The sequence below is a fragment of the Trachypithecus francoisi genome, unplaced genomic scaffold (genome assembly GCF_009764315.1).
Source record: "Trachypithecus francoisi isolate TF-2019V2 unplaced genomic scaffold, Tfra_2.0 Contig01474, whole genome shotgun sequence".
Classification (NCBI taxonomy): domain Eukaryota; kingdom Metazoa; phylum Chordata; class Mammalia; order Primates; family Cercopithecidae; genus Trachypithecus; species Trachypithecus francoisi.
In genome coordinates this window covers 19,400,977-19,473,065 of record NW_022681435.1, presented here as the reverse complement: position 1 = coordinate 19,473,065, position 72,089 = coordinate 19,400,977, and the positions used below count along the sequence as shown (strand labels likewise).

At 35.1% G+C, this 72,089-nt stretch overlaps 1 long non-coding RNA gene across 1 annotated transcript; it reads left to right on the top strand.

Annotated features, from left to right (window-relative positions):
- Positions 1 to 15,665: 15,665 nt before the first annotated feature.
- On the top strand, positions 15,666 to 66,521 carry LOC117098941. The gene is made up of 3 exons (XR_004443655.1): positions 15,666 to 15,816; positions 57,344 to 57,412; positions 66,354 to 66,521. It is a non-coding gene; the product is annotated as an uncharacterized LOC117098941 (long non-coding RNA).
- The last annotated feature ends 5,568 nt before the right edge of the window (positions 66,522 to 72,089 follow it).

Here is a 72,089-nt window from a genome sequence, read left to right as displayed (position 1 = left end):
ATGGAAGCAGACAGACACATAAGGAAATATTCTGTAGCAACTCATAGTCTTCCCTGGATATTTTGAACTGGTAGAGGATACAGAATCAGATTTTTGCCAAATGTATTCAGTTATGTGAGGAATAGAGGGTTGATATCTGCATTATATAAACAATTTTCCCGTAACAGTCTCACTTGGGAATGGAGTATACCAATGATGTTATTGTAGACTTTGAAGTGTCAACAGATTAAATTGATCATTTTAAATAATTAATGTAATGTGAATACTACAAAACATACAGAAATTGGATTGTCAGTATGTGAATTAAAATGTTAACAGTGCATTTGTGTGGAAATCTTGTTCTTGAATAATCTGCAGATTTGAAAATCGAGAGGGTCATTCCACCAATTTTTTTGTTGCAAGGCTCATTGCTTCTTCTGAGTTTGGCTTTACTGATGACAATTTCTTTAATGTTGGATGTTAAGGTAAATAATTTTAATGTGTACATAATCAGTAGTACTATGAGACAGTTAATATATCTGCTATAAGTAAACCAATTCTTTTCTGATTTGTAATTTAAGAAGCAGGTTTAAATTGGCTTTCCAAAATGAGTCAAGAAAATAAACCTGAATCTCAAAGAAGTGAGTGCCCTGAGGAATAAACTTAATTGATGTGTTGAAATGTTCCTGAAAGTTTTTAGAGTAATAGAGGCTATTTTAGGGCCAAAACACCTATAAAGAGATCTTTAATATCCTAAGTTATTTTCATGAAAGAGTTGATGAATCTCCAAAACAGTAAACAGTTCACAACATTTTGGGGGATAGGTTTTATGCCTTTTAAGCATACTACAAATGGAAACTGTTGTTTATTTTCTATAGTCAAGCAAAGTATTACATGCCACTGCTAATGGGAAAGACTTACACACTTGCCTAAACAGCAATTCCATTATTTAGAAGCAATGATAAATGTTCTTTCTTTTGAATGAGAATAAGGAATTACTTGACTAAACCATTCAGTCTAGTATTATTAATTATGTAGAGAATTTCATGATTGAACGGAATTTAGATAGCCTTGCAGGAAGCATTGTGATTTAGTAATGTACTGACAATGAGCTAAGAAAGGTATCATGTATATTTGATCCCTATTTCTAGACATCAACCTCTGATACATTAGAAGCATGAAGAATAAAAACTACATTATTAGTCATTTTGGGGCACTAAAAATGTCTTCTTTAAAGAAGAGAAAACATTTTTTTGTCAAGAAAGGAATTTTATAATAAAATTGATTTTATAGCAAGACTGAAGTATCGAAAGGGCTTTGTGTGTGAGAAGTAAATTGAGCCACTTCAAATAAAAGATAGGAAATGGTAAGAGTTACTAGTCGTTCCTTAGAACCGGAGCTTGTTCACTTTAGGATTCCCACAGCACTTTGGGCTTTTCTTGTAGTACATATTAATTTATCTATTGCTTTACACTTATTGATTCTTGTCTTGCCACTTTAAAGAACATTTACATCTTTTATACGCGGTGGCATATAACATTGGCTTTAAAGAGGCCTAAGTTAAAATTCTTGGCTGATGTAATGAGAATCTTTGTCCTCAGTGTTCATGTTTAAAAATGTGGGAAAATATGGAAAAAATAAAATCTTGGAGAGGTTTTCTTGTCATGAAGTTAATTAAGGTAAGCACTGTAGGAAGAGTCCAATGACAAATGCAGGGTATCTTGGTCGTTCCTTATATAAATCTATTATCAATATGTCAAGCATGCCTCTTACATTGCATTAATCATTGCCCAGAGGATACGAGAAATAAATTCATGATAATATAATTTGAGAGTTAATGTATGTCATTAGGTTTAATGGATTAGAGCATCACTTAATGAAATGAACAGATATGGGATAGGCTTTATCTTTTTTTTTTTTTTTTTTTTTTTTTTTTTGAGACGGAGTCTGTCTCTATCGCCCAGGCTGGAGTGCAGTGGCCGGATCTCAGCTCACTGCAAGCTCCGCCTCCTGGGCTTACGCCATTCTCCTGCCTCAGCCTCCCAAGTAGCTGGGACTACAGGCGCCCGCCACCTCGCCCAGCTAGTTTTTTGTATTTTTTAGTAGAGACGGGGTTTCACCGTGTTAGCCAGGATGGTCTCGATCTCTTGACCTCGTGATCCGCCCGTCTCGGCCTCCCAAAGTGCTGGGATTACAGGCTTGAGCCACCGCGCCCGGCCTGGGATAGGCTTTATCTTTAAGAAATGATGATAAAATAATATATTAATACGTTTAGACTTAGCTTTAAATAATAGAAAACCAAACTAAAACAGAAGTGACTTAAACAAGTTAGAAGTTTATTATTATCTCCCAAAGAAATTCAGAATTAGGTGATTCAGGGCTGGCATGGTATTACACGATGTCAGAGACTCAGATTCTCAGTCTTGTTAACCTTCATTCAGGCCTCCATTACCCATGTCACCTCATGGACCACAATTGCTGCTCTAGATCCAGCCATTATATCTGCACTTTAACCAACAGAAAGTAAGAAAAGAAAAAGAAAAGCATGTGCCCTCAGTTATAGGGCAATACTCTTAGAAACCTATTGACCAGAATTTAGTTCCTTAACTAAAAGGAAAGCTGGTAAATATTGTCTTCCTTTTGGATACTATATGCAAAGATCAAAATCAGAGTTCTACTACCAAGCAGGCTGAAAAAATAAATATTGGAAGACTTTGGGCTGTCACTGTAATGTATATATTATTGTATCCATCATCTACATAAAAATATTTAAAAATAAATTTTATTGAGTATATTTGAGATTTACAACACAATGTAATTGAGAAATATAGATAGTAAAATAGTTACTATAGTGAAGCTGAGTAAGACGGCTATCATATCACAGTTGCTTTTTTTGTGACAAAAGCAGCTAAAATCTCTTTATTCAACAAAAATCCCTATTACAATAACATTTTATTAACTTTAGTCCTCATATTTTATATTAGACCTCCAAACTTGTTTATTCTATGTATCTGCTATTTTGCATCCTTTGACCCAAAGCTCCCCATTTCCCCTCTCATTCCTCTCACTATACACACACACACACACCACACACACACACATATATATATATATATATATATATAAGCTCAAATATATGTTATTCATGTAAGTGAGACCATGGAAGATGTTTCTTTCTTGTCTGGATTATTCACTTAACACCGTGTCCTCAGAGCCATCTCTGCTGTGGCAAATTTCAGGGACCTCTTGTTTTTTAAGACTGAATAATGCTTCATTGTGTATATATAAAAATTTTCTTTATTTGTTAGCTCATCGATGAAGATTTAGGGTGTTCCCATACCTTGGCTATTGTGGCTAACGCTGTAGTGAACATAGGTATGCCAACATCTTTATGCTGATTTTAATTCCTTTAGGTATATACCCAGAAGAGGAATTTCTGGGCCCTCTGGTAGTTCTATTTTTAATTTCTTTAGGAAGCTTCATACTGTTTTCCATAGTGGCTGTACCAATCTACATTCTTATCAGTGGTGTGCTAGGGTTTCCTTCTTGCCATACCCTCACCAACATTTGTTATATTCTATCTTTTTGATAATAGCCATTCTTACAGATGTGTGGTGATATCTCAGTTATTTTAATTAGCATTTCCTTGATGATTAGTGATGTTGAACATCTTTCATAAATCTGGTGGCCAATTTTATGTCTTTTTGGAGAAATATATCTTTGGGCTCTTTGCTCATATTTTAATGGGGTTGTTTGTTTTTCTCCTATTGAGTTGTAAGTAAGTGTTCTTTATAAGTGTTGGATACTATCCTCTTATCAGATATATGATTTGCAAATATTTTTCCTGGTTGTAGGTTGCCTTTTCATATTTTAAGTTGCTTCTTTTGCTATACAGAAGCTTTTAAATTTAAAGTAGTTCCATTTATTTATTTTTGCTTTTGTAGCCTGAGCTTTGGGTTTCACCTTAAATAGAATTATGATAAAGGCCAAAGTCAAGAATACTTTCCTTTATGTTCTCTTCTAGGTGTTTTATGATTTTGGGTCTTACGTTTAGGCCTTTTGTCTATTACAAGTTGATTTTTGTGTATAGTCTAAGCTAACAGTCCTCCCTCATTTCTTTGCATGTGTATAAATCCAGTTTGCCCAACACAATTTATAACTTCCATTAGGTTATTGTGATGTGCTTGTCAAAAATTGCTTAAACATATGTGTTTGAATTGCTTGTTGGGCTTTCTATTCTGTTCCATTACTCTATGTTTCTGTTTTTATGACAGTACCATAATGTTTTGATTACTGTAGCTTTGTAATATAAACTTAAATTAGGAATAAAGTGTTCAACTTTATTATTTTCTTTTCAGTATTACTTTGTATATTCAGAGTTTTTGTGGTTCTACACACATTTTAGGATTGTTTTCTTCTATTTCTATGAAAAATGCTATTGAAGTTTTGATACGGATAACCTTAAATATGTATATTGCTTTGAGTAGTATAAATATTTTAACATTACTATTTCTTCTCACCCATGGGTGAGAACATGGGGTATATTTTCATTTATTTGTGTCTTATTTAGTTGCTTTAATCAATGTTTTATAGTTTTTAATGTTCATATTTTTCACTTTTTTGAGTAAATTGATTTGTAGTCATTCTTCATGCTTTCATAAGTGGGATTTTTAAAAAAATTATTTTCAGCAAGATCATTATTTTGGTATAGAAATAGTACTGATTTTTGTATGTTAATTTTGTGTCCTGCAAGTTTATTGAATTAATTTGTTAGTTCTAGCAGTTCTGAGGTAATCATAGCATCTGCAAATAGAAATCATGTTACTTCTTCCTTTCTGATTTGGATGCCTTTTATTTATCTTGTCTATTGCTCTTGCTAGGACTTCTAATACATTGTGAACGAGAGTGATGAGCATGGACATCTCTACCTTGTACTGGATCATAGTGGAAAGTTTTCAGTTGTTCCCCATTGATTATGATGTTAGCTGTTTTCTGTGGTATGCGTGCGTGGTTTTTTGTTTGTTTGTTAGTTAATAAATGGCCTTTATAACATTGAGGAGCTTTTCTTTTATACCTAAACTGTTAACAGCTGCCATAATTCACATTGAACAGAATGCAGGAGCCTATGTTAAAACAAAACTGAGTTCGTGTCTCATTTACACCTTTCATTTGCTCTTTGAAATTGGAAACTTGCTTAAACTGTATTTCTGTTTCTTCAATTATAAAATAAGGTATTACCTACACCATAGCTTCTGAGTGAAGAGTAAATGATTTTATTGTTATAAACATGTTAACACAATGGATTACACATATTGCTCACTCCAAATGCTCGTTCTATTATCATCATTACCACATTTAAATACATTCCGACGTTTGTATCCTCTGCCTGTACACGTACACCACATACTTATTCTCACATAAAAAATTTCTAAAATTCTTCCATCTATTTATAAGAAGAACTATCAATATGTTCATCTTACAGAATGGTAGACTTTCTGAGAATAGAAAACAAACACACAAAAGCAAAACTAGAACCTGGGTTAAAGGAAAGCCTTGTGATTTAAAGGGTGTGAGACCTGGAGTCATCTGCTAAAGAATCAAATGTTTAACTTGAAGGAGAATGTGCAAGGGCATTTTTTTTTTTTTTGAGAAAATGCTTTTACATTACAGTGAGGAATAATATTCCCAGCCAAGGAGCCAGGGTTTATATCCCAAGGAAACTGTCAGTGATGACTAGGTCTCTCTCTCTGTCTTAGAAGGGGAGAGTTGGCAACTCTGTAAACTGTCCTATAGGGCCGTAGTCATAATTGTGACTGGCTTCCTTTCCCATTACTCTGTACATGTAGGGTGACATCTGGTTCTCATTACGTTGCCCCGGGGGACTGGGACGAGGGTGACTGATGCAACTATTACGGTGGGGCTCTTCAGACTACTTGGTGTCAGCTGTTTCACTGGAATTCGGGATCTGAAAAACAATGGATCAATTCTTAAACAAAAGCCTTATGATTCTCATGTCAGAGGCCCTATCCATGTAAACAATGGGAATGCAGATGGTCAGCATCCAGTGCTGTGTGACTTACGGTTACAAGAAAGTGAGTCAAAGTGCAGTCTAATCAATGCTTAATTATAATTATAGTTCTGTCCAGAATTCTTGTTAACCTTGTGAGGATGGATTCATTGCTTTGAATCATATTTTTATTTGAAATCTGCCTGCCACTGCAGTTTCTATTTAGAACACAAAGGCATCCCGGTTCCAACCATCCTCCTGGACCCCATATGGATGCACTCCATATTAGCTTTAGAGTAGGGAGATAAAACAGAGTTTTTAATGTGTTGACCCCAGACCCCAGGATACAACCAAGGAGAAGGGTCTTTCTAAGTAAGATCTGGGTTATAAATGGTTAGAGAGAGCTCTGTGGTTGATAACTCCAACAGAGGCACAGGGAATAGGAACAGGGCAATTTCTCAAAGGAAAGGGAGACAGGCTGGGACCAGCAGAGAGTGCAGAGACAGTGTAACGGATGGAAATAAAATTGTACGACTCCAGGTACCACATCCATCACACTGGCCAATGGACTTTAATATACTTTTTACAATGAAAAGGTGGTTGCTCTAGAGAATTACATCAGGCTATTATTAAATTAAATTTTAAACTCTGAACACATCTTCTCAAAATTATACGTCCACAGAAACTATCTTATAATTCTAATTTTACTACAGAATAAACTTTCCTAGAGAGCTAGAAAGTTTTAATCTTTTGAACATTTAGTTTTAAGCTGATAATAGTTATTTCTCATTATTATCAAACTAGCATTATAATTTCATTTATCAGTTGTGTAAGTTGGGTTAAAGTGACTCCACAGTTACTGTGATGCAATGTAGGCTATTTGACATAATCATTTTTTCTGAGCTACAGTTTGAGTTCCAAACACTTGGTGTTGATGAGTTTTGTTAAATTCACCTACATTTAAAAAAATTCTCTGATTCTATTTGGGGGAGAGCTCTCAGACCTTGTTTATATTTGATAGCATGTCATCTTTGCCATGTGCCTCAGAGAGTATATTTGCAATTGCTACAACAGACACTAACTCAACGATTATATAATAAACTGTGAGCTTTGAAATAGAAATCCTCTAGCTACAACAACACCTAGAACAATGTAGGCTGAAAAGTCGTCAAATGAATGCAACACGAATCCATGGAATAGCCTCTTGAATCCACATTTGCAAATGAAAGTATTTCTTTCTTTTCCTAGTGCATCTGGAAAACCATTTTTTTTCTCCAGAATTTGGGAATGTAATCCTACACTATATCTTGAAACTAACTTAATACCATGCACGTGACAAAGATTTAATGGGGTGTGTGTGTGTGTGTGTGTGTGTGTGCATATCTGACATCTCCACTGTATCTACACTTGTTTTACATCCAACTGTCAACTTGACACCTATACTTAAGATGATTGATGGGCACCTCACTAGTAACTTGGCCAACACAGAAGTTTCTAATTTCCCACATCACCAACTTAATCTTCACAGTGTTTCTAGGGATCAGTAAAGGAAACTTGCCTTCCTCCAAGTTGCTTAATAGTGAAAAAAAAATCTAGGAGAGAATTCTTCACCCGCAGCATGTTATCCTGGCTCTGTCTGCAACATGTATCTGAGATCTATTCACCATGCTCACCATTCTCCATTCTTTCTGAAAATTTCTAAGTCTAAACCACCATATTCTCATTAGACTCTCAAGAGTTTCCAGTGGTGTCTGCCTGTTTCCTCTTAGGTCTCCTTTAAAGCCATTATTTAACAGTAGATAATCTAAAAGTATAGATCATGTCATGATCTACTCCTGTTTAAAACTCTGTGGTGACTTCCCATTACTGTCAGAATAAGGTTCAGACTTCTTAAAATGGTCCACAAATGTCTCCCTGACCTGTCCTTTGCCTTGCTGCAGACAACTGTGGCCCCTTTCCCACCTCCTTCACCGCCCCACAGCTCTGCTGGCCTTCTTCTTTTCTATCCCGAACATGCCAAACTCGTTACCATCTATGTTTTTTTTCATATTCTGCAACATCTACCATCTTCACATTTGCCTTTATCTCTGTCTAGGATACCCCTTCTAGATGTTCATGGCTCACTCCCTGCCTTGTTGTCAGGTATTAGAGCTCTCTGTTTTCACTCATTGTAGATGAGCAGAAGAGGAAGTGAGGGCCTTCCCAGAACAACTCCCCCAGGTAACTATATGATTCTGCATTAATCTATTTGTAACACATATCACCTCCTGAAATGCTTTTATTTTTAATTTGTTTAGTCTTTTATTTCACAGTTCTTCCCTCTAAGATATAAAATTCATGAGGACAGATAAATTTGTCTCTCATGTTCATCCCTGTATGTTCCACAAGATAGTCTGAAACATAATGGCTCCTACATGTTTATTCAATGAGTTATGTTTCATTCTTTTAACATGGCTTTTTCCCCCAACCTATAAGTATTCTAATGGTATAAGCTCTGCTTACTCACCAGTTCTCCCACTTCATTGTTAAAAGAGGGCCAGGTACTCAGAAATGGGGGGAGAGGAGGGAGCAGGTAGACCTGCAGACCATTTGTGTAAGGAGGACTTACTAAAGAAGAGTTTATTTAGGAATGTGACAGTTAAATGTCTTTGGATCTCTTAAACAGAGTTCTCCAGAAGCCCCATGTGGCCAAACATTCAGGCTAAAATTGCTGTATAGAGGCTATATATTACATAAAAATATGTAAACACATAATATTCCCATATTTGGTAAATACAATACACGTTAGCTCTTAGTACTACTACTTGAAATGGTTGTCAATTTATTTCCCTGTTTTGATGTGAATGATTACATATTTTAATGCAACTATTTTACAGGATGTGTACATATATGAATCTATAGATAGAATTATGTAGTTTTGAGTACATAGCATACATTTTTATTTTTTTTTTTCCTGTGGTGGATTCTTGCTCTGACATCCAGACTGGAGTGCAGTGGTATGACCTTGGTTCACTGCAACCTCCACCTCCTGGATTCAAGTGATTCTCCTGTCTCAGCCTTCTTAGTAACTGGGATTACAGGTGGCCATCATCACGCCCTGCTAATTTTTTCTATTTTTAATGGAGACAGGCTTTTGCCATGTTGGCCAGGCTACTCTGAAACTCCTCACCTCAGTTGATCCACCCACCTCGGCCTCTCAAAGTGCTGGGATTATAGGCATGAGCCACCACACCTGACCCACATATTTTTTTTTCTACTCACATTTTTCTCTTTCATAAAGCATTTTGTAGTGCATAGATGTACAATGCTTCATTAAGTTCTGAGTAATTTAAAAAATTAATATCCTGCTATAAATTCTGTTTTTTCAGCTAAATATGCAACAAATTCTGTAACAAAATATGTGAACAAAATAATACTTAAAAATATGTATGGGCCAGGCACAGTGGCTCACACCTGAAATCCCAGCACTTTGGGAGGCCAAGGTGGGCAGATCATTTGAGGTCAGGAGTTTGAGACCCCTATGGCCAATGTGGTGAAACCCCATCTCTACCAAAAATACAAAAAGTATCTGGGCATGGTGGCAGGCACCTGTAATCCCAGCTACTCCAGAGGCTGAGGTAAGAAAATTGCTTGAACCTGGGACGTGGAGGTTGCAGTGAGCTGAGGTCGCACCACCGCACTCCAGCCTAGGCAACAGAGTGAGACTACATCTCAAAACATGTATCTATGCATTTAGCTTTGCGCTCATTGGTGCTTGGCAGAAAAAGCTGGATGCACCCATGCAGCTTGGCTTGGTTACCTTAGGGTCCTTGAGCCAAACCAACCTGGGACCTCCTAAAGTGGGTGCCTTAGCAGACCACCCTTGGATGACTTCCAGCTGGTTCCCTCTCACCAAAATATACGAAAATTGTGTATATTCCTTCCATGTGGCTGGCTATATCCCAAGAAAAGCATTTTAAATTATTTTATTATATTTTCCCTCCATTTAAAACTTATTTCAGTTTTCCCTCTATTGAAACTTATTTTCTGAAGTATTAGGGACACTCAGATTCATATCTAAAGGTTATGAAGCTACTTGTTGAAGATGTGAAAGCGAAGTCAAAATCAGAGACAATGAACTGTAAACACTATAATGGTAACCTATTGTTCAGGGATTTGTTCAACTAAGATGAGTGTTTTAGTATCATAACAATACACAATTTCTATTCCCTGAACAATATTGAGTTAAAACTGGATGACTTTTCATCTTCGCACTTTTAGTGCAAATAATCACAATTAATTTGTCATAAACTTATCAGGATATTTTATTTAATTCCCTTGTTTTTCATGATGCCAATGAACTACAGTGCAATACATTACAAAACAAAACAAAAATACCAAGATACTGTATTATAAATATCCCTTTAAGTATTAAATACTAGTAAAATCAACATTATCAGCTTTTGTACTTCTACTTTCTTCATCAGCTTTTTCTTCAATGTAATCATATCTGATCATCAGATCATATGAAAAGTTTAAAGTCATTATTTTATTCATATACTTCCAAATACTTAATTCCACTTAATAAAGACAATTATTAATGAACTATATTTTGGTACCGTTCTCTTTACCTTTGGTTTGCCTCTACTAAGATAATATTAGATCTTCAGAAAGTGTAACCCTGTAGTTCTAAACTGTCTAACATCTCTGGGTTTGTATTTTTCATCTATTCCCAGATGAAGAGAGCCAGGCTGCCTGGATTCAATGTTATCTTCATTTCTTAACTGTATCATCACGAGTAGTTTAATTCTTCAGCACTTAATTTTCTTGACTTGCAAAACTGTGGATCATAATAATCATTAACTAATAAGTTTGCCATGAGGATTAACTGTGTATGAAGGGCTGATAAAATTATGCGTTACAAAGTAAGTGCTCAATGAATATTACTCATAACATTATGTAATTACATTTTTCTGTTAACGTCAGGAGAAAATTGTTGGGAGAACATGAAAAAATGGATTTAAAAGTTAAGTCATTTAGGTTACAATATTGAAGTAATTGTGTGTATATAGCATATGCATTATGTAAGTAAGGGTTTTTTTTTTTGCATTGGTACATTTGTTTTAATAATCCAACAGTATTAATACAACACTGATTACCATTAAAATACAAATGTATATTTTGCTTTGGAAATAGAGCCAATGCAATTATTCCAATAATTTGCTTCAATTATTAGGCACTTAAAAGATAAAATATTAATGGTGAGGAGGGTAAAGCAAAATCAGTATAATAAAATTGATTCCCAGTAACAGATCCCTTCCTTTTCACTCTGTAACCAGCCCAGTCTCTCTGGCTCCATATTGTTCTGTTTTGTTTTGCTTTGTTTGTTCAGTGCTGTTTATACTTAGATTTTTCACAAAATAAATTCTATTTTTAAACAAACATGCAGTCCTATAATCCTTTTAGTTTTTAGTGTTTGTGCTTTGCTACTTTACTCACAACTAATTCTCTCTGAAGAAAAGCAAAAGAAAATCACAGCTTCATTTCCAAAGACATTTATATTTTTTTAATTTAAGCATCTAGAACCAACCATATTTTTAAACATGTCTGATACTGACACTAAAATAAGATATTCATTACAAATTTAAAGATATAGCCTGAATTATTCAGAAATAATTTGGAATTGCGAAGCAATGCGCTATGATATTCAAACAGCAATTCAACAATAACTACATTGCTTCTTAAAATTATAATTTAAATAACTATCATTCATTTTAATCAGTGATTTAGACATTATTTTAAAAATATGACAGTTTATCTGGAATATGATTTAGCTTAACTGCACAATATTCTAAAAACAATTATCTCAACAAATAATTTGAAAATAAGTTAAAGAGATCTTATATGACCTGAACCCCATTCCAGGAGATTTTCTTACAAAATACTTGGATCTTTCTGTCGCAGTACCCTATTATCTTACATTTCCAAGCACATTATTATTTATATGTATTTAAGTTTTAAAATCCATTTTGGGATCTAGGCTCATAAAAATGTAACAGTAGCTAAAATGATTGATTCTCATAAAATATCTTTATGCATACAGCGAGCACTCTGAGTGAGATTATCCAAATAAACAAGATAACAATATGTAATTTAAGATGTGAACATTTAAAGTCTGAGCCAAAACCATATGGTTTTAAATTTCCTTCCATGTACACCATTATACTTTGTGTTGTATTTTTCTGCAGGCCCTATAAATATACCACACCCCAAAGTACTTCCTTATATCTATGTCTTTATCTTTTTTTTTTTTTTTTTTGAGGCGGAGTCTCGCTCTGCCACCCATTCTGGAGTGCAGTGGCACGACCTCTGCTCACTGCAAACTCCGACTTCTGGCTTGAAGTGATCCTCCTGCCTCAGCCTCTTGAGTGGGATTACAGGTGCATGCCACCATGCCCACTAATTTTGTATTTTTAGTACTGCAAACTCCACCTCCCAGGTTTAAGTGATTCTACTACCTCAGCCTCTCTAGTAGTTGGGATTACGGGTGCAGGCCACCATTCCCGTATTGTTGTATTTTTAGAAGAGGTGGGATTTCACCATGTTAGCCAGTCTGGTCTGGAACTCCTGACCTCATGTTGACAAGGCTGGTCTTGGACTCCTGACCTCAAAGGAGCTGCCGGCCTCGGCCTCCCAAAGTGCTAGGATTACAGGCATAAGCCACCGTGCCTGGCCCTATGTCTTCATCTTAATAAAACCTTCATATCAGTATTTTTCTAATTTTCTTTAACTTTTCCTGATGTGTCCATATTTAAAGTATTTAGTGAAAGAAATATGACATATTAATGTGTCTATTTTAAAATTAGGCTTTGGTGGTAATCACAAATCAGCCATCCAGACCCTAAATTTTACCTAGGACTGAAGCTAGGTTGTCAAAAGAACACTGGGCAGCCTCCTGTCCTGGCTCTGGACTCTTGCTTTTGTTGACTGTGGGACTCTAAGCAAATTTCTCATGCTTTCTGGGCTCTAATATGTTAATTTGTAAGAGGTTTTGGATCACTTTCCCTTAACTTTTTATTCTTTCCATATAAAGGGGTAGCTCTTATTTTTATTTTTGTGAGATATTTATTTTTATATTTATTTTTCTTTATCTTATTTATTTTTGTGAGATAAACTTTGATCCTTTTGTTCTTATATTTAAAAAATTATCGCGCAGTGAAATTGACATTTTCTGATGTGCCACTCTATGAAATGAAACATGTATAGGTTAATATAACCATTACCAAACCAAACTCTGCCAACCACAGGTACATTCTCCACAATTATAGTTTTGTCCTTTGGAGACTGTCATACAAATGGAATTATGCAGTACACATTTGAAACTGACTTCTTTCATAGAGAATACCTTAGAGACTCATCCAAGTTCTGTGTACCAATTGGTCATTCTTTTTTATGCCTGATCCGTAGTCCACTGTTTGGCACAATATTTGTATCAATTCACCCATTGAAAGGCGTTCAAGTTGTTTCCCGTTTTGGCCAATTCACAGAGCTCTATAAAGATAAGTATTTATACAAATATAAGCATTTATTTATTAGGGTAAGTACACAGAAGTGGGCTTACTGGTTAATCCAGCAAGTATTTTTAACTTTGTGAGAGAATATCAAATTTTTTCCAAGTTATAAAAATTTGCATTCCCGTCAACAATGTATGAGAATTCTAGTTGTCTTATCACAAGCACTTGATATATATGTGTGTGTGTGTGTTTGTGTATTCATATGCATGTATATACAATACATATACATAAATGTATGTACACACATATGCATAGGTATGAATAATACATGTGCATATATGTATACACACACATATGTTATCCATTTTAATAGTGTAGTTTTATAATGTCATGGTTTCAATTTGCATAGCCATGCTGGCTAATGATATTGAACATGCTTTTAAATGTGCATTTGCCATTTGTATATCTTTGGCAAAGTATTTGAATTTGTTTTCAATTTTGAATTAGTCTGTTTTTCTGTTGGATATTGAAACTTTCATGATTTCCAATTTTTTTTTCTCAGTTTATAAGGATGCATTTTATTCTCTTAGCAGTTTTCTTTATACAGGAAAATAGTTTTAAAATTTTGATTAAGTCCAATGTATTACTTTCCTTTTATGAAGTGCACTTTTGGTGTCTGGCCTAAGTACACTTTCCTAAGCCCTAGTACATAAAAAACTTCACCTATACTTTTTTAAAAAAAAATTATAGTTTCACATTTTACATTCAGCTATTATGCATTTAGATTTAATTTTTGTACGATGATGTGAGGATTAGATCAAGCCCTCCCTCACTTTTTTGCATGTGGATGTTCAATTGTTTCAATACAGTCTGTGGATGGTCTCCTCTCCCTGTATGCTCACAGGATGGAAGGAGTGAAGGAAGTCTGTGGGACTTCTTTTATAAGGGTGCTAATCCCACTCATGAGAGCTCCACCATTATGATCTAATCACCTCAAAAGGCCCCACCTCCTAATACCATCAATTGATTATTAGGTTTCAACATATAAATTTGGGGGAACACAAAAATGCAAGCCGTAACAGCGATGTACTTTTGGAATGAGCATGGAAAAATTATTTAGCTATTTTAAACTTACTCTCATGTGAAATAGTTGGATAATGATAACATTCAAAATCTACCTTACGGAGTATTTTTAAGAATAAGTAGGTAATATTTACAGTATTTAGCCCAGAACCTTGCACATAATTTATGTTGAAAAGAAAACTTAGATATTATTATTTTTTAAAATAAAGTAGAATAAAATAGTCTTCTTTGTCTTTCTTTCTTTTCTTTTCTTTCTCTCTCTCTTTCCTTCTTTCTTTCTTCTTTGTTTTTTTTTGTTTGTTTTTTTTGTTTGTTTTTTTGTTTGTTTGTTTGCTTATTTGTTTGTTTTTACAAGATCTCATTCTACCACCCAGGCTGAAGTGCAGTAACACGATCTTGGCTCACTGCAGCCTCAACCTCTTGGGCTCAAGTGATCTTGCCACTTCAGCCTCCTGAGTAGCTGAGACCACAGACACATGCTGCCAGGCCCAGCTAATTTTTGTATTTTTTGTAGAGATGAGGTTTTGCCATGTTGCCCAGGCTGGTCTCAAACTACTGAGCTCAAGCTATTCACCCACCTCAGCCTCCCAAAATACTGGGATCACAGGCATGAGCCACTATGCCCAGCCATAAAGTACTTTCTTAAACATTCATGCAGTCACAGAAATGCAAAGTTCTACCATCTAAATAACTGGAAATACCTGCTGCATTAGTTCAGTCGATAATGCAGACACGTAGGCAGATTCTATATCCCTTTTGCCATAAAATGAGTTATTCAGATCTCCATGTAAGAAGCAAGAGTATTCAGTCTTTCTAAAAGAAGAGCAGGCCCTTAGACTGAGCCCACAGGAGTTTTAACTCTCAAACTAGTCTACAATTTGCCAAAATTACCATTTAAGTCATTTTACTTTTTTTTTTTTTTTTTTAAAGGAGACAGGTCATCGCTCTGTTGCCCAAGCTGGAGTGCAGTGGTGATCACAGCTCACTGCAGCCTCAAACTCCTAGGCTCAAGAGATCCTCCCATCTGCCTTGAGTACCTGGGACTACAGGTGAGCGTCACCATGCAGACTAATTTTTTTCATTTTTTGTAGAAATGGGATCTCACTACATTGCCCAGGCCAGTCTTGAACTCCAGGGGTCAAGCGATCTTCCCACCTCAACCTCCCAAAGTGCTTGGATTACAGGCCTGAGCCACCAGGCCAGCCCCATTGAAGTGTTCTAAGCAGTTACTGGCTTCAGCAGCTTCTCTTCCAGGTAAGCTGACCTGCATTTTCTGTTTCTTTCTGTTCATTTTCAGGATGATGGTTTGTCCTGTGACCTCAATTCTCTGAGGGATCTAAGAAAAGTCACTGGTTATCAGTTCAGTTTATTCAATTCCTTTTTTTTTTTTTTTTTTTTTTTTTTTGGTTTTAAGGGCAAGAATGACAACTTCCAAACTTCCAAGATCTTTACATATTACAGTGGAAGCCACTCAGTGTCTTAGAAATATGAGTTTTAAGTTTAAAAACACTGTATCATCTGCAAATAATATTCTTCAAAACTTATATTGATTAATTATATTCTCCTTTTTCATTCACTTAAGGCTCCAAAACCATTTCATAAAATAAACTAAAAGTAAAACCCTAAGTCCCCTAACTGACTTAACAGACTCCATTTTGGTCAAAGAGATGCCAGGGAAACCATAAAAGCTGAGTTCCTGGCCATGATGTGCCAGGAGGCCCGACCTGCCTCATTATACCCCCTCCCTTTTGTGGTTTAGACACAACAACTAACCAGCCTTAATGTTAAAATAAAGATTAATGTTAAAATAGAGATTGTAAGGCTCACAGAATGGATTCTTTATGGCAATAAGATAGCATAAATAAGCATAAATAAGATAGCAAATAATAAGCAAGAGCTAAGTCCATGCCAGGCAAGGGTTAAGTCACGCACCCGCCCCCCCTACACTTACGAATATGTTCCCACTGCCACAAGGTTTTTCTTCAGCACCTAAACAACCACTGGCCTCCAGATAAGCACGATTAAAACAATCATGGTTCATCCACTACCAGATGATGGCCCCCACCCCGGTTCCACAAGCCATAAATACAGCTTTGATTGAACTAAATAACTGATTTCAATAACTGTCTCCTGATAAGAAACGATCAGCCTGGCACTGGCGGGTTTACAGAGGTTGCACACTGAGTGACTTTGTGTCCCTGCTTCACCCTTTGATGTCCACGGCCTAATTGTAATGCATTTAAATGTTAACTCTCCACCCCAAAGTGAACATGAGACACATGTAACATGCATGTTCATTAAGTACACATGTGTTAGTACTCCCTCATACGTATTCATAAGATCCTTCTATAACCTGTTGAATATGTATATTTGGCCAACTTGTTCAGCATAAATTCCTGCTTTACCCTTCCTGCCTCCAAATGCCTGTTTCCAGCTTCTATGGATGTCTTTACTTCCCAGACTGTCAGAATGGCTGTCTTGCAGGCTATAACCCTAGATAAGAAATAAAGTCTCCTTTTCTAGCACAGTAGGGTGACTATAGTAAAAAATAATGTAATTTTACATTTTAAAAATGACTAAAAGAAAGCTGGGCACAGTGGCTCAGGCCTATAACCCCAGCACTTTGAAAAGTCAATGGAGGAGGATCACTTGAGGTCAGGAGTTCGAGACCAGCCTGGTCAACATGGTGAAACCCACTAAAAATACAAAACTACAGGTGTGGTAGCACACACCTGTAATCCCAGCTACTCAAGAGGTAGAGGCAGGAGAATGGCTTGATCCATGGAAGCAGAGGTTGCAGTGAGCTGAGAACGTTCCAGTGCACTCCAGCCTTGGCGACAGAGCAAGACTCCATCTCCAATTTAATAAATAAATAAATAAAATGGCTAAAAGGGGATAATTGAATTGTTTGTAAAACGAAGGATAATTGCTTGAGGTGACGGATACTCCGTTTTACCCTGATGTGATTATTAGGCATTGCATGCCTATATCAAAATATCTCATGTAACCCATAAATATATATACACCATGTATACACAAAAATTATAAATTAAAAATGTCTCCTTTCTAAATTTATAAAGTGTGTGATTTATAATAAATACTAATTTGTAATAATAAATTAATATTTTATTTTTACCTTATTTATAATAATAAATTACTATTTTATTGTTAATTTATTACGAATATAATATTACTTTTGGACAATTTGTTTTATTTTAAGCAACAGAAATACTCTGATTAAATGGAGGAGTGTTTAGAAGCTCACATAATAAGAATCAAGTTCAATAGCGAATATTCAGTAAAAACGTGCTTGTGGATACCAGACCTTCACAAAATCACACTATAGGAAGTGTGTCGTCAGGGCATTGTTGTTCATTACACTGTCACCATTGTCTCCATATAGCATGGTCAATCTTGGAGGATGCTATATCAACCATGAGACAATAGTTTCAGCAACAGGTTCTAAATGTTCCATTTTCTTTGAATCAGTGACTTGATATTTATAAATCTACATGGAGTTGTAAATCAGGAGTGCATTAGGTAAACAGCTGATTTTGGCTTGGAGTAAACTCTAGGTGAGAAATACAGTGCCATTGATGAGTCTGTAACTTTCTCTAATCAATAACAGCACAACGAGCTCTTGAAATCACTTCTTTCCTGAAAGGCTTTGCACAAAATTGATGAAGGGAGATATCTGCTGACTGACATGTTTACTCCTGGAGGTTAAGCTGAGGAAATACTTTTATAGGCAAGGAAGCTTTGATTTGCAACTTCGGGATGTCAGTATGAGAATGGTTAGTATGGAAATACCTGGATAGTGATAATGTGATCACTTTTAGGAGAATAAGCACATATAATATTAAAATGCAAATAGAGGAACAGGAGAGAAAGGTTGATAGTGGCAATTGTGATAACACATAATAAATGTTAGCAATTTGGTTCTCACATTATTTCTATAAAAGCATTGAGCCAGGTCCATGGTTAAGAGGCAAAGTACAATTACTGTCTAAAATGATAGTTATTTTCAGAAAAAAGAGAAATGATTTATCTCCTTTTGTATCAAAATTCTCACTTATGTTCAACCTCTTCACAAATTTAACATAGGTTAGTATCTTCCTTTCATGTTCTTTGTTTTTGCTTCGGTATATTTCATTTATACATTGTTGGCTGCCCAATATAGTTTTTTTTTCTATTAAGTCCACACAGATAAACATTCTCCTTTTCTGTTATAGTGTTTTCTAATTAGTCAACGAACAATTTAAAATGTTATAATGCAATAGAGAATCATGAAAAACAAAGAATTAATGCAGAACAATTAAACCAGTCAAACTTCCTGGAGTGTCAAAGAGTAGTATAAATATTCAATATAAATATTGTCTCAAGCTTTCTGTAGCACTTGCAGAAGAGTATGTTCTAATTAAAAGTCTCTTTAATAAGTTCAATTGACCAAGTAACAGCTTTTGATGATCATTATTTAAAATGGAAGAATAAATTACTGAAAATTACATTTATACTTCAAACATTTGTCATTCTGCTCATTCACTTACATTGTTTGAATGATTTGTTTTTCTTTTTTATTCAAAAATTCACAAAAAGAGAGGAAATACTGAGGAGAAAATGGCAGGTTGTGTTTGCTGACTTTGATTGACAAAGAAGGCACCAGTAAAATCACAGTGAACCATTTGGAAAGCAAATTGCCAGAAAATAATCGTTAGTCATGCTCTTAGTCTGGTAATTGAAATTTTTGTTCAAATTGTACTTAATATTCCATCATTGTTGAACCATACCACTGCTTATCTTGGGAATGTTGATACCATGGAGAAAATAGGGTAAGGTGGCTGCTGAAAAGTCAGATTTAGACCCGACTTTGATTACAATCATTTTTTTTTATATCCCATGAAGGTATTATATGTTAGTGGTTGTTCTCTGCTTACTATTTTAATATTTATACAGCAACAAAGAGTAAATAAACTGTCATTTATACAAGTTATGTTGTTGACCTATGCTAAAAGTTAGTTAACACAATGAAATGGTTTGGCTGTGTCCCCACCCAAATCTCCTCTTGAACTGTAATCCCATAGTCTCCATGTGTCCTGGTGGTGGACCCAGTGGGAGGAAATTGAATCATAGGGACAATGTCTCCCACACTGTTCTTACGATAGTGAGTTCTCATGAGATCTGATGGTTTCATAAGTGTTTGGCATTTCCCCTGCTTGTACACATTCTCTCGCCTGCCACCCTGTAAAAAGGTGCCTTCTGACATGATTGTAAGTTTCCTGAGACCTCCCCAACCATGTGAAACTGTGAAGTCAATTAAATCTCTTTTCTTTATAACTTACCCACTCTGAAGTATTTCTTCATAGTAGCGTGATAACTGAATAATACACATAACAATTACATGAACAAATTATAACAAGTTTGAGGTACATCAGTTTTAAATTAAGGAAAAATGTTTAAAGAATTTTCCTCCTTAATGTTTCTTAGGGTTGAAGAGGTGTTTATGTTTGTTTATGAATAGGTCCTATTTGCAAAAGACCCTCGAAGGTAAAACATAGACTTCAACATTCTAAGGCCAAGGATGGAGCTGCGTCTGATTCATAAAGTTTCAGACACAGTGGACCAACTGACATGAGAAACTAGTCTTCCTCTGAGGCGGGTGAGGCTGCAGATTAGCACACACTCAGACTTGGTACAGAGAAACAGACTGATGTAGAAAACGTTCTCCCATTAGCCTTTGATATCCTTCAATCAACTGGGGCGGAGTGATGTCTGTGATTTCTAAACCTTCTGTCCTACTCATCTCACAGGCCATGTCCATTCTCAGAACTCATGCTTTCCTTTGTTGTAACCTCTGTTCTACTACTTCTCGAAGACATTTTTATTAGGAGCTTCATTGAGATGTAATTTATATCCCATAACATTTACATTTCAAATGTAACATCCAGTGTTTTTTAATGTAGTCACAGACTTATGCAATTACCACATCTAATTTTAGAACATTTTCACCGCCCTCTGAAAAAACTAAATAACAATTAGCAGTCTCTCCCCATTTCTTTTCTCTGCCAAACCGCTAGCAACCATTAATTTGTTTTCCGTCTTTAGCCATTTGCCTTTCTGAACATTTCATACAAATATGATCATTTAATATATGGTCATTTGTTAGTTTGTTTCTTTTTAAAATATGGTCTTTTGACTGGCTGCTTTCACTTTGCATAATGTTTTCAGTGTTCATCCAGATTTTAGCAGGTACACATACTTCATTCCTTTTTTATGTCTGAATGGTATTTAGTGGTATTTTTTTGCTGTTATGAATAATTCACTGTTTGGCTGCCATAAATTTGCATGTGTAAGTCTTTTCTAGGAACATGTTTTTATTTTGGAGGATATACACATAGATGTTGAAATATTGGTTCATATAATAAATCTGTTTAAATATTTGAGGAACACTTCTTGATGGTATTGTTTGTGACACAAATCTATTATGCATAGATGTATGTATTTACATTGATTATGCTTTTGGTGTCGTATCTATCAAAGGTTATGAAGATTTACTGTTATATTTTCTTCTAAGAATTTACAATTTTACCTCTTACATTTGTCTCTGTGATCCATTTTTCAGTTAATTCTTGTGTATGGTGTGAGGTAGGAGGACAACTTTATTCTTTTCTGTGTGACAATTCAGTTTTCCAAGACTATTTATTGACAAGCCAATAAAGTGAATTGTAGCATAGAAAATATTACATTAATTATCTTGGCACCTGTATCAAAAGTCAGTTGATCAAAAATATAAGAATTATTTCTGGAATCTTACTTCTATTCCATTAGTTGATATATCTCTCTTTGTATGTCTTAATTGCTATAGCTTTGTATTAAGTTTTGAAACAGTGTAGTATACGTCCTTCACCTTTGTTCTTTCTTGCCAAGTTGTTTTGACTGTTGTGGGTTTCTTGCATTCCCAGATGATTGTAAAGAGCTGTTTCTCAATTTCTGCAACAAATGCCCGCTGAAATTTTGGTACCAGTTTCATTAAATATGTAGAACAATTTGGTAAGCATTGTCATCTTTACCCCATGAACACCATATTTTGTACTCTCTAATATCTCTTAAAACAAACAGCCCCCAGACCATGCACTCAAAATTGTCAAATACAGTCCAGCATCTTCATTTATACAAAAGAAAAGAAATCCTTTTGCATCATGCTAAGAACTGGACCCAGCTCTGAATCAAACTGTGATACGCAATATAGCTTGGAATAAAATACTCAGCTGCTTAGGTCAGACCATCCCCAATGAGGTCCGCAGTGACTTCACAGTTTTCCTGATTTCACAAGCAAAGTGGTTGTGTATGTGATTTCCATTAATTTAGTTCAAGAGTGCATTCAACTCGTTTTCCCGGGAAAAAAATAAAACATTTTTTTCGCCAAAATAATATAGAATCATCTACTTCTAATAAGACACCATGCGTGGTAATTTTTCCAATTTCTACACTTTCAAGATTCAATATTTTGGTTTAATTTTAACATATGTAAAAGTCATAAATGTTCTTAAAATACAGAAAATGTTTTTGCTATGTAAGGACCAAGACTTGCTACATGCCAATATAGTACCACAACCATTCAATATATATGAGAAAATTCATGATATAATCATTTCACACTCCTTTCTTCTATGTACCACCTTAGGTACTACCATAGGTAGAAGTATATTTCTTTCAACTAGCTTGATAGTTTTATCTAAAGTAAACCATAAAGGAAATTGAAACCAAGAGTAGATAATGGTGATGCATCAGTTTTATTTTGTTTTGAGATTTTTTTCCTCATGGATGACACAAGGCAGAAAAACTCACATCAAATAGCATAAATTTTGCTTGAGGACAAAATGGGAATTTTGCTGAGAAATAAATGTGAGCGTCTTCTAATAATGACAACAGCTGCTTCATGAATGCCTAAACTTTTCTGCCATAGAGGAACGCCAAATAGCCTTGAGCCTGGGGATTTATAGCAGATGTAAAATTCTTAAGCAATGTTCTTATGAAGCATCTAAATGTAGATCCACATGGTTTTTCCGGTGAACCTGCCAGGGTGCATTAGGAACAAAGTGAATCCTACAGATCCTAAACAAATTATCATGCTGTATGGAATTATTTGATGGAAACCAATTAAATTCTGTAAATTTTCTGCCATATAAAATAGTTTTAGTTTTAGAGTAATTCACATGAAGCCATTTTTGAGACAATAATTAAACACCAAGCCTAATTGTCTATAAAGGTCGTATTTTTCTTGTGATAATAAAAGCAAATTATCAGCGTTTAGATCTGTCAGGGCATTCTTCTGAATTTTCTAGTGTTATTCAAAGGCAATTTTAATGAATTCCTTAAGGACAAATAGTTGCTTCATAGCAAACCCTGAATGAATATATGGTGAATGAATCATGAGCAGACAAATAAATGCACATCAATAGAATGAAATATTTATTGAGGTTCACATATCACCTCTCGCACCCACAAAGTCAGGTGTCATTCAGTGAAAGATTTGTAGTCTTCAATATTTTCGCCATCTAGTCCTAGTTTGTATAAACTATAATGTTCTTCTCTTTTAAAGCTTCCCTCTGTTTTGCATTTAAGAAATAATCTTAAAAAGAAAGAAAGAATAATTTTCCACAGATTTTTGGAAATAGAGATTGGGGGCTGGGTCTCGGGAGTTATGCAGATAGGCTTTGATTCCTGATCATAACCACGTAACAACTGTCGGTCTTCAGGCAAGTTAATCAACTTCACCAAGCCTCAGGGTTCTCATCTTTAAAATGAAAATTGCATTACTACTCAAAGTTGTTCCTAAAATTAAATGAGATAATGCAGGTAAATCATTTAGCATTGTGGCTGGCACAAATTAAATAAGCAGTCAAATTTAGATATTAATTTTAGAATTCTTTGTTTTTCTTGCAATGCTTTACCTTGGTAAAAGTTTTTACTTCATGACAAATGGATTTTTCACACAGGAAAAATTTAAATTTTACTGATTGTGATCCCTGGTTTCACATACCATAGAAACATAACTTTTTAGGTTATCATTATCACATCTTGAAAATGTATTTTTCAGCCAGGCGCAGAGGCTCTTGCCTGTAATCCCAGCACTTTGGGAGGCCAAGGTGGGTGGATTACTTGAGGTCAGGAGTTCGAGACTAGACTGGCCAACATGGTGAAACCCCATCTCTACTAAATATACAAAAATTAGCCAGGCGTGGTGGCACATGCCTGTAATCCCAGCTACTTGAGAGGCTTGAGGCACAGAGATCACTTCAACCCCTGAAGCAGAGGTTGCAGTGAGCCGAAATCGCAGCTCTGCACTCCAGCCTAGGTAACAGAGTGGAGACTCCATCTCAAAAAAGTAAAAAGAAAATGTATTTTTCTTTCCTCTTGCTTCACACTATTTTCAAATTATTGCAAATTTAATTTGTTACTGCCTATTTATCCATCTGGCATCTTATTTCACTCATTCCCACTGAGTTGAAATGAATGGTCATATTAAGCTAAGCTTACACATGTGAATGTCTGACTTGCATTAGTAAAACTAATGATTCTAATTCCATATTGCTTTGATTATAAACTAAACAAAAACCCTGACATTATTACATTAGGAAAGCTGTTTTGCTAAAAACAAGAGCAATATTATATCAGAATTGAATTAATAAGTACAAATGTTTTAATGGCCATTACAACAACACAAACAAAAACAAATGTAAATATTTTAGTAATACAAACTATAATTAACGCTGTGTATTTTAACTCTTTCTATCTGATAGAGTAACAGACTCTTGAGCATGTTGGCCTGTGTGCAAAGACCCATTGATCTGGTTTTTTCCCCCACGCATTTGAAAAACAATGCATTTTGGCCGGGCGCGGTGGCTCAAGCCTGTAATCCCAGCACTTTGGGAGGCCGAGACGGGCGGATCACGAGGTCAGGAGATCGAGACCATCCTGGCTAACACGGTGAAACCCCGTCTCTACTAAAAATACAAAAACTAGCCGGGCGAGGTGGCGGGCGCCTGTAGTCCCAGCTACTTGGGAGGCTGAGGCGGGAGAATGGCGTAAACCCGGGAGGCGGAGCTTGCAGTGAGCTGAGATCCGGCCACTGTACTCCAGCCTGGGCGACAGAGCGAGACTCCGTCTCAAAAAAAAAAAAAACAAAAAACGAAAAACAATGCATTTTGCCAAAGTATAAAATTATAAGATATAGAACTAAATTTTGGTTACCCAAAGGCTAGAGATTTGATAGGCTATGAATAATCATGTTGCTGTTCACTATTGTAAGGATTTATATCTTGGAAAGTATCTTATCAATTACATCATTTCTTCCTTACAAGTTTTTAGGTGTGCAGGAGTGCTCATCCTATCATTTTTTTATAATGAGTAAAACAAGCTCCTTAGGCCCTAAGCTAATAGCAATCACAAGCTACAGTGAAAGGAACATGACTGGAACCCACCTGCATGACTCTTCATTATATCACACTCACTCTTTGATTAAAAAGAATGTACAACTAAATATATTTGTTGAAAACAATTTTTATTGAAGAACATGCAAAGAATATTACCCATTCTTGCCAGGTACAACAGCATATTTAGCCTGTGTTTAATGTATATATCGTGTGATTAGAACATTAGAACAACAGTACGATTGAAAAGGAACTCTGTGATGTTTACCTGCTGAGAACAAAAGGAATGAGAATCACTGCTCAAGTGATAACATCAAAACTTTATAGATTCACCCATCTTTGCATTACCGTGGCCTAATTTCCAACTTTATACTAAGTGTCAAGCCTCTGTCTTTAGTCCTAATAATTCCTCTTAAGTCCACATCTATATATACAGGTTCAAATCAAATTTCTTTCTGTGTGTATCACAGGAACCCAGTCTCAACATTTCCATACCTCAGGTCATTTTTATACCTTCTCTTTCAGAGCCTGACTGAGTTCTGTGAAGCCCATACTACCTGTGATTCAAGCCAGGAACCTTGAAATCTCCCTGAACAACTTCTACAGCGTCCAATCATACTTGCAATGACTCCCCACACTCAGCAGGTTCTACCCCCAAATCATTTCTTTTCTCTATCCTCTCTTTCCTGGCTTTATAATATGACTTAGTTCAAACCCTAATCACTGACTTATTCAAAGTCCCTTAACGGGTTAATTCCTACTGTGATCAACAACTTTAAAGAAAGGCAATAGGGCCGGTCGTGGTGGCTCACGGCTGTAATCCCAGCAGTTTGGGAGGCCCGGGCAGGGGAATCACGAGGTCAGGAGATCGAGACCAGCACGGCTAACATGGTGAAACCCCGACTTCTACTAAAAATACAAAAAATTAGCCAGGCGTGGTGGTGGGCACCTGTAGTCCCACCTACTCAGGAGGCTGAGGCAGGAGAATGGCCTGAACTCAGGAGGTGGAGCTTACAGTGAGCCAAGATCGTACCACTGTACTCCAGCCTGGGCGAGACTCTGTCTCAAAAAAATAAAAATAAATAAAAAAGAAAGGCAATGGCGATCTCAAATTGCTGGAACCTTTGCTAAAAGCACAGACAGAAAACAACATTATGGTGATGTTTGTGTTAAACAAATGTTGTTGATTCTCGGACACAGGTCAGATGGCAGATAATCAAACTCAAAGGTTGATGCCAGGGTGTCTGGGTCATCACTAAAGCCAAATCACAACTTTGGCCTCAAGGGAACACAGATCTTGGGTTTGGAAAGCGCACAGACCTGGACATGGGAACGGACATAGCGTAATTTTAAGATGACTAGAGGTTCCTCAAACCCCAAAGTACCACTGAACCTTGTTTAAAGCTAAAATGGCTCCTAAATGATAGAGAAGTTTCTCAGTTATCTCCACCAACTCAAGATCCTATCAGCCTGTGGAGGGCCTCACAGGCCTCTGGGTTTGTACGTGATGTCCCTACAGTGGCCATGGGGACTGATGAGAGTCACAGTTCCCATTGGAGGAGGGCAAGCTGCCACTGGGTGTCAGTTGCTGGAGTAAATATCCAATCACATGTGTACCTGTATCCTATGGATATTGGCTTCCACTCATGCAACTTACTGCTCCTTTGTTTCCCATTCCTGACTACATTTGAATCTTTCTTGGATTTTCAGGAAACATCTGACTGCTTTCCTGTGCCACTTCATACCCAAGAGAAGCTCAGGGAGACTTTAAGGTCCTTTATGCTCGTTATGATGGTACATGAATAGGTAAATTTACCACTGCTCCCTGTACTTCTTGGATAATGCACAAATAGGAAGACAGTCTCACAACCGGCAGCCTAGACAACCCAAATATGTGAAACCAAAACAGCCTGATCTCCCGGACCTGTTCTGACTTCTTGAGTCTTAAATCTCCAAGCCTCTCTGAATGTTTCACCCACAGCCTTTCCTTTGGGATCTGGCATGGGACAGGAAGGGCAGAGAAGGGCCTGAGGCTTTTACTCCACCACAGTCTAGGCCGGTGGGTGGCAAACTTTTTCTGCAAAGGGTCAGCTGGTAGATACTTTCAACTTTGTAGTCTCGTCACAACTACTCTACTCGAGTCTGCCACTGGTGTGTGAATGCAGTCATGAATAAAAGAATGAAAGTTTTCCAGTGAAACTTTAGTCACAAAAACAGTCTGCAGCTGTGTCTGGCCCGTGGGCTTTGGTTTGCTGGCCTGCGGGCTCCTAGAAGGCTGGGACTTTATCCCTCTATGAGGGAAAGCAGGTTTTGGGGTATTCTCCCAATTCTTTATACCTTATGTCTGTGTCACTTTTTAAATTAAAAGTAAAATTTAGGCCAGATTCCATGACTCACACCTGCAATCCCAACATTTTGGGAGGCTGAGGAGGGAGGGTCGCTTGGTTCCAGGAGTTTACAACCAGACTGGGCAACATAGCAAGACCCAGTCTCTACAAAAAGGAAAAAAAAAAATAGAAAAATTAGCAGAGCATGGTGGTGTGCATCTGTAGTCCCAGCTACTAGGGAGGCTAAGGTGGGAGGATTGCTTAAGCCCAGGAAATCGAGGCTGCAGTGAGTCATTATTACACCAATGTACTCCAGACAGGGGGACAGAGATCCTGTCACACAAAAAGGTAAAAATAAAATAAAATAACTAAAAATGTGCATCTTGTTTCTCTCTGTATTGTCATAACAGTCTTCTCTGAGGCTATAAGATATGTTGCCAACTGAAGGACCAGGGCAAAGACCACAGGAAAATCCATAGACCCAAATATCAAATATTTCCCTAATGCGCTATTTTCATCTTAACATTCTTTCTTTATCACTATTACTTTTCTTGAAAATTTCTTTACATGATAAACTCTGCTTTGAATTTAGGACTGAGTATTTTTGGCTGCTCTCCAAGCCCTTGAGGAAAACACTTGGAGTCTCATCCCTTTGATGCAGTGCTGAGTAACGAAGTATTTCCCTGTCTAAATAAGAGCCAAACTATATAATTAAATTCTTTCCAGATTGTATTAAATATCTTGATATAGAATAATAGTGACAACTTTGTTTATGTAGTTTTTCTCATTGTTGTTTTAGAAAATTTTTTTATAACATGCCTCATTCATCCTAAAAAAAATTAGCCTTATACTAAGTTCAAACATTTTTGTTCTCATGCTGTTTTAAAAATTAAAATGTTCTTGAACCCAGGTGTTCAAGGCTGCAGTGAGCTATGATTGCGCCATTGCACTCCAGCCTGAGTGACAGAGCAAGACCCTGTATCAAAAATAAAATGAAATATTTATCTCATCATCAGTTACTCAGTCTGTCAAACAAATAAAAGGCCATGTTTATTTAGATTATATGCTAATGGTTTTAGGGATAATTACAGATGATACACACATAATATATATCAATTATACTTTATCAAAAATCAGTGATTCCTCAAATTATGCCTAACTCATGGAATATTAAATATTCATTTCCTATCTGATGATTTTACCAATTATTCAAAACATATTGAAGATTTATCTCACTGTGGTTTTAAACCAAGAACAATAAGGGAGTTAATAGCTTTTTGATTGTTCCCCAAAACATTTACTCATTTTCAACTGAAGAACTAACTACTTAAAATGTAAAATATGTATATCTCCAACTACACTTTGAGCTTTTTGATATCAGATCATTGTTTTTACTTACTCCTGATTTTTTCAATACCTAGAAGAGCTCCTATAATGTAGAGGATAATAAAAATAAATAAATAAATAAATAAAATTCTTAAGTAATTTTCAAAGAAGGTAGGATATATCAAATTAAAATTTTGGAGGTTTTGCAGTTATTAGTAAAGACAATTTCTAGGTTGCCTTTTGTTTTTGATTTTGTTTTTACATAAAGTATATCATTAGTAATTTCCAATTTCAGTTTATTTAAAGAGAAGTGATAAGGGCTTTGTGAAACAATCTAAATACACCTTTTAGTTCTTTACATTTAACAACAAAATTACCAACCTAATTTAGTTAAGTTTTTCTAGGTCAGTCAGCTTAGTTTTCATAGAATTATGTTTTACACTTACATTGCACTACCACATATAATAATCAAAATAATAAGTATAATTGGTAGAAAGTGGTAGGAGAATACAATGGCTATTAAGAAGCTGATAATTCATCTTTTGTGAGCAAAGATGTACAAAGTTCTAGAAATAAACTTGTGAGTCTTGATAATTCTGCATATGAAAATGGAAAGCCCCAGTTTACTCAAAATATCAATTTAAAGGAGACTGGCTAAGCAAAATTTTACTATTCATAAGACTGGGAGTTTACAACAGGCCTCGTGATTAAATCATAGTAGATGATGTTTTGGTTTAATGAATAAGAACTGATATGGTCTATGTACGTTTGAAATTGGACATTTTCAAAATGTTCAAGATATGATATTTTAAATTATACTCAAAATCTTGTCAGTCAAGAAGATTGTATTTATAGACATGCAAATATTCTGAAAAGTAATTCAATTGTAATTCAATATTAACTTACTAATTCCCATTCTAGAGATTTTAGAAGATGGAAAAAAGAAAAATACATTGGACTCTGAAACATTCTACGTGAAAATGGAATGTGTGGTTAGTGTAGCATTAGAATAACTCAGGCTTTGGACTTTGGAAATCCATTTCCTCCCACACCAGTCTCTGAAACTTAAATGATTCATTATTTCCAGTTGCAAATGCCATCAGAAAAGGATTGTTTTTCTTTCTAATAACACCAATAATGTGGTTTACCATTGTGAATAAACTGCCTTAAGCTTTCCCCGAACAAAATAAATACAAATGCTCCTCAACTTACGATGATGTTATGTTCCAGTAAAACCACCAAAAGTTGAAAATACCATCGGTCAAAATACATTTAATACACCCAACCCACCAAACATCACAGCTTATCTCAGCCCGATCTTAAACATGCTCAGAACACTTACATTAGCTTACAGTTGGACAAAATCATCTACCACAAAACCTATTTTATAACAATGTGCTGACTAGGTCATGTAATTTATTGAATACTCTACTGAAAGTGAAAAGCTGAAAGGTTGTATGGGTATTTGAAGCATGATTTCTACTGAATGTGTATCACTTTCACATTATGGTAAAGTTGAAAAATTGTAAGTCAAATCATTATAAATCAGCGACTGTCTGTACTGACATTTTAGATTAGTTTTGCTGTTTTACTATCTCGAGTAGTATGTTGCCTTCCAAATCTCAATAATCATTCCTAGAATATCCTCTGCTTACAGGACTGTAATTGTTCCCCAAAGGAAAACCACTAGTTGTTATGAAACCACGAGAATTTTTTAGATGATTATTTTAAATCATTTTCTCAGATGCCTTATTTTCTCCTCTCAATATTAACCTGAAATAAAAAGAAATGCCACCATGTTGAATCCCTTCTTCTGCCTGGATTTTTATTTTATTTTATCTACTGGGCAGATTCATTTTATAAAGCTGCATCCAAACAAAATAATTTGTAAGTAATCAGGTTTGATTAAAATCTGTATTGTGATTATGCTGAAACAACCAAAAACCAATACAAATTATAAGACCTTAATTGTTATTAGTCTGCTTTAGATTGTTTTAAATCTCTTCAGATGTCACTTCATTGTCAGTCTTCCCCATGTGGGAAGCTGTGGTAATGGTTTCTTTCTAGCTCATTGATTGCTTTTGGTCAATTGACGTAAGTGTTTCAGTTTTGTTAATTGGCTGACCTTGTTTTGAACATTTGTTAGTAATATCTTAAAAGTATCAAAATGTATTGGCCTGGTTACCACAATTCAGGAAATGCTATTTTGTATCTTCACTTTAACACATAAATCACAAAATGTTTTTCTCCAATCAAGAGTTTTATTGTACTTATGTATCACCCTAGTTTTTAAAAATTATGTTGATTGAGGTCAGAATTTGAAAAACCTTGGAAGTAACTCAGCAGTCAGTACATTGCACTTATTGCAAAATATAAAATAGCTGGTGATATAGTGAGAATTCAGACAATATCCCATTTCATTTTCATACCATCTCTTTTAAAAATGTATTTTTTTCCTATATTGTTTTGAGATTTCTTCAACTCAGGAGTTGCTTTATAACTAAACATATTTAAAATATTATAGCTTTAAATAAAGTCCAAAATATCTTCAAGCTAAGTTGTGAATTCTCAACTAGAAAGTCCTAATATCCTCCCACTGAAATGTGTTTAAGTATGTTAATGTTTGCGAAATATTAATCAGTCTCTTGTGTTCTTTTTCCCTGTCTGGGCCTGGGTTTCAAAATTGCCAGTGAACCACATTCAGGGACAAACTTTGTTAAACTCGTTGTCATAGAATAAACCACTCATGTATCAGCGCTATTACTGATACTCCCAATAACCGAAATTATTGAATAAGTGAAGCTGAGTAACTTGCAAGAATTGAGAAGAGAAACAGAAAAATCCTCTGTTAAAGGATTTATGGGATGCTATTAAGTGAATACATGTTTGCATTATAGTAATCCCAGAGGAAAAACAGAGGGATAAGAGCACAGAAAATATATTTCATAAAGTAATAGCTGAACATTTCACAAGTCTTGGAACAGATGTGAACATCCAGATTCAGGAAGCCTGAAAGAACTTCAATTAGGTTCAACCCAAAAAGAAACTCTTCAAGGCACATTTTAATCAAACTGTCAAAGACAGAGAATTCTAAAAGCTGCAAGGGAAAAAATCAAGTCACAGAAAAGGGAATCCCCCATCAAATGATTAGAAGATTTCTTAGCAGAAACCTGGCAAGCCTGAAGAGAATGGTATGATACATTCACTGTACTCAAAGAACTGCCCAAAACAAAAAACTATCACCAATACTAGATCTAGCAAAGTTATCCTTTAGAAATGAAGGGGAAATAAAGAACTACCTGGACAAGCAGAATCTGAGGGAATTCATCATCACTAGACCGGTCAAAAAGTGCTTAAGAGAATGCTACAACTGAATAAATAAATAAATACTAAAATAAAAACATGTGCAAGTATAAAACTCACCAGTAGAGTTGACTTTATAAATCAAACTCGGAATACTCCAGTGATGTTTGGTGCTATGTAAATCTTAAATTTCTGCAGTATTAAGGTTGAAAGTTGATATGGTCAAAAATAACAACAGCTAATTTTAGCAGCTAATGAAAACAAAATATATGTGCAAACTAAGGCAACAAAAATATAAATTATGAGGGTAGAGAAAAAGTCTAGAATATTCTTATGTGAGTAATGTTATCATCAGTTTGAAAAACAAGTCTATTATATATCCAAGATTCTTTATGTTAGCCTCATGGTAACCACAAAGAAACAAATTACTGCAGATATACAAACAAAAAAGAAAAATGAAACAAAACTTAGCATCACAGAGAACCACCAGTCCATAGAGGCAAACACGAAGAGTGGAAGAGAGGGACAAAGATCTACAAAACGCACACACCAACTGGGTAGGCTCAAATCCAAAACAACAATATGAAATGCTGGTAGAAATGTGGTGATTTAGAAATTCATCCATTGCTTGAGTGAAGGTGCAATGCTACAGTTACTCTGAAAGAGTGCAGCAATTTCTTATAACGGTGAAGACAGTCTTATCATACTATCTAGCAATTGTACTTCGGGGTATATACCCAATTGATTGAAATCTTCTTTCACACAAAAACTTGCAGGTGAAATATTTTAGCAGCTTTATTCTTAATCACCAAAGAATGAAAGCAATCAACATGTTCTTTTAGGTAAATGGATTTTTTAAAAATCTGGTACATTCATACAATGAAATATTATTTCAGCAATAAAAAGAAATTAGCCATTAAGTCATAAAAAGACATGGAGGAAGCTTAAGTGCTCATTGCTCAGTTAAATAAATCAATCTGAAAAGTTTACATAATGTATAGTTCCAAATATGTCCCATTCTAGAAAAGACAAAACTATAGACACTATAAAAGATGGTTTCTAAGAGGGAGGGGATGAAGGATAACTATGTGAAGCAGAGGGAATTTTCAGAGCAGGATAATTATTCTCTATGATACCATAATTGTAGATATATGATATTTTGCATTGTCAAAACTTGTAGACCTTCACAGCACAAGGAATGAACCATCATGTATTCAATTAAAAAAACCGTTTAGGAGGTCAGAGTCTCTCAGGAAGGAATGTAGATTCTAACAAGGTGATCAAACTGTTACAAATTTATGAAACGATATCCCCAAAGAAGGTGGAGGGAAATATGCTGACCTAAGTCATTTTAGAAATGCATGTATAAAAATGAAGACGGAACTGTTCATAAGCACTGTATTCTCATTTCAAAAGTAATATCCACCGGGGATCTGGGTTAATAATTCTGATACTGCTATACATGTATCTAAAATTAAGCAATTAATTAAATAGGTAGTGAGTGGTGCAAGCTGGATTTCTCACAGCTGGAGTGAGAATTTACTGATTAGCAATATGAGGAGACTAGAATGATCCAGGTGGTAAGGTATTATGATTGGAGACATTGTTGTGAACTCAAGTTAGGCCTAACGTAGCTTCAGATGGTTAAGTAGAAAAGCTTATAAATATGTGTAATGTCTGGGTTATCATAATTGCATGTTCCCTTATGTCAGTTAAGAAGGCCTAGAAACTATAAATCCCTAAGAATAACAAGTACACCCAGCAGATCTTAGTTTCCTTCACCTTTTTAATATAAGGAACCAGAGCTCATGAAATAAATGACTGATTCTAGAGCTTGGGTAGGAAATATAAAAGATGAGCCTGGAGCACCTTGTAGTGCCAGAAAGTAACAAACTGAAACAAACAAACAATAAAACTCCAAACTCCCACAAAACTGAAACAATTTGAGAAACACAAAAAACACTATACTGTTATCTGTACCCAAAGCGTAAGATAACTATCCATGAGCTATAGTGAAATAAATAAATAAATTATAAATTAATGCCAGGAGAAAAGATGAGCCTCCCTTAGAATTAATTCACGTATACATTCCATCTTCAAGGAGTAGAAACTTGTAAAGACCAACAAAAAAGCGCAACTGCACAATAGTGTTTGTCAGGTTTCTCCCTAAAATCCATAACCTCAGCCTAATTGTATGAAAAAAAAAATTAAACAAACTCCATTTGTCAAATATTCTGAAAACACTGACCAGTCCTCCACAAAACTGCCAAGGACATTGAAAACAAGGACAATCTGTGAAACTGTCACAGCCAAGAGGAGCTTAAGGAGACAAAATGACCATAAGTATACCGGAAACTAGATGAGATAATGAAACAGCAAAAGAACATTAGATAAAAACCAAGGACATGTGACTATGCTATAGACTTTTGTTAGAAACTAATGCGTTGATTTTGAGTCAATAGATATCAACGTACCACATGAATGTAAGCTGTTAATAATATGAAAATTGAATGTGGGATATATGAGAACTCTGTGTTATAGCTCAAGTTTTCAGTAAACCAAAATATTTTAAAAATAAAATACGCTTTAAAAATAAAGTCTATTGGCCGGGCGCGGTGGCTCAAGCCTGTAATCTCAGCACTTTGGGAGGCCGAGACGGGCGGATCACGAGGTCAGGAGATCGAGACCATCCTGGCTAACACGGTGAAACCCCGTCTCTACTAAAAATACAAAAAATGAGCCGGGCGAGGTGGCGGGCGCCTGTAGTCCCAGCTACTCAGGAGGCTGAGGCAGGAGAATGGCGTAAACCGAGGAGGCGGAGCTTGCAGTGAGCTGAGATCCGGCCACTGCACTCCAGCCTGGGCAACAGAGCGAGACTCCATCTCAAAAAAATAAAAAATAAATAAAAAATAAAATCTATTTAAACAAAAATAAAAAATAAAATACAATGGCACCGTTTAAATCAGAATAGAACATGATGAAATAATACATTTTAAGCTGAATTATTGGCACCATTCTAAGAAGTTAGGTAACAGCAGTGAATAAAATGAGCAAAAATCCACCTCTCAATGACCTTAAATTTTTAGGGGGGCAGTTGAAAATAAACAAAACATTTAAAATATATAGGACATTTAAAGGTTATACTTTTTAAGTAAAGTAAAATAAAGGACAAAAGAGGATAAGTTGTTCTAGGGAATGGGGTTGAGGTTGAAATTTTGAATAGGCAACTAAAATAACTTTATTCTTTAGATAAACATGACCATTAGTTGCACTTAGTGAGCTTGGGCATACGGAAGTATTTATCTGTAATGTCTAGGACAAAACTGAGAAGCATTCTAGAAATGGAGGTAAATAAGAAAGATAAAAGGATGAGAGCACGGTAGAAGCTGATGTCACAGCATGTCCAGGGCAGCACAAATAGGTATTGGTAATGCAGAAAACAGAACAAGTTGGGTGGGGAGTTAAAATGTTAGGGAAAACATTTCATTTTCTAACTATACACTTTGAATATGAAACTTGAAGGGGCTAAAATAAACTCAATGATAAATTTATTAAAACTTATATAAGATTAAATAACATTGATAACATCTCTGACCTTACACCATGAAGAAGAAAGTTTCAAGCCTCAAGAATGGAATACAAAGGTTAAATTCAATCTCAAAAAAACAAAAATCTGAACAATCTCAGATTTCTCGACCTCTAAATATAAAGATTCTAAAAATGAAGTTTCTGTTTCAGCAATAATGAATCTAGCTAAATTCAAATTATTGAAAATAATCTTCACATATGAAAATATTTAAGCTTTGTAACCAACTAGAAGATTATTACTCAAATTCAGATCAGTAAATGATAAATCAAATTTAATAAATAAAGAATGAGATGTTAAAGCAAGAAAAATATTGATAATAAAAATTGAAGTTAAGTAAATATCAGATAAGTATACAGTGGAAAGGTGACAACAAATTAAATGTAAATAACTAAAACCTTTGTAAGAATATACATAGGTAAAACATATAATAAAGTTATGGTGTTTATTATTAAATTTCACAGTAGTAGAAACTAACAATACTGAATTGAAAACATAGATCTCTATATAATTTAGGGGGTTCTCATTTAATTTATTCATCTACAAAGTCTATATTACAGAATAATAAACCTATACACTAATGACTAACTTAAATAGAAATTAACAAAACTACTCCTTCTACAACAGCATCAAAAAGAGTAAGATAATGAAGAATAAATTTAATCAAGGAAGCAAAAGATCTGTATGCTGAAAATGATAAAACATTGATGAAACTAATTGAAGACAAATAATGGAAAGGCATCTCACATTTAATCACATGGATTAAAATAACCACTATTGTTAAAATGTCCATACTACTCAGAGCAATCTACAGATTCAATGCTATCTCTATCCAATTACAATGGCATTTTTTGCATAAATATAATAGAAAAAAATCTTAAGATTTGTATAGAACCACCAAAGTCCCTGAATAACCAAATCAATGCTGAGAAAGACCAAATCTGGAGCATCACACATCCTGATTATAAATTACATCACAAAGCTGTAGTAATCAAAACAATGTGTTACTGCCATAAAAACTGACACATGGACACATAGAATGAAATAGAGCCCAGAAATCCACTTACACATTTAGCATCAATTGATCTCTCATGAATGCACCAGGAGTGCATAATTGGGAAAGGATAGTCTCGTCAATAAATGATGTGAAAACCAGAATACATGTGCAAACTAATGAACTTGGACCCTTTCATCATATGCAAAAATCCTGAAAATGGTTAAATACTTGAAAGGTAAGACTGGAAACTGCAAAAATTCTAGAATAAAATATAAGAGGAAAGCTCCTTGATACTGGTCTTGGTAATAAATTTTTGCATATGACACTAAAAACACAGGCAACAAAAACAAAAATAACCAAGTGGAACTGTAACAATCTAAAAAAGTTTCCCACATAGCAAAGGAAGCAATCAACAAAATGAAAACATAACACTGTGGAATGGGAGAAACTATTTGATATTTGTAAACTATATATCTGATGGGGGCTAACTTCCAAAATATATAAGAAACTCCTGCAACTTAATAGCAAAACAAACAACAACGACAACAAAAACTAAAACTAAAAATTGAGCAAAGGACCTGAATAGGCATATTTCTAAAGAAAATGTACAGATAACCAACAAATATATGAAAAGATGATGCAATGCAAATGAAAACCATAGTGAGGCATCACTTCAAACCTGTAAGAATGGCTATTATAAAAAAGCCAAACTATAACATGCATTGAATGATCTAGCTGTCTGTATATACATCCAGAGGAAATAAAATCAGTATGTCAAAGAAATAGCTGCAGTCATGTATATTACAGGGTTATTCACATGAACCAAGATACAGAATCAACCTGTGTCTGTTGACAGACGAATGGATAAAGTAAATGTGACATACAGACATATACACACACACAAACTACATATACATAGATTGTATATATGCGTGTGTGTGTATATATACCAACAAGGAAACATTCAGGATTAAAATGAAAAGTTATGTCCTTTGTGACAACATGGGTAAGGCTGAAAGACTTATTCTAAATGAAATAAATGAGAAACAGAAAGACAAATATTATATGATTGCATTTATATTTAGAGTATTGAAAAGTCATACTGAGAAACAGAATAGAATGGTGATTGCCAGGAATGGGGGGTGGGGACAGGGATGGGGAGATGTTGGTCAAACGGCATAAACTTGCAGTTATAAGATGAAAAAGTTCTAAAGACTTAATGTACAGCATGGTGACAGAGCTTATTTTCACTCAACATTTAAATTACCCATTTTCTCATGTTCTAAATTTTTGTTTATTAAGCCCGTGATAATATTTTTTCTTTCTCTTTTGTTGTTAAAGAGAAGTAGTGGCAGGAATTCTTATTATAAATTATATAGTTGACCTATTTGGTCTCCTGGGGCTGGTGTTATAAGGATGATAACAAACGGAGAGGCCCCTTGTAAGTGGCACTCCCATGATGGGAGTTTGTCTCTTGAAAAATGGCAAGTCTACCACTAGGTAGACCCTTCTCCTGTTCCTACAAATAAACAAAGTTGCCCGTAAAACACTACCTCCAGCCCTGATACCTCTCCTAAGTCCAATTCAGCTTCATATTTAAATATCTACCATGCTGATCACATTGGCTCAGGCTGCAATCTCAGTCACTCTGGAGACAGAGGTAGGAGAATTGCTCAAGCCCGGAAATTAGAGACCACCACCCTGGGAAACGTGAGGAAACCCCATATCTAAAATATAATGAATACATAAATAGAAAAGTAAATTTTCTACTAGGCTATTCCATGCCAAACGTGTTCCAACACAAGTTTATAATGTTAACCAATTTCGTGATATCCCCTTCTTTATTCCTATATTTCTGTTTAGAGGCGCCACTCTTACTGGGGATTCTGGTTCAAAGTGGATGATTATTGATACATTCTTTGGCCTTACACATACACTTCATTATCATTTTTCTTTATTTTCTGATCACAATGATTTTTGCATTTCTCATTGTATTTCTTAAGAATGTAGTTCAGGCCGGGTGCGGTGGCTCAAGCCTGTAATCCCAGCACTTTGGGAGGCCGAGACGGGCGGATCACGAGGTCAGGAGATCGAGACCATCCTGGCTAACACGGTGAAACCCCGTCTCTACTAAAAAATACAAAAAACTAGCCAGGCGAGGTGGCGGGCGCCTGTAGTCCCAGCTACTTGGGAGGCTGAGGCAGGAGAATGGCGTGAACCCGGGAGGCGGAGCTTGCAGTGAGCTGAGATCCGGCCACTGCACTCCAGCCTGGGCGACAGAGCGAGACCCGTCTCACAAAAAAAAAAAAAAAAAAAAGAATGTAGTTCAAACAACTAATTCCTGAGAGAATTAGTGGTTAATGTCATAAACTTTTTCACTCCCTCATAACTTTTTAACCTGGCTTTCCCCTCAATCCCAAGCTTTATATTGCTCTGTGACTGTATAAATGTCTTATCAACCAAGAATCATATCTTTTTATATGAAAAAAATGCCTTGCAGGGTAGAAAAGATGGAAGAAGAACAGAAAGACAGTGTATTGAAATAATTAAATTGAAGTTTATTATTTTTAGTTACATTAAGTTGAAGTTTATTATTGTTACAATTATTATGAAAAGCTATAAGCATCACAGATACTGAAGTCAATGTCATGTATTCCCATCAGCTTCTCAGAATTCTCTCATCACAAGGTAGAATAACAGGATGCATCATTTATTTGGCTAAATTAATTTTCTAGATATTTTAAAATCATAACTGAATGTTGTCACTTCTCAAATTGATAACTTCAATGTAAAATTGGAGTTTACAGATACAGATACAAGTAAGTTGCCCTAAACCATAAAACAAACCTCAAACATTTAACTCTTCAAATATTTATCCTGATTTCAGTGTTTAATGACACTCCTGCAATGTGTCAGCTACTGCAAATCAACGCTCTGTCACACAATGTATACAGTTTTAAGACAAATAGCTAAAAATCATGCATGGATAAATACAAAACTACCATAAATAGCTCATTGTTATAGCAAACTCTTAATGAAAGAGAAAAGTAGAATGATGGTTACCACAGTCTGGGAAGGGCAGTAGTGAGGGGAGTGGAGGAGGGGTCGTTTAATGGGTTCAAAAACACAGTTAGATAGAAGTAATAAGATCTGGTGTTCAGTAACAGAAGAGAGTGACTATTCTTAACCATAATTTGCTGCATATTTCAAAGTGATTAAAAGAGTGGAAATGGCATGTTCCTAATAGAAAGAAATGATAAATGCTTGAGGTGATGAATGTCTCCATTATCCTGATTTGATCACTACACATTGTATGCTTGAATCAAAATATCACATGTACCCCATAGATATGTACACCTGTTATGTATTCACACTAATTAAAAATTTTAAAAATTAATAAAAGAAAAACCTCCGGAAAAAAAGACAGAAAAGTACAATATTCAATTTTAAAAGCACAATAATTAAACTTTGTAAATGAAGTAATTCCATGGAAAACAGGAAGTTAATATCTCAGTTTTGAACTCTTCCTATTCTATTCTATTTGAATGCATTACATCTGAGGTCAATAACAGGAGGAATTATACTCAAATACCTACAAAATAGAGGAATTTGAAACATACTGGCCTGTAATTTCTAAACTGTCGCTTAGAACAACTCTGAAGAAACTCTGAAGAAAATAAAATATGATCTGCATGTGTATTTTGAATTTTTAAAATTTCTTTATAACTAGTAAAAATCTTGGATTCAATTTAAAATATATATTTAATTCAATATATAAATTATCATTCAAAAGGTAATTAATGTGATATATTAATAAATAAATCTTTTATATTATGTTTTCATATTGTTTTAAAAATTTGTCAGCCTGAGAAACATAGTGAGAACTCATCTCTACACAAACATTTTAAAAATCAGCTGGACATGGTTGTGCTTACCTGTAATATCAGCTACTTAGGAGGCTGAGGTGAGGGAATCTCTTGAGCCCAGGAGTTTAAGGTGACTGTGAGCTACGATCACACCATTGCAGCCTGAGAGACAGAGCGAGATTCTGTCACTAATAAAAATTTGAAAATAAAAGTAAAATACTCATTGAACACTTTAATATTTATCATTCACTTAAAATACTTGACCTGTGTGTAAATTTTATAAATTCATAGCCAAAATGTGTTGATTCATATACCCATTTTGCTGCAAACATAATTAAAAGTTTCCCAGTGACTCAAAGTGACAGTTTTTTCTTTAAATTTAAATTTAAGTAAAATAAAATCATAATATAAGGTCTTCAGTTGCCCTAGCCACAGTTCAAGTGGTCCATAGTCACTACTATTGGACGGCATAAGTTCAGAGTATGCAAACGACGGCTATTAAAAAGGTTCATGATACATTCTGATACAAACACTCAAATAATGTTATCTGCAACAAATATTTATTTTAAAATAATGTGGTAGGTTGTTAAGAAATGACATTAGTCACAGATTTTGATTGTTACTTAATCTGCTTTGATATATCTGATTGTGAATACTTAAAGATTTTTTTTTTTTTTTTATGACAGAGCGAGACCCTGTCTGTGAAGGAGAAAAACAAAAGCTATCAGAAGGTGGACTAGTCTATCTTGTGAGGTGATGAATTCTCAGCCTTTGGGGTTGTACAAAAACAGTCTATCACATAGAATAGACTGGTCTGGGGCATTTTAGAGGAGAATGTGTATGAGGAATGGTTTACAGTCTACTCTGTTGACCCTTGGGTTCTTACCAAGCTCCACAAGGGACCATAGTGTAGAGTTCAGAACTCTAGATTGTGCAATGCAGTTTCAATATCTGCATTTATATATTAAGAATTACACTTCTGCATAATCTTTTTCTAAAGAAAGAGTCTGTTAGCTAGAAACATGTTGAAAACCACTGAGGTGACTCTGATCAAATGCCCTTTGAGAGATATTAAAATTCTGTCTAGATCCCCATTGTTATGATAGTAGAAATCTTTTTTTTTTTTTTTATACTTTAAGTTCTAGGGTACATGTGCATAACGTTTATATCATGTATAACTCCCCAAAGCAATCCCTCCCTCCTCCCCCCTCCCCATGATAGGCCCCAGTGTGTGATGTTCCCCTTCCCGAGTCCAAGTGATCTCATTGTTCAGTTCCCACCTATGAGTGAGAACATGCGGTGTTTGGTTTTCTGTTCTTGTGATAGTTTGCTAAGAATGATGGTTTCCAGCTGCATCCATGTCCCTACAAAGGATGCAAACTCATCCTTTTTTATGGCTGCATAGTATTCCATGGTGTATATGTGCCACATTTTCTTAATCCAGTCTGTCACAGATGGACATTTGGGTTGATTCCAAGTCTTTGCTATTGTGAATAGTGCCGCAATAACATACGTGTGCATGTGTCTTTGTAGTAGAGTAATTTATAATCCTTTGGGTATATACCCAGTAGTGGGATGGCTGGGTCATATGGTACATCTAGTTCTAGATCCTTGAGGAATCGCCATACTGTTTTCCATAATGGTTGAACTAGTTTACAATCCCACCAACAGTGTAAAAGTGTTCCTATTTCTCCACATCCTCTCCAACACCTGTTGTTTCCTGACTTCTTAATGATTGCCATTCTAACTGGTGTGAGATGGTATCTCATTGTGGTTTTGATTTGCATTTCTCTGATGGCGAGTGATGATGAGCATTTTTTCATGTGTCTGTTGGCTGTATGGATGTCTTCTTTTGAGAAATGTCTGTTCATATCCTTTCCCCACTTTTTGATGGGGTTGTTTGTTTTTTTCTTGGTGAATACTTAAAGATTTTTAAATGCTGATATTTAGTTCTCTTTAGAAGCTACTTAGTATTAAACAATTTGCAAAATCTAAATTCCCAACATTGAATTGCCTAATATAGGACTGTATATTCTTAAAATTTTATTCACATTTTAAGCGAATGTACTGTATACACATGTTACTATTGGGTAAAAGTTCATTTAAGTGACATTTTATTCAACAGGAAGCCTACGAAGCAAAGAATCTTTATTGAGTTTATAGAAAACAATAAAAATTGTAGATTATGTGAACAGCTCTGTTTTGAGACACAGAGACAATGTATTGGCATTAAAGTAGAAGTTCTATCTTATCAATTGAGGATAACTTTGTATCATAGCTGTCTTTTATTCTTAATTTCATATTATTCTTAGTTTCATGTTAATTTTGAAGAATATAGCTTCAAAGATACGTTTGGACCTAGCACTTTGAGAGGCTGAGGTGATTGGATTGCTTGAGGCCAGGAGTTCGAGATAAGTCTGGGCAGCATAGCAAAACCCCATCTCTACTAAAAACACAAAAATTAGCCAGACATGGCGGCATGCTCCTGTAATCCCAGCTACTCGGGAAGCTGAGGTGGGAGGATTGATTGAGCATAGGAGGTGGAGATTGCAGTGAGCTGAGATCACACCACAGCTTCAGCCTGGGAGACTGAATGACACCTGGTCTCAAAAAAGAAGACAGAAAAAAGACGAAAGACAGAAAGAAGACATTTGGAAATTTTGTAAAGAGTAGAAGTGTATCCTAAAATATTATTTCTAGAAATATTAGACTGTCGGGTTAGAGCAAAACAAAGCAAAACTACTCGCTTAAAAATTATAAGAAATACTGGATAAATACTTTAATTTTTAATTGTGTGAATATATGACTAAGCTCATTTAAAAAAGGGTAAATATTTAGGGACCAAAAACAAATATGAAGCTGAAAGTCCTTTAAGTGCTTGATATGGTTTGGATTTGTGTCCCCACCCAAACCTCATGTCGCATTTAATCCCCAGTGTTGGAGGAGGGGTCTGGTGGGAGGCGATTGGATTATGGGGGCTGACTTCCCACTTGCTGTTCTTAAGATAGTGAATGAGAGCTCAAGCGATACAGTTGTTTAAAAGTGTGGGGCACCTTCCCCGTCACCCTCATCCCCCATCGCCAGCCACGTAAGACGTGCCTCCCTCCACTTCACTTTGTAAGTTTCCTTAGGTCTCTCCAGCTATGCTGCTTGTACAGCCTGCAGAACTGTGAATCAATTTAACCTCTTATCTTTATAAATTACCCAGTCTCAGGTAATTCTTTTTTATTTATTTATTTTTATTTGTTTATTTATTTTTTTGTTATACTTTAAGTTCTAGGTAATTCTTTATAGCAATGTGAGAATGGACTAATACAGTACTGTACTGAAAACTGTGGCTGCTGTGTAGATCTTTAGAGGCTTGGTTACAGTCTTGGTGTTTGGCAACTGGGCCACACATTCTTTGAAATTCCCTTCAAAACGTGAGGCCGCCCTTTCCATGAGATAGCTTATTGCCCTGTTTCACTTCTTATCAGTCACCATAATCTCAAATAATCTATATTATCTGTTTATTTGAGGCAGAAATTTTGTCCTGTTTATCACTGTATCCCATTACAGAGAAATGCATTCTGAAATGGATTAATGTAGCCATGTGCTTATAAACACATATTTTATGCTATGCATATATAACAAAATATTGATGTTTAATCTTACAGTGAAATACATACCTTTAAATAAACTATGTACTTTAATGTGTTATATATAACATATATAAACTGTAGATGTTATATATAATATATAATATACATTATATATTATGTATATACTATATACTATACCTATTATATATACATATATATGTTTATATAATATATATTTGTATGTATTATATATTATGTATATTTAATATATAATATATATTATATATTATATTTAATATATAATATATATGTATATCATATATAATACATATTATCTATTACACACATATAATACATATATGTTATACATATATTATATATTATACACATATGTTATACATATATTATATATTATACATATATGTTATACATATATTATATATATATAAACTGTCAACCATATTACAGATAATGCTGCATCTTGATACTACTGGTGTTAATTTAAAGAAAGAATGCAAAATACTATTACTATAAAGATTAGAGTTCACTAAGAAAAATAAATGTGAATAACATGAAACATACCTTCGCCTGTGTTTATATATTATTTGGCCTACCAAATCGCATATGATTAAAATAATACAACGATTTAAATAATACCTTGACATATTTTATCAAGGCAGTTAAGCATCTGGGAAATACAGCTAAATAGATTTGACTCGATGCATTGTCTGTAGACGCTATAGGATAAGGCAATAATTATACCTTATAATTTCACTTTTCTTCCAAATTCATACTGTTATTATGCCAAGTCCTTTTATACTTTCTATATAATGAGTTTGGTGTGACAAGCCTCCTCTTGAAACTTAGGCTGTAATGCATTTACTGGCTGCAACATGAAACTTATTTTACTTTCACAGCACTTTTTCTCATTAAAGTGCACATTTGTCTGTGGATCCTGCCGGGACCCATGATTTATGAATATGATTCTGACAGATGACTGTATTGTATTTATATTTGAAAGTGAATTAGCAGTTAAAATAATTATAATGTTAGCATAACTACAACTTAGGTCTATTTAGTAAAATTTCACTTTGAAAATAACTGAGCTTCACCTCAAAATGTCTATCTCAGCAAGGAGTCTTTAGCAAATCATAGCATACATTACTTCGTTAATTTGGTGTCACTCTTAGAATGCTTTCCAAACCTGCCAAATTTTTCCCGTTACAAGATTTTACTAAAGGACTTGTCGCTACCCTGCTGGTCGCCACAGGCAAGGCAAAGACATCCCCACAGTATCGAATGCGGGACCTCCATGTTGCATACCTCTACTGCATCATTTTGAAAGCATGCTCTTCTCCTTCAATAAAGAAAAGCATAGAGATACCTTTAGGAATGGCAACGCAGGAGCTCTGGAGTAGAATCTTTCTAGAACTACAAAATGATGACGTGATGACTGTAACATAAAGACTATTTACATTGCAGATAAAGTCTCCAAAGTTAAAAGAAAAAAGTGCTTGGGCAGAGTTGCCGGGCGCCTGTAGTCCCAGCTACTCCGGAGGCTGAGGCAGGAGAATGGCGTAAACCCGGGAGGCGGAGCTTGCAGTGAGCTGAGATCCGGCCACTGCACTCCAGCCTGGGCGACAGAGCGAGACTCCGTCTCAAAAAAAAAAAAAAAAAAAAAAAAATCTCTATTTATTATAAGATAATGCTAGGTTAGTGAAAGACAACAGAGAAGTCAGCATATGTTAACAAAATTGGAAGCAAGCAAAGAACATCACTTTTAAAATAACTCCACATTTTATGAAAAACGACTGTATTTAAAACAATTTTTTAATCAATGATATACTAGAAATTGAATTATTAGTAAAACTCAGTTTTTTTCTTTCTAGTATTTAAAAATCTATTTATTCACCTAATTTAGTACCCTTAATATTTTTCCAGTAATATTATTGGAAAGAAAACACGAGATAATATGGCTTCATGAGAGATAATAGTTTTAAAAATTCTCATCAAAAGAATTACAAAGCCAGGTAGACAGTAAGTAGCAACAGTTTTAAACTGCTCTGTAGAATATATCCATAAAAACAAACTGGCCCTTTGAATGTAAAAACTTGTGCTATAAGGGATAATAAATACAATATAAATTAAAATAAATTTAAATACACAAACTTAAATCAGAAGTATAACTAACTAATTAACCCTCAAATTCATTTTCTGAATATATGTATGCCTGATATTTGGAGAACTTTTTTCCAATATGATAAAGCTGTCATAAAATCCCTACTTTAAAAAATTTTATATAAATTATCGTGGAACGAGTGCAATTTTGTTACATATGTGGTGGTCACCTCAGGAGTTTAGGGTATTCCTCACCTAAATAACGTACATTGTATTCAGTAAGTAATTTCTCAGCATCCACCTCCTCTCACTTCTGCCCTTCCAAGTCTCCGGGGTCCATCATCACACTCTGTACATCCAGGTGTACACCCTTTTTAACACCCTCTTATGAGTGAGAACATGTGATATTTGTATTTCTGTAACTTTCATGGTTACTTTTAATTTTCAGTCTCTTCTTCTACTGTCTCCTTCTAAGAAGTATATGCTCTGCCACTAGATGGTGATATGAAGTTAAAGCAGCTTTATTGTCCCTGTAACGACAAAAACCCTAAAAAAGTATATAGCCAACAAAGCTAGTTTTAAATGAAAAACTGCATTAATTTAACTTGCATTAATCTCTCCAAATCTTAACAAATAATTAAGACAAATTTAAATTGTATATTCATTACGTGTTTATTTGTGACTTAGAATGGATTTCTTATATAAATTATATTTTGGAACATTAATTAGTTTGCATGTCTATAAAAAGTATATATATAGTATAGTTGAATTATCCGTATCAACATACTGATACTTAAGTGTACATATTACTACAAAAGATGGTTCTTCAACAGGAACTCGTTGTAATTACAAAGAGAAATAGATCAAGTTTCAACTAGAACAGCAGAGCTGCCTCACAGACAGATTCTGGTCAAAAACACTTCTTGACAGCCTCTACTCTTTTCTAAGCACAAATGCAGTCCAGAAGCGATGTTAACAATATCCTTAGTTCTCTTCATGTCCACACTAGGGGACTAGAACACAATGTCAGGAAATAAAAATGAGCAGTAGAAAATATATAGCTATATAATTAGAGTGTTTAAATTAAAAATATTCAATTTGTGCTACTATTATTTAAGACACCTGCTAGACTATAAACATGTTTTTCAGAAAAGAAAAAAAAATTAACATTCTTAACTTATAAATAATTCCCACAAATAGACAACAGAAAAGAAAACCAACTAAAGTAAAAACTGAATAAAGTAAATGAAGAGGCAATTTACTAAATCCACAGTTGTCTATCAAACACGTAAAATTATGTTGGTACTCACTAGTCAGTAGAAACATGGAAAAACTAAAAATTATCTTGTTTTTCCCAACAGATTGATAATATACAATGCTGACAAAGATACTGAGAACAAATATTGCAAAAGCTTTTTGGGAGAGCAATTTGATTGTATTTATTAAAATTTGCTTGGCAATTACACATCTGCATGAGAGATCCTACAGAAATATTAACTTTGGTGCACACACAGACACACAAAAGGATATTATGCAGCATTTTGCTAATGGTGCAACATAAACAGCAAGAATATTCATCCGTAGAAGGATAGCTCAAATGTGGCTAAGACACTTTGCTGAAGTTAGAGTTGATTAATAAAATAACACCAAATGACAATCTCCAAAATGCATCAAATGAAGAATTATAGTGAGTTTTAGAAACACATCTATGATATTATCATATTTATTTAAACAGAAAATATGTATCTCAATCGTATTTTAGAATTTACTAATTCTAAGCATAAATGGACAGTAAAAGGTCCGGAGGGAAGCACGCGGTTTCCAATAGAAGAAAAAGAAGGAAATGGGACAATGACACTAAAGAGGGGCTTTTATTATTTACTCTTAGGAACTTTGTATGGTGGAAATCTTTATATTGTAGAATTTTTTCTTCATTTTTAAATGTTTTGTTTTGTTTTGTTTTTTGAGACGGAGTCTCGCTCTGTGGCCCAGGCTGGAGTGCAGTGGCCGGATCTCAGCTCACTGCAAGCTCCGCCTCCCGGGTTCCCGCCATTCTCCTGCTCAGCCTCCCGAGTAGCTGGGACTACAGGCGCCGCCACCGCACCCGGCTAGTTTTTTGTGTTTTTAGTAGAGACGGGGTTTCACCGTGTTAGCCAGGATGGTCTCGATCTCCTGACCTCAGGTGATACGCCGCTTCGGCCTCCCAAAGTGCTGGGATTACAGCCGTGAGCCACCGCTTCGGTCTTAAATGTTTATTTTTTGATTACCAAAAAGATAACTTTTAACTTGTTGTAGAACACGACAAACAGATTCACATTCAACAATATGTAATTGCTCAAAAACTGGGAGATAATAGTTGTATTTTCATACATTTATAATTGAACAGTCTATATGTTATAGAACATTAGTAAAATGTCTTAAAGTTTACACAATAACAATTGACAAAAATCCTGGTCTGCCCAGTTGACTAAGATGTCATCTTGATGCTTTATAAACTAGTATAATCAGAACCATTTCATGATGATGATATTCTGAAATATAAACAAATTTAAGTTGTCTAAGTTATGGTCATTTTAGTACTAAGGTATATTTATTTTTTAATTTTTTAAAAATGTTGACTAGGAATAAGGTTCTATGATGAAGTAAATTGTCCAAAGATTAACATTGCAAGAATCTGGTGACAATTTTAGTAATATAGACGTCATTGCCATTAGCTTTGAAGCCCTTTGCCTCTTCTGTCTTAGGAGGATTCCTTTACAATTGTGCAGATCATTGAAATGTAACGTCAGAACTTTTTCTGTTTTTATCCTTTTCATATGTTCAGATAAATAAATTTATTCAAAAATATCATTTTTCTGGGCACCTGCTAGATGCTTCTCAGGTAATCAGGACAATGAGGCAAAATTCCTCTTTATATGGATCATCTTTTTGCCTGTGGTCCACACGTATGCTCCCTCTAACATGCTAAAAGCATGAACAACAGTAAAACAGATAACTTTCTTGACTTTATTATAATAATAACAATAACATAATTGTATGTGAGAAGTAGATGATTTTACATAAAATAAGCATCTTTATTCCTTAGAAAAAGAAGTGTTGTTTACATTGCGCTAATTTATTGTATTTACTTTATATTTTGTATTTCTAAATATAGTTTTCTTTTGCTTGTCTGTAATTTAAAATAATTTGATTCATATTAAAATTATTTTTCAGTGACTTTATTTGTTGAAACAAAATTTTACTGAGAAAATGTCAATACATGTAGACATAGGTCATTCATTTTCACTGCGGTGTCACAGTTTTACGAACATATTAATTATATTCATTCTATTATTACTAGTTTTATTGTTACATGTTTTAATTGTCAGATTTTTTGACACATGATGTGTTTAGGAACACTCTCCTATCTGTTTCCTGGGGGCATGTTTACAACTATTCATGAAATAATGGAATGGTTGGCTTACAGGATTGGCTCCTCTTCAGCTTTGCTAGATAATGCAGATTGTTTTCAGGTTGTGTGCCTGATGTAGATTCAGAGCAGCGCTATGTAAACAGCTGTGATTGCTGCAAATCCCCTCATGCACTTGATAATTCAGAAACTCTGGTAATTGTCAATCTGGTGAGCATAAACTATTATCTCATGTGGTTTTAATTTGCATTTCCCTGATTAATAATGAAGCAGTGCAACTTTTCATATGTTTATTGACCACTTTTGTTTCCTTTCCTCTAAAATTCAAGTGTTTTGTGTGATTGTTTGCGTGTGTATGTGTGTATGTGTGTGTGTGTGTGTGTGTGTGTGTAGTGAAAGACTCACCAGCATATTTATCTATCCAAAAGAAGAGTAAATGTGAGTTTTATGGGATGAAAATATCTTTTGTAAATGTGTGACTTTTATTTCCATTTAATTTATGGTCTACATTTAGGAGCAGAATTTCTTAACATTAATATTCTCAATCATTTCCTTCTTTTCTTTTGTGGTTTATGCTTCTTGAGCTGTCATATATTAAAAATGCTTTCCTATCCAAAGGAATAAGGATATTCTTCCATATTATTTTAAAAATATTTTATTATGCTTTTGACATTTACAATTAGATCTTTAATAAAGCTGAAGATGAATTTGTTTGTGATTTAAGATAGAAGTTCTGTTGTTTCTACAAATGGGTAGTGTATTAATGTGAACCATTGTATTAAACATCCCTGCTTTCCTGCCTTGCTAGGCAACATCATATCTTGTCAATGGCATTTTCAAATGGGCGTGGTATTTTGGTGAGTCCATTTTTCCCTTCCATTACTGAATCTTCCCTTTCTGCACCAAATACCCCCGTCCTAATCACCAGAGCTTTATATAAGTAATCATAAATAATGAATAAAGTAGTTTTATGTAGCTGTATTTGTTTCCTGGGACTGCTATAAAAATGTACCACCCTCTGGGTGGCTTAAACACCAGCAATTTGTTTCCTCACAGTCTGAAGGCTCGAAATGCAAGGCCAAGGTGTCCACATGGTTGCTTTCTTCTGAAGCCTCTCATTGGCTTATCGATGTCCATCTTCTCCCTGTGCCTTCAGCTGGTCTTTCTTCTGTACATTTCTGTATCCTAATCTCTGGTTACAAGGGCAACAGTCATATTGGATTAGGCCCACCTCGCGACTTCACTGTACCTTCATTACTTCTTTAAGGGCATGATCTCCAAATACAGTCACATTCTGAGATTCTGGATTTAGGACATCAACCTATGAATATTAGGAGGACACAATTCATCTCCTGACAGTAGCCCTATGAAAATGAAACCTTTTAATCTTTCCAATTCTTATGTATTTTGTTACCCTCTCTCAATTCCACCCCCATTGCATGGTCACCCCTATTCTGACTTCTAAAACTATTTTATTTTCATGTTCTTTTGCCTGCAATATTTTGTAGCTACTTTGGCTCATCACAATATGTTTGAGAGTGAGAGTCAGTCATGTTATTCCATGGGCCAATAACTTATTCCTTTTATTGCTGTATGATATTCCATTGTCTGAGTATACTAATGATCATATGGACTGCTAGTCAATTCTTCTGATGAATATTTGGGTTATTTCTAGTTTTAAGCTAGATGAAGTTGCTGTGAACATTTTAATACTGGTTTTTGCTAAGAACTGAATTCTGTCCCCATAAAGTTTATAGGTTTAACCCCTCAATGTGAGTATTTGAAGGTAGGGTTTATCCAGAGGTAATTAAGGTTAAATCAGGTCATAAGGATGGGGCCCTGGCCTGATAGATTAGTGTCTTAGTGCATTTTGTGTTGCTATAAAAGAATTCCTGAGACTAAGTAATTTATAAAGAACAGAAATATATTTATCATAGCCCTGAAGACTAGGACATTTAATATCAACACACCAGCATCTGGTGCAGGTTTTTTTTTCTGGTTTCTTACCTGGTAGCAGGTGGAAGCGGCAAAAGGGATGAACATAGAGTCCCCACGTGGCAGAAGAACATAAGAGGGGGAACTCACAGCCGGGCGTGGTAACTCACGCCTGTAATCCCAGCACTCTGGGAGGCTGAGGCGGGTGGATCGCTAGGTCAAGAGTTTGAGACTAGCCTGGCCAATGTGGTGAAACCCATCTCTACTAAAAACTACAAAAATTAGCTGGGCGTGGTGGCACACACCTGTAGTCCCAGCTACTCAAGGCAGGAGAATTGCTTGAACCAGGGATGCAGAGATTGCAGCTAGCCGAGATCATGCCGCTGTACTCCAGCCCAGACAACAGAGTGAGATTTCTTCTCAAAAAGTAAATAAATAAATGTAAAAATATAAAAGAGGGAACTCACCTCCACAAGCCATTTTATAAAGGCATTCATCTGTTCATGAGGACAAAGACTTTATGATTTAATCCCACCACCCAATGCTATTGCATCGTGGATTAAGTTTCCAACACATGAAATTGGGGGTCACATTAATACCATAGCAACTAGTGAAACAGGAGAGTGGTTGTGCTCGCTGTTTCACCCTCTGTGTGTGTGTGTGTGTGTGTGTGTGGTGTGTGTGTGTGTGTGTCCTCTCTCTCTCTTGCTGCCATGCACAGATACAGTAAGAAAGCAGCTATCTGTAAGCTAGGAAGAGGGCCCTCACCAAAATTTCAATGAGCTGACACACTGATTTTGAACATCCCAACATCCAGAAAGGTGAGTAATAAATTTCTATTGTTTAAGCAACGAATCTGTGTGATTTTATTAATATTGTGCCAGCCAGACAGATGGACTATACAGTCCTTGTGGCTATACAGAATAATTTATTTTTTGTATAGACCTACAAGTAGATTTGTTGTACCATAGAGTCGTTTTGTATTTAGCTTTATTTAATGGCTTCTTTTTTAAGATGCCAAGCAAATTTCCAACATTACTGCATTCCACACATCCACCAGCAATATATGAGAGTTCAAGTTGTTCCATACTATTCAAATGTTGCTGTCTTAAATTTAAGAAAAACATATTTAGTCGTTCTGATGAATAGATAGTGATACTGCACATTTTTATTGATGATTAATGATTTTAATACTATTTGATATGCTTACTGGTCAAATGTATATCTTCTTTTATGATTTAGTTGTTAAGGACTTTTACCTATTTGGGAAAGAGAAGAAGTTTCATCTTCTTTTAATTATTGTTACTTAGGAGTACGTTTTTATGTTCTGCACATAGGCCCCAAGTCAGATATATGGATGCCAAATATTTTTCTCCCACTCTATAATTTGTCTTTCACTATCGAAACATTATCTTTTTGGGGGTGAAATTCCCATAATATAAAATTAACCGTTTCAGGTGTACGACACAGTGGCATCTAACCTTTGCAAATCTGTGCAACCGTCTGCTCTATTTAGTTTCAAAACGAACAGAGATCTGGGGCTCATTCAGTAGCCATTCCCTATCCCTCTCGCCTCAGTCTGTGGCAAGCACTCATCTGCTTTCTCTCTATTGATTTGTCTATTCTGGGTATTTCATATTAATGGAATCATACTACATGTTCACTGTTAGGGCTTTTTACGCTCACGTGATGTTTCTGAGAAACATCCCTGGTGTACCATTTATCACTACTTCGTTCATTTTAATAACCGATATTCCATTGTATGGATATAACATATTTATTCATTTATCTATTGTTGGACATTGAGGTTGTTTTCATCTTTTGTCTACTGCGAATAGTGCTGCTGTGAACATTCATGTACAAGTATATTTTTGAATATCCATTTTCAGTTCTTAATGGGTATATACCCAGGAGTGGAATTGCCAGGACATATGGCAATTCTATGTTTAACTTTTGGAAGATGCCAAAATATTTTCCACAGCAGCTACCCCACTTTCCATTCCCATAAGCAATGAATAAGGATTCCAAATTCTCCACATCCTCTCGAAACATTGTCTTTGGATGAACGTGCATTTTCAATTTTGATGAAGTATAATTTTTAAAAGATCTGCACCTTTTTGTGCCTTGTTATTAAAACTTTTGCCTATTCTAAGATCAAAAAACAATCTTACATTGTCGTCTAAATACATATAGATTTATCATGTTTAAGTGTAAGGCACATCATAAGTTAATTTGGGTGTTTTGTGTGATATATAGGTCGGAATTAACTTTTTTCCATATATATTGAAACATATACAAACAAAATATTCAGTCATGGCAATACCTTATTTTCTCTTTTTATTAGTATTCTCCAAAGAGACAAAACCAATTGGATATACACAGATTGATAATAAATAGGTAGAGAGAGCGAGAAAGAGAGTGAGGGAGAGAGAGGAGAGGGGATTTATTAGGGAAATTAGCTAATGTGATTATAGATATTGGGAGGTTTCATTATAGATCATCTCCAAGTTGGAAACCCAGGGAAGTCAGTTGCATGGCTAAGTTCAAGTCCAAAAGCCTCAGATACAGGGAAGCCAGTAGTGGTCTCTCAGTCCAGAGCAGCAGGCCTGAGGATACGGGAGTTCACTGGTGCGAGTGCCGGAGTTCAAAGGCTGGAGAACCTGGAGCTCTGATGTTCAAGGGCAGGAAAAGGAGGGTGTTGCAGGTTCAGGAGAGAGAACACATTTGCCACACATAATTTTTGTGTGTTGTATTTTCATTATAATATGTGCTACATGTTTTTATTATCATCATCACGATTTCATTTTTGACCAATTAATTATTTAGAAGTGTACTGTTTAATACTCTAATATGTATGAATTTTCTAGTTTTATTTTTAGCATTGATTTATGGCTTAAATGTACTATGAGCAGGGATCATAGTCTGCATAACTATAATCCTTTGAAATTTATGGAGAACTATTTTGTGGACCAGCATATGGTTTATTTTTGTGTATGTGTTATGAGCTCTTGCAAAAAAGAAATGAATACTGTGTTTCAGATACAAAAAAGCAATTGCAGTAATTTTTATTTCTCCTTCAAATATCTGTGCCTTCTCTCCCCCTGTTTTCTAATGGAATTAAGAAAATAGTTATTAAGAAAATAAGAAAATAATTATTAATTTTTGTAATATCTTAGTAATCAATATATATTTACTTGACCCCAAATTATCATATTTTGTTCATTAATTATTAATGAACAAAATTATAATTATTCATTAATTATTAATGGACAATTATTAATGAACAAAATTCATATCTTGTTCATTAATAATTATCTCTGTTTACCTCATGGTTACAGACTAGATTGCATATTAATAGATGAAAAATATATTTAGATTATAAGGTGATTGTATTGCAAAGACTAAGTTTAAAAAAGCAATGATTGAAGGATTGAGTACTATACATAAATATCTATAAATCTAATGCATCTTTCATATTTTAAAGTTCACTGGAGTAACCATAAATACACAATTAAATATATATATCATAAAGCACACTTCTATTCATGGAACTTTATAAAATTTTATATAGAAGTTCTTCTATTTGTAGTTTCAGAATATTGTCTAGATCCTCCCTTTTTTTTAATTTAGGCATTTCCATAGCCCCTTAAGTATAATGATTCATTACAACCCTCTCTTTTAATCATATTCTTTGACTGGTATCTGTTTAAATGTATATTTTCCATTATCCTATCTATTTCAATTACCATATGTGTAAAATAAAATTGAAAAGTAAAATCAAACAGTAAATAAAATTAAGAGATATGAGTAAGTCACATGATTTTCAGATAAACTTTGGTAGCTATATGGGTTGACTTATTTTTAATTCTTTATTTCCCAGATGACATCTAATATAATGATACGAATCTTCTAGCCCCATGGACCCCAGATATGCTTATCTAATTAACACCGTGAAGTCACTGCTATTTAGATCTCATTTCGGTGGGGACTTGCACAATAAAAACAGCAGCAGCAGACCACTCAAAGCAGACTCCTACCCTCTCTTCCAGTCTATTCCAATGATCCTTCTGAAATTATAAATCTGTGAATGATTAGCTTCAACTTAGGTATTCTGGATTCACACACTCCAAAAGAATTACTGTTATTATTATCTACAGGAAAAAAAAGTCAAAATCCGGGTTAATTGTTCTTTTACAAAGCAATTGATGATAGATGAGTAGGTCAGAAAAAAAGCAACAGAAGACTGGGATACGTGAATTTTTTTTGGAAGAGTAGAATCCCTTATCCAAGAAAAAAAACATACTTTGAAATTTTTAAGAAAGAATTTAATAAAGAGCAATCAATTATGACTTAATCATATAGGTATTTTACCTTGTACTAGAAGATCATAAGTTCAATTGATTTCAGTGAGTGCTGGGACAAAACTTCATACCTGTATTCATGTTGCACTATATTCAGGACATTTAAATCAAAGGCCAGTGTCATTTAAAATAAAGCAAAATAGGCCGGGCGCGGTGGCTCAAGCCTGTAATCCCAGCACTTTGGGAGGCCGAGACGGGGGGATCACGAGGTCAGGAGATCGAGACCATCCTGGCTAACACGGTGAAACCCCGTCTCTACTAAAAAAATACAAAAAAAAAATTAGCCGGGCGAGGTGGCGGCGCCTGTAGTCCCAGCTACTCGGGAGGCTGAGGCAGGAGAATGGCGTAAACCCGGGAGGCGGAGCTTGCAGTGAGCTGAGATCCGGCCACTGCGCTCCAGCCTGGGCGGCAGAGCCAGACTCCGTCTCAAAAAAATAAAATAAAATAAAATAAAATAAAATAAAATAAAGCAAAATAAATTCTTCCCCAAAGAAGAGCAACATAAGTCAACTTAGAAGTACAAAAAAAAAATGGCATTTTATATGTCGATGTTGGAAGAACTTACTGTGCCTCTGACAAATATTGAAGTAAACTGCCAATTAAGATAATTGCTAACAACAGCTCATAGTATCTATTATGAACAAGATTGATGAATACATAATGTAGAATAAATAACAAAAACATAATGCTTGATGTATCAAGAAATACTAAATATTTCAGATTCCTAAAATGCTTTTATTCTTTGCTAAACAAATCATGCAAAATTTAAATATGTCAGTAAGAGAAACTGAAGAATCTTTTTAGAAATGGTGGCAATATTTTTTATCCATTTAGAATCACAAAATTAACTATTAAGATTGAACTGATCTGTGAATGGTTGGACTACTTGAAATATTAAACCTAAATTATTTGACTTAATTTAAGTTATCAATCATAGTTTAGCATAGTGCAGATACAGTCTTGATCTAAAATATTATTAGGAAAGATGTGTTTCTAATTTAGAGTTATTAAGAATTATGTGTCATTTGATACTAAATAAAATTGCTATAATCCATTATCAACTACTCCTTAAATGTGATTTTATTATTCTCTCTCATGAGCGTGAGAAGATATCAATATCCTTCTCATGTTAATTCATCATAATATTATAACTCTTAATTGTGTTAGAATGATTTTGAGATTCATGATGAAATTTTGTGCTGGATTCAATATAAAAGAAAAAATGCATGAGTTTAAAATTATCTTTGTAACTTTTGGCCCAAAATTGCAGTACACGTTGTATTGTTCCTGAAGTCCAATACAAGAAATATGTAAGAATAAGTACACTATGTACAAAGAAATATGTATTAAGTGATCCCATAGAGGACCACTACACACAATTAAAATCTTGGAAAGTTTTTATGATTTAAATATATGATCAAATTTATAAAGGTTGCAATTTAATGGTTTGTCCTGTTAGAGGTATTTTTATTCCATGCATAACTGTATCTGTCTGCTAACTCTTCTTTAACCCATGTTTCTCCATGGCACTTAATTTTTCAGCTTCTTCCTGAAGCCTTCACAATCTACCACCTGCCCTCCTAGCAATTGTGCTTCACCTCTCTGCCAAGGGTGAGAAATTCACAAAATTATTTACACGTTCTTGTTAGGTTTTTCAAAAAAAAAAAAATCTATTGTTTTGCCCTCATTGCCTTCATCCTTTGTGCACAAATGCTTGATGCTCAATAGGGCAGGGCAACTTATAGCTGCCATTAAAATTATCCTCTCCTTCTTTCTATTTCACTCTCTTTCTTTTGTTGTTTTCATTTATGATTTGTTTGTTTATTAGCCTAGTTGACAGTATTCAGTTCCAGCAAAGTAAATGTTATGTGATGGACCTTCCTTCTAAGAGAGATGTGATTAGAATTTGCTAATAGTACCTAAAGAATGTTCTTAGGCCAATTAACTCACAAAAGGATTGGCACATTGGCTTTCATTGGAGCATTAAGAAATGAGGATTGTGTGGGACATTTTTGATATATGTGTATATATACACACATATATACAAGGGGATGTGTGTGTGTGTGTGTGTAAGGGGTGGGGAGAGAGACAGCATAATAGTGACATAATGTAGTAAAGGAGCAAAGAGCAGTCTACAAATTTTGAAGGTGTCCTGGAGAAGAAACGGCTGATGAGGTCAGGCTGACAGAGGTAGCTCCCACTAGAAGCCCCTTACTAGAAGAGGTCAGAGACATCACATACAAAGTGCAGGAGTTTGAAGGAATCATCAGGATAATTAGATTAACAGTTATTTGAGTCCACTCAGGACCACTCAGACTTCTTCCCCTTTGGCTCTCTGCCTTCTTATCATAAATATCATTCCTTGAACCATGTACCAGGAGAAGGCTCCTGGTGCTCATCAACAGGTCCAGTGACAGCTGAAATGAATGTATGGAGTTAACAACTCCTGAGTCATTTTATACATGAGAGAAGAGAAAAGCAAAGGCTGCTGTGTCCATGAGTTTGCTGTGATGTTCTTAACCAGCCTAACGAAGCCTTCTACTTGGTAACTGCTATTTTATTACAGCAGGTTTCAATATAGGATTTGTAAAGTATAACTGGTCAATACATTAAAATAGCATAAATAATCTTCAGTATGTTCTGTGTAGCTTGATTTCTCTGGTGTGTATGCATGTTACTCAAATTAACAAAGGCAAAAGAAGAGATGACAGTTGAGTTCTTGATAAGTTTGGAGTAAAAGGAATTGGCATTTCAATTTCTTACTTTTCTCAGAATTTGTGTTCGATTTTGTGTGATTGGCCAGGTGCCTGTGCTCCTCCCCAGTTGTGCTCACAAGTGGTCTCATGGCTATTTGATTTTCATTAGTAGCAATACAGCTCTAAGGATGGCACCTTCTTATTGGCACAAGAAACACTTTTTTCTTAGAGTTTTCACAGTTTAATCAGTATATATCCTCTGGTTCACTTATCTCTTTAACAAACAGAATATTCTACAACTTTCCTGTTGGAAATGCAAAGAATTTAAGAAATAACTACTAAAAGTAGATTTCCTAACAAGCCATGTTCCATAATAGATTTTCTTTTCTGTGATGGATAATTTTATTTGCCAACTTGACTAGGCTATATATATGGCCCAGATGTTTGGTCAAACACCAATCTAGATGTTGCTGTGAAGGTCTTTTTGTTTTTGTTTGCTTTTGTTGTTCTTGTTGTTGTTGTTTGTTTTCAGATGGAGTCTCACTCTCGTCCCAGCTGCAGTGCAGTTGCGTGATCTCTGGTCACTCCTGGGTTTAAGCAATTCTCCTGCCTCAGCCTCCCAAGTAGCTAGGATTACAGGCACCCACCACTATGCCCAGCTAATTTTTGGTATTTTTAGCAGACACGGGATTTCACCATGTTGGCCAGGCTGGTCTCGAACTCCTGTGCTCGTGATTCACTCACTTCAGCCTCCCAAATTGCTGGGATTACAGGCCACCATGCCCAGCCCAGATTTCAGACTTAAACCTCGGAATAGCATGAACCAATTATCTAATAGGATGTGTGTATTTGAACTAATACACATATGTCTTATTAGTTCTGTTTCTCTGAAGAACTCCACACATCTATTTAATACATGATTTCTTAGCATACTATTTACGATTTGTATTTCATATTAATTTGTAAATGTAGTTAAATATATTGACAAAGGCATTAAAATTATAAAAAAATATGCTCCCACCTCAGCCTCCCAAGTAGCTGGTACTACAAGCACATACAATCACGCTGACTTTATTTTTATTTATTTTTGTTTTTTATTTTTGGTAGAGAGGGGATTTTCCCATGTTTCCCAGGCAGGTATTGAACTCCTAGGCTCAAGTGATCTTCTCACCTCAGCCTCACAGTGTGCTGGGACTACAGGCATGAGCCACCAAGCCCAGGCCTCCCTTTCATAATATTACATCATTTTATATGTATTTATATATGCAGTTTTCCCATTCGTTTAATGTGGCCCATACATACCATTGAACACTACTTAACAATAAAAGGGAATACACTTAATAAACTATTGATACACAACAACTTGGGTAGACCTCTAAGGCAATATACTGAGTGAAAAACGTCAATCTCAAAAGGTCATATTCTGTATGACTCCATTCATATACCATTCTCAAAATAACCTAACTATAAACTAGTGTCAGTATCGTGCAAAGGAGGAGGGTGTGATGTGAAGGGTGGCAGCAGGAAGATCTTGAGGTGATGACAGAGCTCTTCATCTTGGCTGCGTGGTAGCAACACAAATTCACACTCCATAAGTAGTATACAACTATTCTCACATATTGTAACTATGTAAAGTTTCTGGTTTGATACCACAATTATGTCAGATGTAATCATTTGGGGCAAACTTTGTCAAGGGTATATAGGACCTCTCTTTACTACCGTTGCAACTTCCTGTAAATCTAGAATCATTTCAAAATAAAAAGTTGACATCATAATTTTGAATGAAAAGTGTACATTATGTGGTTTATTGCCATTTCAGATAAGACACTAGGGACAGTGAAAAATAATAAAAGATTTAATCAATATGACTCAGGAGAAAACCATGTATTATTATTTCACAAATTCATACTATTATTTTTAAGCAATTATAATACATAAACATAATTTGTTTAATCTGATGTTATTTTAAATACTGTGTATCTCTTCTGTAGCTGTAGAACCAGGCTTCCATTATATAACATTTATGCATCCTGTTGCAATTTAAAATCCTTTCAAGCTTGGTTATGTGCAAATCTCTACAGCTTTAAATAATTAAATCCATCTAAATTAAATTCTCAAACAAAATGTTTTCATTACATTAATGGTATTCAATTAAGGAAAATGAAATTGTATTTATTATCTAAATATTATATCTCAAAACATAAAAAGGTTTAGAAAATTCAAAAAACATTTGTAGTTGGCACTCCCCAAATGTTTAAAGATATTTTCTACATAATGCTGAAAATATAATGAAATGAAAATAATGAATAATAACTTGGATAATAACCATAGGAATGCACGTTATCCTCTTTCTGTTTTAGTATGCTTATTTTTTAAATCTGTAGCAATATCTTAAAGAAAAATAAATGGACGTTGAATAAATTATATCTAAAGCAATATGGATTTAAAGAAAATATCAGAAAGCAAAATTAAACATGATTTCATAGAAAATTTACTGTTGCCCTTTTTAAAACAACTGTAGAATTTAGCTCTCTGCTTTGCACATATTTGGTGCCTGAAATGTTTCAGTTCTATTGAATTTGATGGCTATATTGATTGGTCATTGTTCAGTTGGAAAAAAATGATATACTGAAAGGGTATGTCCATTTTTAAAATTAAATTTAAAACAAAAAATTAAATTCAAAAAACAATATTTTTTAAAAGAGACTATTATGTGTTGAGAAAACCAACAGCAGATAGTGAAGTACTAAGAAACAGCAAAAGTAGTAAGCTGTTATTCCTACCCTATGCCATCTGGGAACTCGCTCCTGTGTACTGGGAACTTCGGACAGGCTGACATCATTACATACAAGTAATCCTCAATAAGATTAACAGCTGATTTTTCAACAGACATCATGGAAGTAATAAATTAATAGGACGACTTACATAAAGTGCAAACTTTTTTTAAAAAGTCCTCAAAAATTTACATATGGTGAAACAATTATTCAAAAAAATGAAGGAGAAAGTAAGATATTCTCAGAAAAACAAAACTTGAGATGGTTCATGGTTAGTAGATTTCCACTACAAGAAATACTAGAATCTCTCAGGCTGAAATGAAAGTACACTTGAGAGTAACTCAAATTCACATGAAGAAATAGAAGTCTAACCAGTAAATGTAACTGTATTACTAAATATAAGAGTACAAATGTATTTTTCATAACTCTCTTTTATTTTTGTCTGTATCATCTAAAATACAGTTGTATAATGTAATGATAATCAATCTATATTGATGAACAAATCATCTATTAAAATGTACTCTGTGACAATAAATAAATAATCCAGGAATACCTTGGCAATTTTTTAAAAAGTGAAATAGAAGAAGAGGAGTGGGGAATAGGACTATAAAGAAACAAAATTTGTGTACATTATTGAAAGAAAAGTGTTAATCTTAATAAGATCATTGTAAATTTAGATGTTAATTATAAAGCCTGGGCCACTAATAAAAATAAAATTTAAAATATGCTGTAAAAGAATGAATAAGAGAACAACAATGGTACAATAAAATAATTTATTTAACACAAAAGAATACTATAATGGAGGACTGAGGAAAAAAATAAAACAAATAAACAAATAGAAAATATAGCAAAATGGTAGGCATAAATCCCACCTTATCAATTATCATATTAAGTGTAAATGAATTAAACTCTGATTAAAAGGCAGAGTTTGGTAAAAATAGATTTAATAAACATCCCAACTATATGCCATCTACAAAATAATTATTTATAATGCAAATACATAAATGAGTTGAATATTAACTGATAAAAACATTCATCCCATAAGACAAAGTGATAAAAAGAGAGCTGGTATGGCTATATTAGCAGCAGAAAAAGAGCATTTTATAATGATGAAAGTGACAGTTCATCAAAAAAACATAATTTTAAATATATATACTCCTCACAATAGGCTAAAAATTATATGAAGAGAAACCTGACAGAAATGAAAAGAGGAATAAACAATTTAGGAAAAATGGTTGGGTATATCAATACCCACACTTAAAACAACGGGTAGACCAACTAGACAAAATATTAGTGAAATCTGAAGAACTGAACAACACTGTGATAGTTAATACCGAGTGTCAACTCGAGTGGATTGAAGGGTACAAAGATGTATTGAACCTGGGTGTGTCTGTGAGGGTGCTGCCAAAGGAGATTAACGTTTGAGTCAGTGGGCTGGGGAAGGCAGACCCACCCTTAATCTGGATGGCACAATCTACCCAGCTGCCAGAGCAGCTCAAATATAAGTAGGCAGAAACACGTGAAAAGAGAGACTGGCCTAGCCTCCCAGCCTACATCTTTCTCCCATGCTCAATGCTTCCCGCCCTCGAATCTCGGACTCCAAAAAAATTGAAAGCTGAAGAAGTTCTTCAGTTTTGGAACTCGGATTGGCCCTCCTTGCTCCTCAGCCTGTGGATGGCCTATTGTGTGACCTTGCGATCATGTGAGTTAATACTTAATAAACTCCCCTTTATTTATATATATAATAAATGTAATATTTTTATATTATATAATAAATTTTAATATATTATATATTTTATATACTTTAATATATTTTCTATAATTTAATTTAAGTTAGATAATTTAACATATTGTAATATAATAAATATATTTTATATTATATAATAAATAATTTAATATATAATTATATATATTCATTAGTACTGTCCCTCTAGAGAACCATGATTAATACAAACACTAGATACCAAATGCAACTAACAGAATCTAGAAAAACACTCCAATCATAACAGAAGAATATACTTTTTTCTAAAGTACACGTAGAACATTATGCAGAATAGGTTATATATTTGCCCATTAAACAAGTTTAAATAAATTTAATAGAATTGGAATCACATAAATTATGTTTGTTAGCCACAATGAAATGAAGTTGTAAGTCAACAACAATATGATTTCAAAAAATCAGAAACATGTAGAAACTTAAAAACTTCCTAAATAACTGATGATAAAGCAAATCATAATAAAAGTTACAAAACACTTTGTCATAAAAACAAAATATGATCTACCAAAACTAAAGGGATACAGCAGAAAGAGTTATCAGAAGAAAATTTATAGCCGTAAGCAGCTACATTGACACAGAAGAAATATTTTCAAACAAAAAGCTACACATAACTTTTAAGAAACTAGAAAAAGAAAACAAAATCCAAAGCAAGAAGGGAGGAAATAATAAGTTTAGAGAGGAATTAAGTAACGTAGAGACTTGAAAACAATAGATAAAATCAACAAAACCAAAAGTTGCTTATTTGAAAAGACCAGTACAATTTACAAGCCTTTAACTACAATGACGAAGAAAAATAGAAGGGAAGAAGACTAAAATTGCTGAAATCCAGAATGAAATACAGGACATACCTATAAGAATAAAAACCTTGTGAGGAACTATTATACACAATTGCATGACAAAAATTTAAATAACTTGGGTGAAATGGATACATTTTTAGAGAGACATAAAATTACCTTAAGAAGAAAGAGAATTTCAGTTGTGCAGGAAGGGGCTCTCAACAGGACCTAAGACCATAGAGGAAAGAAGCTATCATCAAACAAGACTGAGGCAGGAAAGAAAATAAACTCATGAAAGAAAATAAACACCCCAAACTTCCTTTCCTTCTTCACTCTAAGTCTTTCCAGAGTATCCCATTAGCCATTATGAACCATAAATCAGGGATGATAGAGGTCTGTCTCCTGGGGCACAAAAAGGAGCAGCAAAAGTCACACAATGAATGAGGAAGATGGCACATAACATAAAGTTGCACCCTTTCATATCTCAAGATTTATTTTGTCCTTCACCTACACTGGAGTAATCTCAATGCAGACAATGTCCAAAGTCCATTAGTCATTACATCATCATGTGTTGGTTCAGTTATATTCCTTCCATGAACATAGATTATAACTTTATTCACCTCTAGTCTTCTTTATGTAAGGAGGCAAGGGTGAACAATTAGTTCATACTAAATATAGTTTTTACAAACTTCACAATTTAGCTGATCAGCGAAGTCTAAGTTGACAGTCAATCTAACTGTATTCTTCCACCATCCAATTTCTTTTTTATTATTTCTTTTATTTAATGAAACAAAACGAATTGTCCCATAGACAGTTTTGTTTTGCTTTGTTTTGTTTGTTTGTTTTTGGATAAGCATAGAAATTGACCCTTCTAGTCTTAAGGCTTGAATCTTACATTTGTTTTCTTTGAGTTCCTTCCTCAGTAAATGACCCTTAGACCTTTCAAAAATTATCAAAGAAATGAAACTCACTGGATCACTGCATCCAAACAATGAGATGCCAGACCTTTCATTCTTCATTTCTTCCTTCCCCCTCCCTTAATCTTGTTTTTCTAACCAGCCATCTGCTTCTTGTTGAGCAACTTCTCTAGCTCACCCCTTCCTATTACCTGTTTTCCCACACATAGTTACATTTCTTTCTTCCTATATAGGTCAAGGAGATGGATTTGAGACTTATATCCCATCTCCTTGGCTGAAACACCCAATTAAAGCCTCTTCCCTGTCAATACTCATTGTCTCAATGACTGGCTTTCTGTTCAGTGAGCAGCAGCACCTAGACTGAACCCCTGGCTTTTGGAAAACAATTAGTTTGTTTCATTGTTTGTTTTACAATAGGGTAGTTACCCAAACTTTCCTTTCCTTTGGTGATCATCTTTTACTTTTGTTTGCCAGCTTCTTATAAACCATAATTATTGTCCATAATTATTGGACATTCCTTTGGTGATCATCTTTTACTTTTGTTTGCCAGCTTCTTATAAACCATAATTATTGGACATGAGATCCAGTAAATGTCCTTGGTTCCAGGGAGTCCTTCTTGGTTCTGTAGCATACCAGTATCAAATATTCCTTTTGTTGTTTTTTGTTGTTGTGTTGTTTTGTTTTTTCATTTTAGTTTAGTTTAGTTTTGTTTTTTTGAGACAGAATCTTGCTGTTGCCCACACTAGAGTGCAGTGACATGATCTCAGCTCACCGCACCCTCCATCTCTCGGATTCAAGTAATCTTCCCACCTTAGCATCCCGAGTAGCTGGAATTACAGGCATGCACCACCAATGCCTGGCTATTTTTATTTATTTATTTATTTATTTTGTGTTTTCAGTAGAGATGAGGTTTCACCATGTTGGCCAGGCTGGTCTCAAACACTTGGCCTCAAGTGATCTGCCTACCTCAGCCTCCCAAACTGCTGGGATTACAGGCATGAGCCACTATAGCTGGACCAAATATCCCCTTTGTAAGATAATCAATAACCCTGGCCAGGACAGTAACCCATTTCTTTTTATGTTGGTTCATCAACGTGAGAGGAAAATACATTAATGTGTCATTGAGGCTTCCAATTTAATGAACTCTTATGGAAGCTGAGGTTGCCTCATGATTATGTATCCCTGGGTAAATGGATCTCCCAACCCACTGAACACAAAGGTATAGCAGGAAGAAGGAAAATTCCTGAAGAGGTTATTAAGTGGGCTGGGCATGGTGGCTCACGCCTGTAATCCCAGCACTTTGGGAGGCCAAGGCAGGCAGATCACCTGAGGTCAGGAGTTCGAGACCAGACTGGCCGACGTGGTGAAACCCCATTTCTACTAAAAATACAAAAATTAGCCAGGTGTGGTAGCATGTGCCTGAAATCCCAGCTACCCAGGAGGCTGAGGCAGGAGAATCGGTGGAACTCGGGAAGCAGAGGCTGCAGTAAGCCAAGATAGAGCTGCTGCACCCCAGCCTGGGCAACAAAGCAAGACTCCACCAAAAAAATAAAAAGAGGTTATTAAGTGTGCAGAGAAAAAGAGCTCTCCCATCTTTCCTGTTTTGTTCCAGATCAATGAATTCTGGCCTTGTGAGAAAAGGTACTGTGTGTTTTTTGCCAAGCTAAACCATAAACTATACTCCAGAGGCATTACTCCAACATGTGGTGCTTCAGCCAGCACTGTGAGTTTTTGGTGAGCCAAGTCAGATTTCTACCAAGGTTTTGGATCATGGAGCATATGGCAAAAACAGTAAGTTCTATTTATGTGAGCCCATTATGTTACTTTCTACTTCATAAAATGTTCTTCCATTATAGGCAACATGTGTGCATCTGTATAGGATGCTTTTCAATAACCGTCATATATTGAACATTTATGAAGCAGTAAATGAGAATTTTGACTTTTGTTTGGAGGAAGAGTTGGGAAGAAAAGAGAAGGGCAGGAATTTTCTAATTTTATTGCAAAACCATTAAGTAATAGTATTACATTTTCATTCAAACAAAGGAAATGGTGATGGGAAATGGAAATTCATTATTCTGACAATTTTAAGTAGTTGATTTATTTAACTTTTTGTCAAAACACTTTAAATCTGCCTTCCTTGTCAATGTGTAGATAACTTTTCATAAGAGGGACCTGTGATATGATAACTATCTTTCATTGGGAATGTAACTCGCTAGTATCTTTCAAGGAAAACAGCTCATTTCTATAAGTTTATTATCTCCATTAAAACATATATTGAAAGCATAGAGCCTGCAGCATTTGGAATATGGATTCTAACGATTGTAAAACCTGTTGCATGGGCAACCTCATTAGGCACCTTAAATCACAATGACAAGCTCTAGAGATGGCTATGAAATAATATTTAGGGAATTTCATAGCAAATAAAGTTTTAAGAAGAAATCAATCAAAGTTGAAAGAAACATATTTTTAGTGTTTTTGTTTTTTTTTTAATTTTAGCAGCTCAAGTTAGCTTTATATAAATTCTGGGGTTAATTAAAATGTAGCTCCAGGGGGACTCTTGGACTTTAAATTCATAAGTCAAAACCATTTATTTAATATTTGCCATGTGGCAATCATTTCTTTATTTGGTAAAAAGATGATTTGGTAAATATTTGTGAGAAATTATTACGTGTGGTCTACTTTTCTCCAAGGAAAAACATATTCATTTAAAAATCCACAGTAATTGTGCAAAGACATTTATGGCATATTTTATGCCTAGAGAATTTTTTCATACTAATGTTTATCTTCATTATATCTATGTAAAAACAAAGAGATTCTATACCCTTCAGGCTCCAAAACAGACTGGAATTAATTGGAATTGGAAAACACACTTCCAATACAAAATGTTTTAAAAAGGAGGCTGGTTATGTTGCCTCTAAAGAGAATTCTGACTCTTGGATAGGTAGTTTAACTGTAGATGGGGTTGTGCTTTTTCAAAATATATTGAATTGTTGCAAATACAATTGCTATTTTTGTCATTACTTTTAATGGCAAAACCACAATTACTTTTGCACCAACCTAATACTTCTTAAGATAAGGATGGGAGAAGATTTTGGGGAGTTTCTGTTTGTTTCGGTTTTGATATATTTCAGAGAACTTCAGAGGGCTGAAGAAATTATGTACTTAATGGTTTATTATTCCTTAATATAACTTGAATAGAGAAACAAAATGGTAAGGCCGGGCGTGGTGGCTCACACCTGTAATCCCAGCACTTTGGGAGGCCGAGGCAGGTGCATTGTCTAAACTCAGGAGTTCAGGACCAGCCTGGGCAACACAGTGAAACCCTGTCTCTACTAAAATACAAAAAATCAGCCAGGCATGGCAGCGTGTGCCTGAAGTCCCAGCTACTGAGGAGGCTGAGGCAGGAGAATTGATTGAACTTGGGAGGCAGAGGTTGCAGTGATCCGAGATCATGCCACTGCTCTCCAGCCTGGGCAGCTCTGTCTCAAAAAATAATAATAATAATAATTGGATTTTATGTAAACCTTTTTTGACAGTTGTCTATCTCACTCATGGTGTTCAGAACTCACTGTCTGATAAACAGCCTCAATTAATTAGGAAGCAGAATTTTCTTTTAATCTCATACCAAAAGTTCTCCTAAAATAGCCACAAAAGCCATATTCCACATTAAAATTATATTCCTATTCAACAGACTGGAACCAGCTTAAATTTGTGAATATATTCTCACTATCAGGCAAGCATAAGGGGATGGTAATTGTAGAGTTACACTGAAGTGGGCTGCAGGCTTGAAGATAAGTATATCTGGAGAAAATACTAATACAAATGTTCACTTCAAGTAAGAAAACTTACTTGTGAGATATTTTTGGTAAATGCAGGCAAAAGCCAAAAATGAAGGTCTGGCAATATTGAATTCAGTCTTAAAATATTTCTCTCTGTTTTTTGTAAAAAGGCATAAAACAGGATAGAATATATCTCTAGAAAAACCTGAATCTTCCATGTTGTTAGATTACTGTCAATATAATAGCTGTTTTCCCCCATGCTAGTATACTGTCGCTATAGAACTCTATCATGCCGAGGGCTTTTCACAGCTTCTGTTGAAATTTCATCCCTCCAAGTCTTTATTTAGGTTTTGTAGATCTGAGGACTCTTTAAGCAGACTGCAGATTATTTTGACATTTTACAGGATTTAGTAATCTCTGACAAAAGATTCTAGGAGGTGATGATTTTTACTTTATGATTTTTTCATAATTCAGTAAACTTGTCATTTTAAGAAAGTTTTGTATAGTCCATTCTCACACTGCTAGAAAGAACTACCTGAGACTGGGTAATTTATGAAGAAAAGAGTTTTACTTGACTCCCACTTCCACAGGCTGTACAGGAAACGTGGTTGGAGAGGCCTCAGGAAACGTCCAATTATGGCAGAGGGCAAAGAGGAAGCAAGCACTTTCTTCACACAGCGGAGCAGGAGTAAGTGAGGGAGTGAAGGGGAAGGTGCCACACACGTTCTAACAACCAGATCCCGCGAGAACTCTATCACGAGACAGCACTAGGTGCTAAAGCATTAGAAACCACCCCCCATGATCAAATCACCTCCCACCAGGCACTACCTCCAACACTTCAACGTGAGATTTGGGTGGGGACATAGAGCCAAACCATATCAACCTCTGACTCTCTAGGAGTGATCTCAGTCCCCGGAATAAGCCACTCATAGTACTGAACCCTGTAAACATAATGGAGTCTCATTCAATACACACATGCACACACAGTGAACTCGAGGTGAACAGTGTACCAACATCATATTTATATCTCAGAAATAGGGCCCCAAATCCTGATACACATTTTAGTACTGAAAAAGAATGGTGACATTATAGTAAGAGTTCACGGCCAGGCGCGGTGGCTCACGCCTGTAATCCTAGCACTCTGGGAGGCCGAGGAGGGCAGAACACGAAGTCAGAGGATGGAGACCTTCCTGGCTAACAAGGTGAAATCCCATCTCTTATAAAAAAATACACAAAACTAGCCGGGCGAGGTGGCGGGCGTCTGTAGTCCCAGCTACTCGGGAGGCTGAGGCAGGAGAATGGCGTGAACCCGGGAGGCGGAGCTTGCAGTGAGCTGAGATCCGGCCACTGCACTCCAGCCTGGGCGACAGAGCGAGACTCCGTCTCAAAAAAAAAAAAAACAAAAAGAGTTCACACACTATTCACGAAATAAACTGCATTAGTTTAACTTTTAAGATGAAACACGAATTGAAATTATACAAAAAGTCTATACGCAAATATACCTTATTCTGAGATTTGGTGTAAGAAAAGTGTTGTTTGAACTAATCTGTGTCACAGTATTTTGTTTTAAACATATATTATGTCCTAGAGATTACATTATTTCTTATATTTCAATGTAAGTACTGAGATAAAAGTCACTGTTCTGATTTCTGTGCAGTCTTCCTGACCTTAAATATTTAGATGCTTTGATGAAAAATTTTTTTATCTCTGAAAATTGAAGTAGGTTAAACAATGGTCAAAGGCAAAAGACAGATGAGTACTTGACAATTTATTTATTTATTTATTTATTTATTTATTTATTTATTTATTTTTTGAGACGGAATCTCTCTCTGTCACCCAGGCTGGAGTGCAGTGGCCGGATCTCAGCTCACTGCAAGCTCCGCCTCCCGGGTTTACGCCATTCTCCTGCCTCAGCCTCCCGAGTAGCTGGGACTACAGGTGCCCGCCACTTCGCGCGGCTAGTTTTTTGTATTTTTTTTTTTAGTAGAGACGGGGTTTCACCGTGTTAGCCAGGATGGTCTCGATCTCCTGACCTTGTGATCCGCCCGTCTCGGCCTCCCAAAGTGCTGGGATTACAGGCTTGAGCCACCGCGCCCGGCCAGTACTTGACAATTTATACCAGTATAGTTCATAAGATCACATCCTCCAGAGATCTGTGAATCTCTAAAACAGCAGCCAACTAGTCACCTCAGGCTTTCTAATGCCATGAAAATAAGCTAGCAATTATGGCAGACATTAGGCCAACATTACTTCTTGTATTTAGGGCTTGTGATGATAAAGAATAGGAATCCGTTGAAAAAGGTTTTTTTAAAAATTTTTATTGTAGTATTGGAAAACACAAATTTTAGAGTAGGACTGAAGCTCTGGAAAAAAAAAAAACATTGATTCTAAAACACTGCAGAAAGTGTAGTGTTTAATAAATATCTTAGTGACTTACAAAATCAGTGTGGTAAGTTTTGCTACAGTGTGTCATGCAACGGCTATTGTGTGCTCTAAACACTTTGGAGGATGTTGGAGACATGGATTACAGCACCTTCTTATGCAGCTCCAGAATTTGTTTTAAAGACGCACATATGCTCTTGGATTGCAGTTATGGATGAATTTTAAATGTTTCACCCTATAAATTATGATGCTGTCACCTTGAGTTATATAGATCCCCAGTTAAATGTTACTGCCACAGCCATAACCTTGAACCAACATGGAAACTTCTTGATCTACCAACACTGAAACTTCTGAATCCACCAATACACTGATCCAGCAACTCAGTGAACTCAATGCCTTGATGATCAGCAATAGTATAATTTCTGCCAACTGCTGATGATTTATTTATAATCACTGATACTAGGAATAACCACGGATTCTTCCTGTTCCCCACCTCATCACATTCCACACTTAAGAAAGCAGCAAATACACAGTTCAGTCAAGTAAAACGTTCAGAGGTTAGAGTTCACATGGAGTCGTGCCTCTGCTCATCAGTAGTTGGCAGAAATTATACTATTGCTGACCAAGGGGAAGGACTAAAACATGCCATTGTGTTTCCCAAAATCCAAACTTTGTCTCAGAAAGGACAATATTTCTAGAAGAAATTCTCAAAGCTCCTAACTAGTTATGATACTGAGTAGTTGGTGTGTGCTGGCTTCTCTTCTAAATAGAAATCATGACCTGGCCCTGCAATTATAAGTGAGTCTCTTTCTAAATTCCAGTAATAGAGTGGAACTTGAGTTGGAGAGATAAAAATGTCAGTCAAGTGACTTACTTTTCACTTTTGAATATGTCATGTCGGATTGGATTACGAAGAAGATAAAAAGTTGCCACTTCAAGCGCATGCTTTTCCAAATTCCAAATCTAGAAAAGATTCATTGGCAAAAAACTCTTTTTATCTACGGAAATAAGGATAGACCTACATACTTGTTGCGGGGATAATTTAATAAGATATTTTAAAGTAATGAGCAAAATGTATTTTTTAAGCTTTTGTAACCTAAGTAATGTCATTAGGAATCTGAGAGGGAAATTAGAAAATATATTTACATTCTTCTTTGAGTGTAAAAAGCTAAGTTTGATCTTGTGTA